The 71710-nt window shown below is 43.8% G+C and overlaps 3 protein-coding genes and 1 long non-coding RNA gene across 13 annotated transcripts; all 4 read right to left on the reverse strand.

Annotated features, from left to right (window-relative positions):
- Positions 1-2492: 2492 nt before the first annotated feature.
- LOC146181694 (uncharacterized) lies at positions 2493-58558 on the reverse strand. Its single transcript, XR_014700278.1, has 3 exons — positions 58345-58558; positions 37218-37577; positions 2493-3421 (listed from the first exon to the last, which is right to left on the reverse strand). It is a non-coding gene; the product is annotated as an uncharacterized LOC146181694 (long non-coding RNA).
- LOC146181695 (uncharacterized) lies at positions 42208-47891 on the reverse strand. 4 transcript variants are annotated; one of them, XR_014700274.1, is made up of 5 exons: positions 47619-47891; positions 47288-47506; positions 47035-47197; positions 43192-43278; positions 42208-42648 (listed from the first exon to the last, which is right to left on the reverse strand). XR_014700274.1 is itself a non-coding variant. In XM_084576685.1 (4 exons), the coding sequence occupies exons 1-3, from the start codon at positions 47792-47794 to the stop codon at positions 47041-47043; spliced, it is 552 nt and encodes a 183-aa protein (XP_084432811.1). In that variant the 5' UTR covers positions 47795-47890; the 3' UTR covers positions 42208-42648; positions 47035-47040. The 4 variants fall into 4 exon arrangements, 3 of the variants coding, with proteins under 3 accessions (XP_084432811.1, XP_084432812.1, XP_084432814.1); XM_084576685.1 differs by lacking the exon at positions 43192-43278 and having other exon boundaries at positions 47619-47890; XM_084576686.1 differs by lacking the exons at positions 42208-42648; positions 43192-43278 and adding an exon at positions 45115-45223 and having other exon boundaries at positions 47619-47890.
- LOC146181696 (uncharacterized) lies at positions 52015-57763 on the reverse strand. Of its 7 annotated transcripts, none has more exons than XR_014700277.1 (5): positions 57461-57763; positions 57130-57348; positions 56877-57039; positions 52999-53085; positions 52015-52455 (listed from the first exon to the last, which is right to left on the reverse strand). XR_014700277.1 is itself a non-coding variant. In XM_084576690.1 (4 exons), exons 1-3 carry the CDS (start codon positions 57634-57636, stop codon positions 56883-56885), a joined length of 552 nt encoding a protein of 183 aa, XP_084432816.1. In that variant the 5' UTR covers positions 57637-57763; the 3' UTR covers positions 52015-53085; positions 56877-56882. The 7 variants fall into 7 exon arrangements, 4 of the variants coding, with proteins under 4 accessions (XP_084432816.1, XP_084432817.1, XP_084432815.1 ...); XR_014700276.1 differs by lacking the exon at positions 52999-53085 and adding an exon at positions 54791-55067 and having other exon boundaries at positions 57461-57762; XR_014700275.1 differs by having other exon boundaries at positions 52999-55067; positions 57461-57762.
- A 5073-nt stretch (positions 58559-63631) lies between the features above and the next one.
- On the reverse strand, positions 63632-64370 carry ytr (U4/U6.U5 small nuclear ribonucleoprotein 27 kDa protein yantar). The gene has a single exon (XM_084576693.1). It carries the CDS (start codon positions 64242-64244, stop codon positions 63729-63731), a length of 516 nt encoding a protein of 171 aa, XP_084432819.1. The 5' UTR covers positions 64245-64370; the 3' UTR covers positions 63632-63728.
- Between the last annotated feature and the right edge of the window lie 7340 nt (positions 64371-71710).

Here is a 71710-nt window from a genome sequence, read left to right on the forward strand (position 1 = left end):
GTAGAAGCAACAAGCAGATTACAAGAGAGATTCTGGAGGCAAGAGTCATCAAACAGAAAAAGGGCTTGTGCGTCAGTGCACCTTCGATAATGCTCAGTGAAAAAGAACTTGAGATCCTGTAAGTAGCGCAGGTTTACTCAAAACGCTTAGTATGTTATATCTTTTCTTGTGTGGCAGTTTTCGGTTCTATATCTGGTGGTTTTTAAGGCTAATGGCACAACTTAATCATGCTCATTCATACTTTACATTTTGACAACAGAAGCCCATATACAGCTCAACCTGGCTTTTTCATTTGTCTTCATCGAATGTTTAGCTGTGAGGCATGTGCTTGCTCATGGTGTATACTACTTCACTTGCGTTTTGGATTTTTGTGATTTCTTGTTTATTGTTACTTTTTTTTTTGTCAATGCTTTGTTAGGAGAGAAAACTGGTATATGTGTATATGACGTTTTGACTTCGGCTGAGTCACATGTTATGAAAATGTGCATAAATTCCTCCGTTTTCCAATAAACCTCAGTTGACAGTCAGTGCTGTGTTCATCTCCCTACCTCTGACCACATCTATCTCAATCTCAAAGACCTCATTCCAAAAGTAACATATGCACAAGTATTGATACAGCCATAAATTTATTACAATGAATAAGACTTAGCTGTCAACCATGATGAACTTGACTTTCTGCAACATCTAATGTCAAAGTGAAAGTGATCGCTTCTTCTGCTTATATGCTTCGCTTATTATTAAGGAGATTATTAAGTTGGTTTAGACCTTAAGGCAGAATATTAGTTTAAATAGTTTAGTCACACAAACAAAAAAACACGGAAAAGAAATTATAACCGAGCTTTTTCTTGGTTGAAGCGCCGTACAGAGGAAGAAAGTAATCATATTTACACAGGTGGAAGCAGGCTCAAGCATTTTAGAACAGCTCAGGGAGCAGTAATAAAGTAACTTCGGAGCAGCTTTGAAGCAATAAAACTAGAGTTTTGGAGCAATCACATTATGTCTTGGAGCAAGATTCTAGACTCGCTTTTAATAATAGAATTCTAGCTTCCTCACTTAACTCTGACTGTCAAATATTCCGAAATAAAAAAAAATCACCTCCAGTGTCGAACTATTTCAAACGCTATGCGTTTAGCGCAATACCCGTACTACAAAAACGCCGCGGGACGGCATGCAGCCGCAGCACCTGTACGGCAAAACCAGTCAAAGGGTTAAATAGCAGCAAATGGAATGCTGCCTTCTACACTTCATAATTGAAGATCGTTTAACTAAGAGATTTATACTGTTTTGTAAGATTCAAAGGTGGACTTCACCACTTTGATGCACTTAAGTATTGCCACTAGTTTGAAGTTCACATCAATGAACAGTACATTTCTGCTTTCTATCTTGTGCATATTCTTTTTGATCCTGCGCCTGTGCCGATAAATTTCTGGGTACTGGCCAGTAATGCCTTCAAGGAAGATAGGTGGCACTTTAAGTATAGCCTTTTTCCCCTTCAAATTCATTACTTTATGGCCCTCTGTGGCTGCTCAAATTATTGCTTGAGCTATCTTAGTTTCAACACACTGGCGATAGGCCCTGTATGACTTTCCAACACTTTTGAAAACACATTTAGTGACTGGCACCTAAGTGGCATCACCTCCATAAGAGTTCCAAGTGTGCTTTTTGTCTGTCGTAGGCATGACAGGCTAGATGGTGAAGCACCTGCTTGTATTCACAGCAGAATCGCTACAAACAAACCGTGTAGTTCGTTGCAGCTGGACAAGTTTCCAATGGCTCGTAGTCATCATCGGCCAGACTATACCAACTGCAGGGTGAAGGCCTCTCCCATACTCCTCTACCTGTGCTAGCTGCATCCACTTTACTCCTGCAAACTTTTTAACCTCATCCACTCACCCAACTTTCTGCTGTCCCCTGCGACGATTTGCTTCCCTTGGAATCGTTTATTACCCTAAGCGAACATCGGTTGTCCTCTCTACGCATTACATGCCCTGCCCATTTCATCTTCTAGATTTCCACTAGAATGTAATTAACTCAAGTTATTTCTCTAACTCACTCTATGTGCTTCCTATTTTTTAACGTTACACACACCATTTTTCATTCCATAGTCATCGGCGTTGTCCTCAACTTAGATAGAACCCTTTTCGTTAGCCTCCATGTTTCAGCTCCATAGGCGAGTAAGTGTAAGATGCAACTGCTGTATACCTTCCTCTTGAGCAATACCGGTAAGATACTAGTCATAATCTGAGAATACTTACCAAATCCACTCCATCCCAATCTTATTCTTCTAGTTATTTCCCTTTCATGATCTAGATCTGCGGTTACTACCTGTCCTAAGTAAACGTATTCGTCTACCACTTCCAGTGCTTCGCTACCTCGTAGTAGTTTGGTGCGCCTGCTTCACTCGCTGATCTCATTTCCCTCACCAGAGGCGATTCAAAAGGCCGGGAGTAGGCGCTATATCAAGTGCGCAGAACATTTTCCGTAACGAATTCCTCAAATTTGCTTATAAGCAAACATTATGCTGCATACTAAAAGTAATATTAAAATTTTATATGTATTAGGCTCGGGTGAGATGCATTACACCTCTGCTACCGGTGTGCTGCCATCGTTTTGACTACACCAGCCACATACCCTGTATACAGAACTCATAACAGACCATTGCCCAGCTGCGCTTCTCATAGTCGCTTAACTTAATTGTCTCGGATTGCGGTTCTTGCTGCCAATACCAGTAATGTCCCACTGTGCGGCAAAACCGTGCTCCACTAAATTTAATGTCAGAACATTGATGCAGTCGAGTTGGAGCAATTTTGGAGCACTTCCACCCCTGCATTTAGGATGAATGCAAAGAAAGGAATACTGCAATCAAATTCTAAATTCTAAGTTCATTCTAAGTTCAAAAGCAAGCCACCATGTCAGTGTTATCACTCAGTATCCTAATTTCTAAGTTCAATATCACAGGAAAGACAATTGTGCCAAGCTCAAGCTTAACACCGTTCAACATGATCCAGTTACATATATATATATTCCTGCCGAACATAATCACAGTTCCCATATTGTAAGGAATCTTTATCAACCATGCTTTTATTTATGTGTTTATTGATACCTCAGAGGTCATAATGCAAGACTTTACAGAAGGAATGGGCTTGTGCACAGTGATAAATGGTGACAGGCTAGTGGTATACATGGCTATGATTAGACAGGTTCTTCGATGGCAGTATTGAAGCTTACAGGATCACTGATGAGGGATGATTCCAGTTGTGAACAGTGCTTGCGAAGAATGACTCATGAAATGTAGTTGTGCGGGCATGCGGTGAAACGCCACTTTTACGATGACCTGTGCGAGGTGTTCTATACACAGGTTAGCCGAGACGACTGCCATGAGGTCTTGCAGGGGCATGAAGTACAGTGACGAGAACAGAGACTGTAACAGAGATTTCATGGCAGAGATGCTGAAGGAGTATTCGAGAAATGAAACTGGTGGCATGGTTTTGAACAGGCTCATAAGGTTCAGTAAAGTTACAGTAGTGTGGATCAACTATATGATTGCTATATTAAAGTTGTGATCACACAAGGATTTTGTAATCTAGTAATTTTACACAAGAAGGCGCCAGCCATGGGTAGGTTATGATAGAGGTATCCAACAGTTCTATTAGAGTAATTAGTTACATGGCTTACAAGGCAAGACAATGTTAAGCCATTAGTGAGGTGAACACTAAGGTACTTAAATGAATTCTTTGAAAAAATAGTACTAGTGTTAATTTTGTAAGTAGGATGTGTTGTTTTGGCAGTGGTGAGAAGAAATCAAAACAGTCTAAAACTTTTCAGGGACGGAGGCCACATAGCACATCACTATTGTATGCGAACTAGATATACATATAAGGCAGAAGCATCAGACGAGTTGGTTACAGAGCAGCGAAGTGCACAGCCATAAACTAAAATGTGGATGGTAGAAGTTACTGAAGGGAGATCGTTAAGAGTAAGGGTCAGTGCTTTGTGGAACACATAGCTGAAAGAAAACTTTGAAAAAGAGGACTGGGTATTAGCAGTAACAAACCGCGCGCGGTCGGTCAGAAAGCCTTGGATCAAACTAGTGGTTAGAGGTTTGTTCAATTCAGGCAGCTTCAGCAGAATGCGGGCAATGTGAAAAATGCGTGCAGACAGGCGACGCAACTTGGGAAAAGCAGTAAAAGAAAATCGTAACCTTGCTATACATTGTAGCCGCTGTGAAAATTGCCGTCCCAAGTTTCAGGAAACCAAGTTTCTAGCCAAGGCACAGGACAAGATAGAAAGAGAAGTTATTGAGGCTTTTTACATTCATCAAAGAAAAGACAAGTGCGTTAGCACGCCCTCTATACTCCTTTCTAAAGACGAACTCTCCTTTTTGGAAGGATATGTGTAGTTTTTTTTTCACCGTCTTTCTTCTTTTTTAATGATTTTAGGCGCCTTTTACACGCTGCCATCCACCGTTTGAGTTTTATGCTTTTATCTTTGACTTCTCTCTCTCATGTCATCTTCGGTTTTTAATCTCTTGTGGTTCCTGGCCTTTATCATTTTCTGGTTTCTTGTCTTTATCCATGGGACCTGCCTTTCACCCATGTGTTTTGTCATGATTGAACTGGTTCAATCCTGCCTAGTGATTTTTTTTTTTTTTTTTTTTTTCTGATTTAGTGTGGGGGTTATCGCACATTCATGCAGACCAGAGACTATAAAAGAGTGCCTGGGTTCCTTTTCTGCTCATTAAAGTTGGAAGTTGCGCTTCTGTCCTTTTGTGTCGTTCTTCCTGTGGTGTTTCGTCAGCGCTATAAGAATCAAGATCATACCGAACCTGCTGGATATTTTTTTAGAAGTTAATATTGGGATATATTGAGGGCGAAAGGCACCATTTCGGCTCCATCTTAGTGCCTATACCCTGTGCGATTCAGGGAACGTAGGAACGGGTGAATGCTAAATATTTTTTACACACTCTTGTACACTACGCGAACGCGCACACTTCGTGAATAACGCGAAATAGAAGTGTCCTTTCGCTAAGGCAGTTTTGGGAAAACTGCTCGCAGCTTCGAAAAGACCCGTTTTATCTGGAGTGCCCGGCATTGAAAAAGAAAGAGCACATAAACACCCTTCCAGAATCAGCCAAGCGATCACATACGGTGATTACATAAACACCGCAACCTTCAAAACGAAAGCCAAGACCACCTACACGTTGAGAATATTCTTCTTCCATGGCAGCACAAACCAAATCACGATCCCCATACACAGGCCTTTTACATACGCTCTTGGTTTCTAGTATGCCACACTGTGCACCATTCATGCTTCAAAAATAAATCCAAGACGCCCTGTTCGTGAAGCAACACGCAAATATGATTTGTTGCAGAATGAACGGAGAGACCGACGGGGTCCGCAGGTAGGAGCACTCTTTCAACTTCCGTGGATGCACGAAGCCTCTACTGCGTCTATCGCCTCTGTCGTTACTAACGTAATTCATGAAGAAACTGCAAGATGAGCACTGAAGCACGAAATGTGCACGGCGCAAAAATCGCGATTCACACGACCACACATTCCAAACGTCGTTTACAAACACACGACACGTGATCTGCCTTTGGCTTTCCTGCAAAAACCCCAATCCGAAAATAATAAACAAAGCCAAGCCAATCCATGGGTTGCAATAACGATTTGCTTATGGTGTCTTCGACACCTGAACTTGCAGAGAGCCGGCTCCGTGAACTGCGCATGCGCGCCCAGAACCAAAGTGGAAAGGAGGATGCGTTGATTCTCTCGACGGATGTGACGTCAAACAACTTTTAGTATTTGCTTTTTTCTGGAAATAAGCCTCAAACCCAGATGCCAATTACCCCGATTCGAGCCACCGCACCCGAGCAAAAGCTGGCGCGCTTTTCGGGCAACGGGTGCTCGCGCCTTGCGAGCCCTAGGTCGCTTTTCATGCGTCTGCTTGTTGTAGTTTGCGGGGCATCATCCCGATAGATGCAAATTCGGTGAAAATCTGATTCAGTTTGTGGATTGTTGCCCTAAATTCAACAGCGTAGCCTTCGGTCCTGTCGCTGGCCTGTCTGCAGCCTCCGACTACGGTGAGTCGTACGCGAATGATGGTGTTTCGTACATGCCCGCGAGCTCTAGGTAAAGCATTTGTCGGCGTTCTGCTACAGTCTTGCAGTTTTTTTAACGAGTTTTTACACGGCAGTGCAGCTATGCGGTAGTCACAATTACTGACGCGGCGTAATCACGCGACAGTCTCCGGGCGAAGGCATCCCGTTTCTTCGCGCTTGAAACAACCGTTGCATACCTGCTGCTGTGCACCGATCGGTCGCCGGTTGCTGTTGTCTTCGGGGTGCACTGGGGTATTGGGACGTACGCGGCGACTTACAGCTGATGTGAAACTATTTGTGAGTCGAGAGTCACGGAAATTTGTAATTTGCTTTTTTTTTTTTTTTTTTTTGAAATTCTTCGTTTGTGGCCTAGTTTGTTTGGGCAGTAGCAGGCATTTTGGTGTGGTGCGCCAGCGTGAACGCGCTGGTTTATGATCAGGAGGTTTTATTGCCTTCCTCGCAGCTTCAGCAGATAGTGGCTGGGCCCATAGAAACGGTCGTGCTTCTGTCAAAAAACTGTCGTAAGGTATTTATCTATGCGGCCCGTACGTGGTGCTGCAGTGCAAGAGGTCAGCTTCTTTAGTGTCGACGAAGTGCTAAAGAAGGGGAGTTGCTGGCTAGCTGAGAGATAGTATAAATGTAAACTGGCCCAGTGCGAAATGAGCCCCGGAGTGAAACGAGCCTACTGCTCAGCATAAAATTGCTACAAGATACGGGCGTATACCCGCACGAATTTATTGTGCTTATATGCTCACACGTTCCACTGTCGAGTACTCACATCGGTGCATGCAGCAATGAGGGTGACTCTTCGGCTATCATAGGTTCTTGCCCATGAGAGTATCTGCCCTTTTACTACGAAAATAACTGCGTTGGTAGAACTCGCTGAGCTTATTTACATAGATTTAACACTTCAGATGCATGTCGCTACCGCAGAGTTCCCTAATATATATCTTTTGCCTGCTCCAACAGTGTCATCACTTTGAGAAAACTGGGAATGATAGCAGAAACAATGCCTCCATAAATAGTGGGCAGTGCTTGGCTTCAAGCTGCTGTCAAGGCCATTGACAGCTTATTTGAAAACAAAGCAATAATTAACCTGAGGTGGTACGTTTTGTTGAGGGGAGTGAGGCACCGTTGCATGTACAGCCTTTGTCAAAAGTGTAGAGCCCGGGGGGTCCGCTTCTGAGCCGAATAGTGGCACTGATGTAGAATTAGTTGAGGCCTTTCCCACTGAAGGGGGTAGGACAAAAAATCTTCTTGCCATCAACAAAGTTGGAATACCGGAAATTCATTACAAGCCGCAGGAACTGGCCCAGAAGCAGACCCCCTAGGCTCTACACTTTTGACAAAGACTGTACCTCGTAATCCTGTCAAAGAGCTTGGCAGTTGCTGCTACAAGCACTCTTGATTAAAATTCCATGCAAGCCGCAGCATATTCCGCACTTACTGCACACGTGATTTAACTTAGTCTCTTTGTTTGCTATTTCAGTGTTTTGCAAGTGTGCTAAATATTTGTATTTGTGCTAGCATTGACTGCCAGTCTCGTTACTGCCTTTTTCCTTCTGCGGCAGGCACTCTCACTTGCTTTACTCAAATCAAATTCTACTGTGAGTGAGTTTGCTGAATTTATGCAAACTAAATGTAATTGCTGTATTACTCTCATTTATTTACATTTACAGAGGCAAGGAATACTCTGGGCCGACGTACGAGTTTCCTCCACCTGTTGGATTCCGCCGCTACCTCAGTAGTGCAGTGAGCTGTAACTGGTGTGACCGAACACTCTCACTCCTACTGGTTTAGAGCGTGCTCCTAGTTAAGTTTAAAATATCTTGCTTGCAATGTATTTAATCTTGTTGTGGAGTATTGTCACCCTTGCATTTGCTGATATGTTATTATTTGGAAAGCATTCAGAGTGATTTTGGACGCATGATTTGCAGTGGCGGGAGGTGGAGAAGCACAAATGTGTGACTGCAATTTTTTGCCTCTCTAGTTTTCAGCCTTTAGAATTAAAGCAACAGATTGACATGTGAACAGGCCTGGCATGGATTAAAGAGTTTGTCATATACAACAACACTTGACCCTTGCGGAGGTAACACAGCTGTGGTTATCTGAGCAAATGTTCTCTGTATGTGATGGTGTCCGAAACATGGCATTGTCTTAAGTAACTTGGCATGGAATCGGCCACTTCTTGCACTCTCTTGACAGCATCTATTGTAATGTGTGCTAGGCGACATGCCTTCGGATCTGTTGTATGTCTGCAGCAGTTGCCTTGATGTATCAAGATGGGGTGGTTGTTACGAGTTGGAAATTCCTATTCTCCCGACTACACCAATAAAATGTAGTGAAGCCAAATACCAGGAACCAATGTGTTACGTGGTTCATTGTGAAGGCTTGCCATTCTCGTAACTTTGCCAAATTGCTAGAAACATTATTTTTAAGCCTGGTCTTCTTTTGCTCATAGCACAACTCATTTCGCGCATTTGTCAACTTTTTGTGGTTTATGGTTGGCACATTTTGCAGAGGGTGACAAAATTTGAGCTGGTGTGCCACGAAGGTTAAATATCTGTTTATTGAACTCTTCTCTGGAAGCTACATGCAAATACTGCCTAATGTGGCTGTGAGGGCTTCGCACTTGATTGATGTACCGGTGCATTACTTGTGGCAGCTGGTCTACATTGTACAGGACTGCCACTTTGAGAAGCACCAGCACTGCTATGAAGCAGATTCACAGCATTGTTCCTGGTGGAGGCAAACCACTGTAGATGTCCTCATTCCAGTGCAGCTTCAGCCAGTGAAGTTTCACAATGGCCGTGTTGGACAAACAAGAGGCCTATGAACTTAAGCATTTCACTTAGTCATTTCTTCCAAACATCCGTCAAAACAAGCAACCTGTTGGTTTCCCCAAAATCCCTGTACAATCATATTTATTTTTATTTTTACAAATAGTTTGTATCATAAGCTGGAGAGCCTTCACTAGGTTCCTATCTACGTGAAAACTACACGCTTGTGTGCCAGTGTCAGCAGATCGTTGCTAACGATTGTGGAAACCCTCCTAAACAGAGATAAAACTGAGAACATGCAGCGATCATGTGTACATACTCAAAAGCAAGTGGGTACGGAAACTATGTGCACCTTTGGCCACTAGTTGGCATTACAGGTGGTTGTAGTACCTGAATCGCTAAAAGCTGAAATCAGAGCTTCTTCTGATAGACTCTTCTGGCTTCTTTGCTGCTAGTGCGATAAAAAAAAATCTGTAGCTGAAGTTGCTGAATCACACAATTTCAGTGTTTTTTGTTGTGCGGCCTGACACGAACATTTCTCTATCTAAGGTGCCACCATTCTTCAGATACAGATCGCTTGTGTGTCACCACTTGGTGCGATGTTACTCTGTGTCACCAGGGGTAGAGACAGACAATTGGAGGAGGAGGATACGCTACAACAGGACATGTATTTGCAGACTAACAGGAAAAATAAGGAGGCCTTAGGAAAGCTAAAGAATACGGTAAACGCTGCCATGAGGCTCACTGAAAGAATCTCCAATCTAAAGAGAGGATTGCAGGAAAAGGAGTCAAGTCATTTGGTACAGGCATTCGTGATCAGTAGAACAGTTTATGAGACGCCTTGTATGAATATGGACGTGACGGAGGAAAACAAGGTGGACGCTATGATTAGGCTGGCGTATAAGGCGGCCCTTGGGTTACCTAACATTGCTTCTACCGAAAGTCTGTGGGATTCATCATCATCAGCCTGACTATACCCATTTCAGGGCGAAGGCCTCTCCCATATTTCTCCAATTAACCCGGTTCTGTGCTAGTTGCATCCGCTTCACCCCTGCGAACTTCTTAATCCGCCCATCTAACTTTCTGCCGCCCCCTGCTACGCTTTCCTTCCCTTGGAATCATGTCCGGCCCATGTCCATTTCTCCCTCTTAATTTCCACTAGAATGTCGGTAACTTGAGTTATTTCTCTGACCCACTGTGCACGCTTCCTGTCTCTTAATGTTACCTCTACCATTTTTCGTTCCATAGCCCTCTGGGTTGTCCTCAACTTAAGTAGAACTCTCTTGGTTAATCTCCACGTTTCAGCCCCATAGGTGAGTACAGGCAAGATGCAACTGTTGTATACTTTCCTTTTGAGCGATACCGGTAAGCTGCTAGTCAATCTGCGAGTGCTTGTCAAATGCGCTCCATCCCAATCTTATTCTTCTTGTTATTTCCTTTTCATGGTCCGGATCTGCGGTTACTACCTGTCCTAAGTAGACATATTCGCCTACCACTTCCAGTATTTCGCTACCTAATGTAAACTGCTGTTCCTTCCCGAGGCTGTTGAACATTACCTTAGTCTTCTGCATGTTGATTTTCAAGCCTACCTTTCTACTTTTCCTGTCTAGGTCATCAATCATTATTTGCAGTTCATCCCCCGAGTTTCTTAGCAAGGCAATGTCATCAGCAAATCGCAGTATTCTCCATCTACCCTTATCCCTCACTGCTCCCATTCCAAGTCTCTGAATACTTCCTCTAAGCAAGCTGTGAATAGTACTGGGGAGATTGGATGCCTGGCAAGGTTAGCTTCATATATGCGTGAATCGCACCGTGAAGTCATCGGTCATGACCGGACATGATGTCATGTGGTGACCTCAGTTCTGGTTATTAGACATGACTGGATGTGACGTCATGATGATGTCACATCCGGTCATGGTGACATTACTGCGAACACATTAAGCTGCGCAGAATAGATGAAACAACCTCCAGCTTAAACAGCATCACTGTTGAAAGTGGCCGTTGAGCAGTCTAGTTGAAGGTTTGGGCGGCTGCATGCGAGCAAAGAACTGAGTGCTGTGATTTAACTTCCCAAAATAAATGCCACGGAGTGGTACTTTTTTCTTAATACAGGTCATACGTTTACTAGAACCACCTTACTCTGTATTTTACAGCTGCAAATGCTGCAAAAAGCAAATTTTCTAAATTTAAGAATTTTATTCTGGCATGGCTTATATTCTCTAATCTCCAAAACAATTTTCTTGGGTTCCTTTACTTCTGGAAAACTTGGGATATTGTTGGAACAACTACGATGAGAACAGCAAATTTTACAAATTTGAAATTTAAGTGTATGAGAACATGCAAGATGGCGACCATGGCACAAACTTTTTTTTTCCGCCTAAAACAAGCTGGGGTAATGTTTGTCGTAGTAGCCCAATACAGTCCTTTTCTGAACTGATGGCGGTCAAGCGTAAAAATTGCGTCAAATGGCATGATATGGGCCTGTGTGCAGGCTTCACACAACTCGTACTCTCAGGCAAGTCCAGTAAAAGAATCTGACTGCTGAGCTGCTACCCGGCACAACAGAACCCAGAATGCAACCTAATCCTACGTTAGCCTGAATACTTAATATTTTTGAGACAAAACATTCATAGAAGGTTGAAAAAACTCGTACATGCAGAATGCGATCAAAAAAATCTGGAACAAGTTTCATGACACGCATGCCATTTTTCACAGCATATCACACAACTTGGAAGAAAGTCGACAACTTCACTTCGAAAGCAAATTTTTGTGAAAATGTACAACACCACTGGGAAGGAAAACAATTGAAGCAGTTGAAACAAAAAAATTTGGTAGCGTATGTGTCAGTGAACCCTCAGTGTCTATTAAAAAAAGTGAAATCAATGATCTTCGACACTAGTAGAACCTGAATAGCGCTGTGTGATAAGGCTGTCCACAAGTGGCAATAAGCAAATTTAAAATCAAAACAAAACAAAACTTGACAGAACTTGCACCAATATCACTGCTATGCTAAAATAAAATACACAGACACCATATAACCACTGTTCACAATAAAAGTTCTACAAACCTGATGCGAATTTTTATATCATAGCTGTAACGATACTAGCACAGCCTGATAATTACAGTACACCTAAACAATCACTCTACCTGCCTCTATGCATATATTGTATGCATATAGGCACTATGCACATATTGTACTTGACTACAAAGTTCAGCATGATAGTTAACAACCATGCACATGAAACAGCTCGGGTATTGAAAAGCCTCTTCCAGTCTTGTTCAAAACCAATATATTCTGATCAAATCAACATGCAAAATGTAAATCTTTCGTAAAAAAATTAATTTTGCACACAAAGACAAAGGTAGCTTTACTGCACATACTGTAGCACGAGTTGAATGCTACGGGCAAATTTTCATAGTGCTGCAGGGTTTTTATGTGTTTATTATATGAACGATGCAAAAAATAAAAAATCGGTGAACTCCATAAATGGTGCCACATTAGAACAAAAATTAGCAGTGCTATGCCTAGATAATTCCACTGCAAGAATGCATCTGTGCTGACTCATGTTCTATTGCCATAAACAAAGTACAGTATGTGAGGAATACAAGGGATGAAGGTTTGATTCCCAGTGGAGACAGTATTTATTTTATTTACCCCACTAATCACACATGTGCTCTGTGCTGTCGTACAGTACAGCAAGTAATGGCATATGGTACCTGTAGTAAGACATAGTTCATGCTGGTTACATCGGCTGTCATGCAAAGATGTAATCAATGCAATTAACACTTTTTGTAGTGGCTTGAAATTGTTGACGACTGCGACCCCGAGCAGTTCGCACCTGAACACTGGCAACCACTGTGATTTCGTAGTATCGATGACAGTCGCCGCAGATGATGAGGGGAATGTCTGGTGCCCTCACAATGCATCAGCCATCTCGCAGATAAGTGCTGCCATTCAGCGCCACCATTGCAATTCTTGTTTAAATGGCTATGGGTTGTACAAACTGGAAACTCTAGCAGACTAACAATCTTGTGCATTCACAATGCCGTAATAACAACATTGCGTGGGTAGTAATTTAGAAAAAATAAATACATTCACAGTTAAAACTGGTTCACTGGACAATATTTTGTAAGTAATAATTCAACAATACTGCACAAGAATTTTCAAAACTCCTCTGAGCCTCACTAGGGCACCTATGAATGTTGTGCAGCCTTGGTGGATGGAACCGTGACAGATTATTGTAGATGAAAATGTAGCCATTAAATACTGTCCTTTTTAAAATGCGTGATAGAGCGTTACACTGCAGTGCACAGGTGTAGAACATAAAAACATGGCTGCAGCTGCGAGCTATCAGGTGGCTGTCGCACATACTCTATGATAGTAAATCAGGTATAGGTATCTTCCATGGGGCAGGTAGCTAGTAGCAGGCTAGGCAGGCAAACAGGGTTCGTTCATGTCTCTGGTCCACCAAGAATGTGACAGTGCATCTATACTTGGGCAGATTACCTAACATGCAGACAACTACTGTAAAGTCAAACACTGAACTTACAAAAAAATTAAGTTGATAAATGAAATGTACTGCCTTTGGATCTGAGCAAGAATGAGAACAGAGGCAAGCCATTTGGCAAGCCTGTTTCGATGCATTCCCTAAAGCCACATCTCTATGCTGTTCTGACCAGTTTATTTGTTTTACAAGAATACACCAGGAAAGAACCAAGCGATCGCACATTACATCTACGTTGTGCACTACAGTTATAAAAATAAAAATCATAGCTAACGAGTACGTGACCCCGTTCGGTAATGCAGTACATTTACTTTGCTGTACAGCGTACCACTCGTCTCGGGACTGACGGACAGCGTGTCAGGCCCTTATCATTTGCCAAAAAAAAAAAAAGCGAAGCTTAATTTCTAGTAAATCAACATTACACACTATTAAGAAGCGGTCAACACACTTGAAACACAGTTCTATATTCAGCTAGTCTGCAAACTATTACCACAGTCATCATACATAAAAGCAACAACAGGCGCATACATGCAGCATGTGCTGAAAAGGCGCGTCCGATGCAAGTGCAAAACTGACGTTGGCCTCGGTGATCTTACGACTGCTAGGGGAAAGCTACATGCCTCACATTGACACTAAAAATTAATTCAAAGCACTTCTGACACAAACGTAAGCCTTCGATGTCTCTGTAGTCACAATGCCTAAACACTTTCAGCGGAGCGCTTTATTTAGTTCTGCGCAGGCAAGCAGAACTTCTCTCAGACAACCTCAAGTGCAGCAAGAAAGTAACCTTGCTGCAATGTTCACAGTTAAACGTCCCGAAACAAATCGTTCCCAGCTAATTTCACACAGCGATTCACGGAAGAATCGCGGTTCTAGCGCAGGCACCATGCTTACCAACATGGCACTCGAGTACGTTAATGTTCCACAAATCAATATATTAACTCATTTCCTTCCAAAGAGCAATCAGCTGGCTTTCTATTCGACTTACCAAAGTGATGCTCACCGTGCGAAGTGCGTCGCCTGTGCTGTATAAACACAGAACACAGCCATTTTATGGTTCGTTAGCATTAGCAACAAATAGATAAAGCGCAACACAGGCTCCGTAAATCACTGGAAGGAGAATAACCAGAGTCAATAACGCGTCAAACATTTTTTTAAAACGTTTCATGTAACGCGCCGCAACTCAAATAATTTAGCGGAGTGGGCGATGATGATGATAATGGCGCACGCACCATCGTATCTAAAATTGTTGCAAATGAAACTATACAGTTTCAGTTAACCAAAAGAGGTAGTGACCCATAAACTACAAGTGCGAATTTTATTTATCTAAAGGTTTCCTTTTACTGAATTAATTTTTGTTGGTATTGGACGTTTTCGCCACCTGCAGCGCTGTCACTCAACCGTTGCAACGGCGCGCCATTTGAACCGGCTGGTTGTACGGTGCTCGCACAAGTCTCTGCTGTTCTCTCGAGTTCTCTCTTCTCAGTTCAGCTCTCTCTGCAAGCCTCCCAGAGGCTGTATGACTCATTTATCTCGCCACAAGTAACTTTTAAACCACAGTTCAGCAATGCGACACTAGAGCCATTCAATGAAGGACTACACGTATTCCTAGTCTGGCATTTATTTCCTTTGCGCATTTTCACTCTGTCCATTCATAACAAAAACTTGGAAGAAAAATCAAGTGGCTTCCCACAGTGCAGTTACATATCTATAGTTATTTCATAAATTGGCAACAGAGTTTTGATTCATCATCACTGCCTGCATTAGGTATGCTGAAGGGAATTAATGGTCTGCAATCATCGCTGCTTCATGCGTTAGCTGCAGCCGCCAACCTTGGTTCATTTGCCGACATTATCTCTTCATCCCAGTGTCTGGTATCCCTTGCTTGTTTCACTCCCTCGAAACCTAATCGATTAGCTGAAAAGCCCTATTTCCTGGATTACATGTCCCACTCTAATGCTTCTTTTCAGTTTTCTGCATCTTCATACTCAAAGATGTGCACCATGTGCTGCAATCTCAACTGCAGGTACTCTACTGCAAGATGCCCAGCACTCTGTGTCATATGGTATGGTGTTGCGGCAGCATAGAAGTACCACCCACACAAACCATCAGATGAGGACCTGCTTATGCCCTCACCTTTTTGGACCAAGGACGCCACCTGCCCAGGGCAAATAGGGCCTGCTCATTTCAATAATAGCCGATTACTACTTCCTTGTTATGATTACCTTGAAACTGTACTTTAATCCACATCTGTGTTTGTGAAGGTTTTCCAAATTATTTTACTTTCTATAACCTGCTGCACTGTGTATTTTAAACTAATGCTTTAATGTCCACTTTTCAGCCTTTCAAATGATCACATGATAGCAAGCTGCCTTTTATTACATTATATGTACAGCACCTTCCAAATTTACATTCACCTCTTTTTGCTCTTGGGGAAATGTTTCTCATGGTTCAGATTCAGAGTGACTACCTGGCTTAAAAACATTACTCCCTTCCTACGTCCGAAACCTTCCTACCTATGTGCAGCAGTGACTTTGTGGCTATGCATTCAACTGCTAATCCCAAGGTTTTAAGATTACATACATGGCTACATTTTGGCAGAGGCAAGATGTAAAGACACCTGTGGGCTATACAATGCATATAAAAAGGACACCAAGCAGTCAAAATTAAATAGCCCTTTCCCATGCTTGCCGTCTTTCATAGACCGCATTAGGTTTTGGCATTCCCGATCCCTGTGTGCCATGTCAATACCTCTACCTGTTGTAAAGTTGCTCTCATCACAAAGGTTTGAAAAATAAACTTTCATCTTGTAGTTTCTTTAGGTCCTTGAGCATGTGCTGTTATTGAGGCAGTGGGCAATATTTGGCTGGGGCCTTAGACATGCAATAGCCCAAACCAGATTCAAAATCGAGGAAACAGTTTAGCTGAAACAAATGTCGATTTCAGTCTCATCGACATCAACTGCAATGCCCGTTCTCTTTTTCTACAGGAATATAATGTAGACATGATGCAATGCTGTTCTCCCAAATGTTTTCCGATTGTCATGGCTACTACAGTTCAAAATAATGAGACCAAAGAGCACGACACACAAGGAATGCTTATTTGCAATGGAAGCATTTTATTGCAAGCTATGAAGTAAATACATTTGTCGTGAAGAACAAGCAAAAGATTGCAAGGAACCATCAAAACAAAATTTAAAACCCCATCTAGAAAAGCAAAAATCTAATGCCATGTTTTCATGGAAAGCAGCCATTTTTTAAAAAAGGCTGCTCTTTGAAGATACTCACAAAATTATTTCAGCATAAATGCTCATTTGCTACAATCCTCTTTTTTTCCAACTAGACACAAAGTCTAAAGACCTTGTGTATAAAATGTCACCAACCAGCACGCAGCTGCCATGCCATCAGCGAAACCATGCGCCCAACTGCTCATTGCACACCGGCCAAAACTCTGCACTGCCTTTGGGCAAGTGGAAAACAGCTGCAAAGCATCTTAAAACCCATCCACCTTTTGTTTCTATTTTAAGGAGCTATCATTTCGCCAGCTTCAATCATTCCTTTCGTTTTCAGGTGCGATTCCATAAACTGAACTTGTTTATGAACCACCCTAGATTCGAAAATGTGTTCAAACCTGCTGTCTATGAGGCAGCGCCTTCAGAATGCGCGATGGCCAAAAATACTTTTGCAGCAGACTCGTTAATAACAGAGCTACAACCATCAAAACCGGTATGTTTCTCTCCTTCCCTTCCATCACCAAAGAGTCTCTCCCTCCTCCCTGGTTGACTAGCCTCCACAAGAGAATACGCGTAGGGCTGGTACATGTAGGCTCCCTAAATACGCGAAATGTGGAGCGCCATCTCTTAGTGCTTTGAGAAACTATGCCCGCCATGTTGGTTTGGTCAACAAAATGAAAACGCTGGCTGCCCTGTGCAGGGTAAAAACAGCTACGAGAATGCATCAAATGCAGTCATTATGGCCCCGGCTTTTACAGGCATTATTTTTTTTTTCTTGCTGGTTGGTTTGTGGGGTTTAACGTCCAAAAACGACTCAGGTATGAAAGACGCCATAGTGAAGGTCCCCAACAATTCCGACCACCTGGAGTTCTTTCTTTAAGGTGCACTGACATTGCACAAACACGGGTGCCTTGCTTTTTGCCTTCCATCAAAAAGCTACCGCCGCAGCTTTTTTTTTTTCTTGCTTTCTGCTACCCAAGCACCACCAGTGACCTTCGGCTCATCCAGCTACAATGCCAATAAGGAGGAGGAGTGGGAGAGGCTGAGCTCAATGGGTGGCCGAAGCATAGGTGCGAGGCGTCTGGCCTTTCTTAGGAAACCAAGCCCGTGCATGTATGGATGTTCTGTGTTTTCTGTATTCATGGTTATGCATGGTGTACCATGGCTGGATTCGAGTGGAGACGGTGCGCTCTTTACGACCTATGCATGGAGGGTGCTTCCTGTCTGCTACAGCTGCGAAATCGTGGCACTGTGTGGCATTGACGTGTCTACTCAGTGATGCCGTCATTTGGTGTGCAACAAGCTGGAAAAAAAAAAAGCGGAGGCTGGCCAAGCCTGCGGCTGCAAGCCTGCACTTTCACCAGGTTGTGATTCTTGCCAACGAGATGTCATGAACTTGAGCGTTCAGAGCGACCTGCAGTGATTTTTGCCGCTGTACTGAGAGTTATAGATGATAGGTGTGCCGGCCGTGAGCCATCCTTACAGGCTCTGGCTGTGTATCAGCATCTTGCCGAAGAGCCAAAACCAGGGAAAAACTCGCATAAAATATAGCTAAATTATTGGAACAGAGTTCTCCATCACTCGGAAATTGATGAAAGGAAACACCGCAAGTTTTTCAAACTTGCAGGCGTGGGCACGTCGTTCAGAGGAAATAAAGTTCAAATGCGTGGCAGAAAGCATACGTATGGGTCCGGACCGAAGGAAATACCAAAAGCACACTGCGGCCGAGAAGCTCAACTATTGTCATGAAGTTAGCTTCGTTACAAACTAGCCGCAGAGCTTAGCAACATAGGTGGCAGGCAAAGACAAGGGTCGGAAGGCTTTCCTACTATCCTTATATGAGGATGGTGATGAATGTCTCCTGTTATTTCGAGGTGATGTTGCGCACGCCTCAGAACAGGAAAAGCAGTTACAGTGAATGCGCTGTTCAAAGTGCACAAAAAGTGCAATAAGAGCAGGTTACCTTTTTATTTTTAATTTGCACTAACAACTTAAAACAGGTCAACGACCAGCCTGACTTGCAGACACGTGAAGGCGCCCGAACTTTTGGTACATGTGCAGAAGCAGACAGAAATGTGCCCAAAAGCGAAAAGATGCCGTCACACTGGCATATCATTTGAAACAATGCATGTAGGCAAAACAGGTACTCCTCCTTGCTCGGCCACTAATTTTAACAGGCCTGGCAGAACAAGCCCGAGAGCCCAAAAATGTTCATGTGATAAATTCTGTGCTTCTGTAGCCATGTCAATGCATTTTTGACAGTTCCCCTCATATCATGAAGGAAACAAAGTTACAGCAGGAAGAAAAAAATCAGCTTTTGTGCAGCATAATGGGACTGACCTTACAATAGTATGCTGCTACTTGCCTTACTGCAGACTGATAACCCAAATCACTGTTGTATTCAGATGGTAATCAGCACATGTTGCGCACTGTAAGAAATAAGACAAAGTAAGTATTACTACGATCAAAATGTGCTAAATAATACTGTTGCCTGAGCCTACACTGCACCGCTTTCGCGCACACAAAGTTGAGACTACATAATTTCTCTAAGTATTTCGCTCACTCCGTAAATTGAACACTTGAACGCTTGAAGGCGCGAACGCAGGTGCACACCGGGCGCCGCCACAGAAGCAAGTGGCCAGGGTTGGGTAAATCCTGCACTAACTTCACGGGGAAGAGAGCACTGCTTGCCTAGAAGAGCTGCCATTATATCTGCGGCGAATGCGCAGGTTGTATGAAAGTGCGCGCCGCTGCCACTTGAGTCCAGCCGTTGGTGTATGAACAGCACAGTGCACAGAACACACTGAAGCATGCATAGACAAGGGCAAGAAACTAAAAGCCTTCTTTCTTGTGTGGGTGTATGCATGAGTGAAAACGAAATGCAAGACAAAAAAGTGCGTGACATCAGCAGACCAAGTGACACCCCTCGCCCATCAGTCAGAGAGAAACCAATGGATGCAGTATCTGTTGGTACCTCATCGACAAAGTTCGATGGCCAGCGCAAAGGATGAGGAGGTTTGGCTGTTTTAAAAGGACCATGAGAGCTTTGGTTTGCATTTTGTTGCTTTCCAGTGTGTGCATCGCTGCAGTATTTCACAGAGACCATGTCCAACGCCTTATCGGGCTTGGTTAAAATGCCAGCCTGGTCAGTAGCCCTTGAATATGTTAGCTCTCTTAAATGAACAATCTGAAATAAGCAAGGACATAAGTTGTGCTGGCCATATTGTGGACTGCTTTCAAGACAATGTGTGTAATGCCAAATAATCTGAGAAGTTGAATAAACCGTTTGGGGTGCCCTGTTTTGTTTTCTAAATATGCATTGTAATACCATTTAACACAGCTCGGCCACCCAACTTGTGCACACCAGCTAACACAAAGCTTTAGCTGCACTACACTAATCCCTCTGTCACACAAACACTTCCGATCCTCATTGAACTCAATCTGCATTCAGGCTTTCAAGAAGGATTGAAGCATCCGGTGCTACACGGGCGTTTTCAGTCAGCATTGAGAAATTTCCTACGTGGTCCGTCGTCTGCTGTCAGTCGCAATGAGTCTCAAAAGGAAATTTAAGATTGGGGTAATGATTGAACGATTTCAGTGTACACAGCATCATTCCGCTTTTGGCGCCTCAGGTCATCTAACCTATCTTCCCAGCGGTCAAGTGCTACAGTGCAGTTTCTCTTCCGCTCTACAGTTTCCACGCTGACGCAGTCGAAGAGAACGCCACCTTAGCTTCCACTGGCAGTAGACTACGGTGTCAATATTATAAAATTAGCCATTCTACGAATGTTCTATCATGCCTTTTAATACATTTATGTGTTATTATGTGCAGTTCTATTGCATTTATTCGTTTTCAAGTTTTAGAGCTCGTTGATGACGAGGGTGTCAATGACCGCTTTTGAGTGTGCTTGAAATCTCGAGAGCGATTGAGGAAGCAACCTTGAGTCAAGCAGGCTCGAGCTCAACTGCACTTGACAGTTGCCGTGTGACAACCTCGATCAAAAATGAGTTGAATGCAGATCCAGTTCAATGAGGATCGAAACTGTTCGTATGAGAGCAGTTTGATTGGATCGATTGGTGCATAGCGCTAAAAAGACAAGGACACAGCGCTATGCACCAATCGAACCATCACCAACTCGCCCACGCTTCCACTCTTGAGAGCAGTTTAACTCGCATCTTGCAGGAACAAGCAATCTATATACACCTTTCCAATAAGTTACTCGGTGCCACCATATTGTTCGCTCCTCCTCTCTGGACTGCTGCAAACCGGCTCTGCTTCCACTGTGCTAGCACCAAATGCACAAAGCAGTCCAGCAGGTAATATGGTGACACCCCGTGACCACTTATTGGAAAGGTGCACACTGCTATGACTATGCTACAGTATGCTAAAGAAGTGAACACACAAAAAAGCCAGGCAATCATGTTACTCTGGTAACGAATGTTTAATTGTGGCTGGCCTTGCATATGGCGGGCAGTAATGCATGTACCCCTGTCTTCGGACAGGACAGCAGGGTTGTAAGCATCTCCAGCAAACACTGTGCGGATGTTCGTTTTGTTATAAAAATTTAGGAGACACTTGAGATCTGTCTTTAAGAGTATAGCATGGTAGCGTCAACAGCTCCCATCTGCAGCTTCCCTCAAAAATCCTTGATCGCATACATGCACCTTGCTATTTTATAAATGAAGTCCTTAAAGAACTTTGCTGCAACCTACAAAAAAAAAAAAAAAAATGTAGGAAGTGCTTAAGAGCTCTAAGATCGCTAAGGCGAACACAACCCGGCACCAGAATTAGAATATGTGACTAATAGGTACGGTGCAGGGAATGCAGCCTTATAGTTACGCACGTCAAATGACAGATCGAATACCACACGCCCAGCCTCCGAGGTCCTGTGTATAAGTGCATAAGTGGCCCGAGTATGCATGGGGTTGCCATTAGCCTCTTTGTCACCTCTCCGCGGCAGTTTGCACAGCCAGGATGCCTCCTTTCCTCCTCTCTGCAACGCAACAACAGAGCACGCACCTGCCAGAGCTCTTCACACGCAAGTTCCAGTATGAAGGACGTTTTTCGATGACAATTTCTGATCACACCTTCTGTACATGACGCATATGAGCCAATTAAAATACAGCTATTTAAATGCCCTCTAAACACGTGAATATTGTGAATATAAGCATAATACATAAGATAAATTCTCAGCACTGGGTAAAATATTCACAAAGTATTGTCAAACATGAATATAAAAACAAGAAATTGTAATAAAATCTTGAGGATATACAAAAGGCAGAAAAATGCTCATTTCTTAAACTACAGCATGAAAATGAAGAAGTCTTTTTTTTTTTTTTGCCTCAACTCCTTCAGCACCATGTAATTTGTTTATTAAATAAAATATTTACACAATCTTGCTATTAGATAATACTAAAATGCAGGTATTTTGATCCTCAATTAAATAAATGCCCATGTTTTTGTTTTGGCTTTATACATAACATAAAAACCTTTTTCTCCGAAATTTGCAGAAAAAATCCAAAAAGTGAATGAAAAGGGGGCATGAATATCAAAATAAGCCAGCAAGAAAAATAATTCAGAATACTAAAAATATGCTACACTGCCTCTTTTATTACTAGTAAAGATATGGTGCATTTATCGGCAGATTTCTTTTTTTCGTAGTGCTGTTCGGAAGCAGTGGTCATTCTTGATTTCCTGCAGCAGTTGTTGAGAGTCTCATGTACCTATTCTCCACATCACACTAACAAAATACAGCGAAGCCCAACTGCCAAGGAAGTAATAATTTACGTTCTGAAGTTCATTTTGAAGGTGTGCTGTTCTCTCAGAAATATAGCTAAGTTGCTGAAAACACCCATTTTTAAGCTCGGCCTTCCTCTACTCATTTTACAGTTTATAGCATTGGCATTTCCAAACCTCTCAGGATTTATGACTGGATTATTTGGTGATATGTTTTCCACAAGGTGGGAGAGTTTGCCATCAAATTTGAAAATCTGCAATAGGAGCTCGGTGTTCAAACTCCACTCGATTTGCTTGAAGTTCCACACTTGAAGTTCTGGAGAAGCCATATCAAGTAGTACCAAGCTTTCATTGCTGCTGAAACCCAGCGAATGGAAACAGAACAGTAGGAACACAAAATGAGCACGTGTAACTGACCAAGAGTGATTAGAGATTGAAACTAAGCTTTTCTTGGCCACTAGCTGAAGTTCGAGGCTGGCATTTGACTGATTCATCATCTGAGCTGAACTGAGAGCTAGTAAAATTGTCTTCAAGAGACTTCGCTACTGCTCTCATAAAAATAAAACTATAGTAGAAGCAGCAGAATCGTGTGAATGGCGCCAAAGACCTCTTTATTTCGAATAATTTTTTAAATGTCACACTGTGCCAGAAAGAACAAAAAATAAAATAAAAAAATAAACAAGCTGCACACAAACAGAAACTATGGTTGTCACAATAGCCCCACTGCGGTAGTGCAGTGGTTAAGATGCTAGATTACTGTGCCGGAGTACCCATGTCCGAACCCAACCGCTGGCGGCTGCTTTCGATGCAAACGAAGTGGCACCCGTGTGCTATGTGATGTCAGCGCGCGTTAAAGATCCCTAGGTGGTCAAAATTACTCCACAGACCTCCACTACAGCACCCATTTCTGTCTTTCCACTTTGACTCCCTCCTCCCTTGCCTTACGACACAGTTCAGGTGCCCACAGAAACAAGTGACAGATTCTGTGCCTTTCCATCCCTGTGAATTAGTTACTATAATTACTTTTGTCATACTATCTGCCTAAATGGGGCTACATGTTCCAAACAAGAAAATTTACGTCTGCCAGTGTGTGAGAACCATCATTCATATATGAACGATTGGCTTAAAGCGGTCCTGAAAGGTATAAGCCCTAATCCCTTAATTTGTGCCGGTATTATCTCACACATAATCGTCAGCATACAACCATAATCTACCACATTGTGCCTAAGACCACCCAACATGGGTGTAAAGCTCTGTTTTAACCAAGCTGTATGAATGTGGAGTAGCACGTCTGATACTGGATCCAAGGGTCTCGGAGGGTTCTATTCCACCTCACCCTCTCACCTCAAAGGAGCTGCCTGAGTTAGCAGCTCCAGATAGCGTCGTCCTCTCTTTTCTCGATTCTTTGTCTCTTTTGAGTTTTTCCACAATATGAGCTCCAGCCAGTTCGGCCATATCATGTGGCCTCATGACATCGCAGAACCAGACAACCAATCAGTGCATGGCCATGTCACCTGCCAAAGGCATGGTTGTGATTTTTCTCAAGGGTGCCGCCTTTTATGCTACCGCAATAAAGCAACCATTCTACAATAAGTCACTCCTTGTGGAGCACTTTTCACTACTGCTGCTGCATTGTATGATATGGGCAGTTCAAATTATGTCCCTTCTGTAAAGAGCAGTTTGTTTGCACAGCCTCCTATCCGATGTGGATGTAGGCTGCAATCCAGCACACAACAGTGGCAGGGCAGACACATTAAAAAACATGGCAGCCCTTACGAAAGCCAGCTGCTCTTTCAGCTGATAGAAAGTCCAAGATTTTCCCAATTCTATTATCTTGTAGGCAATGGACAGTAACCCAATCAGTTTAAGTTTGCAAGTGCTTGACAGCCCCTTTCTTATAGATTATGGTACTGTTAGGATCCTTCCAAGATTTTAATACGCTTGAGGTCGTGAGGCACTACACACACAAAGCAAGCAGTTTTTCTAGCACAATCTCCCTACCACTCTTCAAAGATCTGCAGTTGCCTATCCATACCAGCCGATTTCCGGAACCCTTTACATTGCTTCTAAGGCTTTTTTACTTCCTCCATGACCAGCATGACGTACAACCTGCTCACATTACTGCCCGTCATCCTGACTGCTTCAGGGCAATGTCATCAGCAAATTGCAGATTACTGAGGTATTCTCCATCTACTCTTATCCCTGAAGGCATATCACCTAGCACATAGTACAATAGATGCTGTCAAGAGAGTACAAGAAGTGTGTGATTCCATGCCAAGTTGCCTAAGACAATGCCATGTTTTAGACACCATCACACATGGATAACATTTTCTCGGAGAACCACAGCTGTGTTACCACCACACCGGATCAAGTTTTCTTCTATATGACAAACTCTCCAATAAATGTCAGGCCTGTTCAGGTATTAATCTGTTACTTTAATTCGCAAGGCTAGAAGCTAGACTGGCAAAAAATTGCAGTCACACATTTGTGCTTCCCACCTCCCCTCATTGCAAATCATGTGTTCCAAACCACCCAGAATGATTTTAAAATAATAGCATATCAGCAACGGTGACAATATTACACAACAAGATTAAATACATTGCAAGCAAGGTGTTTTAAACTTAACTGGGAGCACGCTCTAAACCAGTAGGAGTGAGAGTGTCCATTTGGTCACACCAGTTACAGCTCACTGCACTACTGAGGTAGCGGCGGAATCTAACTGGTGGAGGAAACTCGTACGTCGGCCCAGAGTATTCCTTGCCTCTGTAAGTGTAAATAAATGAGAGTAATACAGCAATTACATTTAGTTTGCATAAATTCAGCAAACTCACTCACAATAGAATTTGGTTCGAGTAAAACAAGTGAGAGTGCCTGCTGCAGAAGGAAAACAACGAGACTGGCTGTCAATGCTAGCACAAATACAAATATTTAGCACACTTACAAAGCACTGAAATAGCAACAAAGAGACTAAGTTAAATCACTTGTGCAGTAAGTGCCCAATATGCTGCGGCTTGCATGGAACTGCAATGGAGAGTGCTTATAGCAGCAACTGCCAAGCTTTTTGACAGGATTACGAGGTACTCGCAATGGTGCCTCACTCTCCCACAAAACATGCCAGCTCAGATTAATTATTGCTCTCTTTTCAAATAAGCTGTCAATGGCCTTGGCAGCAGCTTGAAGCCAAGCACTGCCATCTATTTATGTTGGAGCAGGCAAAAGATATATATATATATATATTAGGGAACTCTGCAGTAGCAACATGCATCCAAAGTGTTAAATCTATATAAACAAGCTCAGTGAGTTCCACCAATGCAGTTATTTCGGCAGTAAAAGGACAGATATTGTCACAGGCATGAACCTATGCTGGCTGAGGAGTAATGAAGTCACTTTCATTGCTGCATACACCGAAATAAGTGCGAGTACTTGACAGTGGAAGGTCTGAGCAAATAAGCACATGAATTCGGTCATGTATATAACCATACTTTTGTAGCCATTTCATGCTGTGCAGTAGGCTTGTTGCACTTCGAGGCTCAGTCCGCACAGGGCCTACTTACGTTTAAACTCTCTCAGCTGGCCAGCAACCCCCCTTTTAGCAGTCCGCAGATATTACTCATGTATTGCAGCACTACCACGTATGGTCTGTACAGATGAGTGCCACTTACCTTCCAACAGTTTTCCGAAAGAAGCCCGACATTTTCTACGGGCCGAGCCGCTCCATCGGTTGAAGCTGCGAGGAAGGCAATAAAATCCCGATTATAAACCAGCGCGTTCACGCTGGCGCACGCAAAAATGCCTTATACTGCCCAAACAAATATAAGCGAACTCAGAAATAGTTTTACGTTATCTTTTAGTCGCCTCATATGTCCCAATACTCCAGTGCATCCGGAAGACAACAGCAACCGGCGACCGATCGGTGCACAGCAGCAGGAATGGAAGTTGTTCCAAGCGCAATGAAACGAGATCGTGGACGCCATTAAGCAGTCTCGTCGTCTCCTCACGCCTTCGCCTGGAGACTGTCGCGCGATAGCGCGATTACGCCACGTGAATAATTGAGGATAACGCATGCTTGCGCTGCCGTGCAAAAACTCGTTAAAGAAGCTGCAAGGAAGGCGATGGCAGAAAGACGACAAATACTTTACTTAGAGTTCGCGGGCATGTATGTACGACTCACCGCAGTCAGTAGGACTGCACCGAGGGCTGCGTCCTTGAATTTAAGGCTATAATCCACGAACTGAATCCGCATTTCACCGAGTTTGCATCTACCGGGATGATGGCCCGCAAACTGCAGCAGACCGACGCATGAAAGACAACCTAGGGTGCCTAGGGCTCGCAAAGCGCAAATGCTCGTTGTCTGAAAAGCGCGCCAACCTTCCTTGTTTCGGCCATACATTTCTAGGGACCCTAGCCATACTTTGGGCGGCTCAGTGAACATCTGGGTTTGAGGCTTACTTCTAGAAAAAACAAGCACTAAAAGCTATTTGACGTCACATCCGTCCAGAAGAGCAACTCATCCTCCTTTCCACTTTGGTCCTGGGCGCGCATGCGCAGTTCACGGAGCCGGCTCTCTGCAAGTTCAGGTGTCTTCGACTGGTCATTTCAGATCGCTCTAGAGCGCTCTGTGATGCAGCGGCACATTCGGCTGGTCGAAATCAAGCGCTCTGACTACATTCGGCTGGTTCTTTATAAGCGCCCGCCTCCAGCTCAGAGCGCTCTGAGGCGCTCCGAGAAAAAAGTCGGAGCGGCCCCGAGATGTGCTCACGTGACAGAGCCACTTCCGCCGTTTCGCAGGGACCGATGCGAAGCCAGGGGACACCACGACCGGTATTTGAGGTTCTTACGCATCCGTAGAAGCAAGTTTAGGCGCTTTATGTATTAGATGCAGTTAAAACGTCCCTGCTGTGTGGCTTTGTGAGGCGAAATGTCGAAAAGAAGACGGATCATTACGCTAGGTACGCCGTCTGTGTTGCTGTCACATCTAGGGCATAACAAACATCACGACTTCGGCAAACATCACGACTTCGGCCGGTGAAGGGCTTTCGGGGGCTGCCGCGGCATATCCAGAGTGGTACCACGGGACACTCATTCTTTTTTTTTTTTTCGACGCGAGCCGGAGACTGAGAACGCTGAGAACAGCTGGGGCAGCGATACAGGCAATGGACAGGTTCAGCGGCAGCGGCGGCGCCCCTGCTGCCCCTGCGGTGTGCGGTTCCGGAAATTACGTCCTTTTTCTGCTTCCTGCGCTTTCGCTCGCTCTGAAACCTTGCTGACCATTCGGCTTGACCGGTTGCGCTATGCACTCGGAGCTAGAGCGGCTCTCACTTTGCCAAATCCGAACCGGATCGTGGGAGCGACCAGTCGAAGACACCATTATTTTCACCCGGTTGCACTATAGTGCCTAGAATATACTGGCTAGTGTGCCGACCGCGGCCTCCTGGGTGGCGCCGCCAGCGATGAATGCCGGCGGCCGCCGCCAGGGGCGCTGCAAACTGGGTGGGTACCTGTCACGACGCCCGCAGCCTACCGCGCTCTCGCAACACCGGCAAGAGGTCTAGGCGCGCGCTGCATTTCTTTGCTTTCGTCAAGTTGGTAACAGACCACAGTTCTACTGGAGGCAGCTGACTACCAGTTTAAAGGTTTGTTTTGAACTTAGACTAGAATTTTGCGGCATATTCAATCATCGCCGCTTCGGTGTAACTTCGAGTTTTGAACATCCCCGGTGCTCACAAAGTAAAAACGGAATATGTACCCGGGCGACGGTAGCACCATAGGCTTTTATTGGTGTAATGTCATTTTGGTAGCTTTTTCCTAACAAAATGTAAGGATCATATGTGTACATGTGTTTTACCTACACTAATTCAACTGAAATAGATCAGTAATAGATTTATTTGTAATTGGTGGTTCTCAATGTGTACTCTACATTTGCTGACAAGCAAATACGTGCAGTTTAGTCATAGCGTGTGTGTGTGTGTGTGTGTGTGTGTGTGTGTGTGTGTGTGTGTGTGTGTGTGTGTGTGTGTGTGTGTGTGTGTGTGTGTGTGTGTGTGTGTGTGTGTGTGTGTGTGTGTGTGTGTGTGTGTGAATAATGCAGGAAATAACAATACAAGACTTGTTTTTATTGCTACAATAACAAGACGCAGACAGTTGGATGCAGAGCATGAAGGGGAGCATTTACTGGCAGCGGCGCTGTTTAAGAAACCTTTGTCGTTGCCTTCGAGCTTCCCTCTCTTTGTTTAGCCCCTTGACAAAAAAACGAAACCTTAAGAGAACATAAAATTTTACAACTGCAGTGAGAATTGCCTTTTCATGCTCTGGACAGCCAAGTTCAGGAAAAGACACCTGCTGTAGCTGGGTCAAGAATTCAACTAAACTTCCTTCATGGAGTTCGTTTTTACTAAAAAACGTTGTAAAGGCATCCTCCATGGCCTTTACAGCAGTTAACAAGCTCTGGCTAGGGTACACCAGGCCCCCATTATCAAAATGAGCAGTAAAGTATGAAGAAGCATCGGCACCAGCTTCTGCTTTGCTGACGCAAAGATAGTCTGCACACCGTGGACAGCAGCTCCTGGCAATCATCTTTCTTGCCACATAGCCTGTAGTATAATAAATTAGAGCACTATTGCTCTTTTTTTCTGTGTATGATTCATGGTCACTGCTAGACACGATTACTTCAACAACGTCATGAGCTTCGCTGAGATTTCCGTGGTCAAGTAGGTCATCTATTTTCTCTGAGAGAAAACTGCTCGTTGTTTCACACAGCTCATTTGGGTTTAGCAGTGCTTTGATCACCTCTGGGGTGCAATTTCCTCCTCTAGGCGGTTTCGCCAGGTTGTAGAACGCTAGTAGATTCACAGTCACGAGAAACTGTGAAACGGTGGGGTGGTCGTTGCATCCCGACGACTGCCTAATTATCCCAAAAAGGTTTTCAATTTTATCCTGGCTTAATCGGGACGTAAGCAGATATTTGAACCCCACAGCCGACGTCAGGAACGACAACAAGTCAAGTGTGCTCTTGATCGTCACTCTTAATCCTGCCGATGTGTTTTCCGTAAGGAAGCCACCGCCAGCTGGTTTCGCATGCTGCTCCCATTCCTGCAGATACTCTAAGAAGCCTTTGATATATTGTTCGTTCGGACTATTAGGCTTGAGTGCCTTCTCGCTTGTTCGCGAAGTCATTATACGAATCAGACGGTTCATATCTTGCACGAAATCTACTGTCGGCTGCACTATCCCATATGAAGACTGAATTTGTTCTTTGTAAATGAAAAGTCCTTTGATGACTTGGTCACCAAACAGCTGAAAAGCGATGTCAACTTTCATTTTTTCAAAGCTGTTCGGCTTGATGTGTGCATTTGTTATGCTTGGCATCACCTTGAGGGTCACATTTTCCCGATCCACTTCGAAAGCTGCTTGTATGATGCCGCAGTGAACATGTCCAGCTGGTGTGAGGTATCCTTTTGCAACAAACCCGTTTCTGACATTCTTAATCAAATGTGGAAAGTCTGAGAAAAAATACAGCTTTCTCTTTTGATCTACTGGGTGCTTGGTGCTATTTCGGACGTGGCTTGTAGAACCTGGGAAAAAATCAAATAAATCCAAAATGATAAAATCTGGTATTATTCCATCGCCACATTTTAAACAATGCAAACCTAAAGCTTCAAAATAGCAAAACACTGTAAAAGAGCAATTTTGTATCTTGCGTGAAATTACATTCTTGCTCTTACCCTGTATTCCAAAAAGCCGCCACATTCCTCTATTCCAGCTAGCGCCGTCACATGTTATGGAATCCACGAAGAGGCCAGCTTTTTCCGCAAGGACAGTGGCTTCCAAGATAATTTTCGCCAAGGTCGGGGCTTTAACATTTCCCTTTGAGGCAAAAACCCCTAGGATCTGAGTCCAGTTTCCTGCAGAAAGGCAGAAGTTATCGCTCACAGATATGTGCGTATGTTTATATATTTAAGGTTGCGATATAACGAAGAAAGAAAAAGTTATTGAAAAGAGCACATCTTCGATGGAAGACCGTCTGGTTAGGGTTGAAGTACTGGCTACAACCAAAATTTATTAGGAGCTGACGCGTTTCGAGGCCACCTTCGTCTCTAGGAAGTGAACATATTCGATAGAAGTTTGGTTGAGAAAGCAAGAGTTTAAATCAAGTAAAAATGCGAACCAAGTATACCTTAGGCTGAAAAATCGTCAACCTAAAGAAAACACACCCAAGGCTCGGCGTCGTACCAATTGCTGAATTAAATGAAGAATTTTAAGAAAATAATGAAAAAGCCCAACCCTGTTAGGATAACGTACCGCAACCGAAGCACGGTGCTAAGCAATAGAAGCACAAAATTGACTTTAATGGAGGTAGTTGTTGCGGTGTAGACTATCGAATCCTCGCAGGAGCTTCAATTGTGTCATATGACACATTCGAGACACGGGGAATGATAATCGCCCTGTGGAACCACTCGCGATTTTCACTTCACACACCCACGCTTTGCGTTCAGTGGCCCGGCGGTTAAATATACTCGCTGCAAATCACCCGAAGTCATATAACCGAATGGCGCGGACAAACAGGCTTTGAGACTTTTTTTTTTTTTTTCAAGAAGTTGCTTGGAGGAGCCAGCGGCCTTGGTTCGCCGTTGTTGCAAAGTGACACAGGCCATTCACATATATGCAGAGGGGAGCCTTCTTGAAACTATAAATTGTAGTACACTATATATCTTTGCATCGGCGGGCGGAAAGGATGACGCCTCTTTACTGGGTCGTTGGAAACCGGTTTTTCAAAAGTCCAGAGAGGAGGCTTTTCGAATCTCCCTCGCCCGATAAAAAGGCCTATACGATAACCTGGAAACGCTGCAGATGACATCAGTGGGGAAAAGAAGAACATTTCCTGTTGGCGCCGCATCTGAAGAAACAAAACAACTCGGACGCGAAAACATGGGCTCTTAATTTTGGTTGGTGACAATATTTCAAAGCATTAAACACACCTTACCAGTAAATGGCTGAAACAGCAAAACCATGCCATGGTCTGCCAGCACATTCTTCTGGTCGGCAGGTGTATGATCGCCGAGGTCAACAAAGCCTTCGATGTCGCCTTAATTGAAAAAGAAACCCAGAAGGAACACTGCTTAATGTCCAAACATATTTCAACACAGTTCAGAATATATATATATATACTTTCTTTTATCACCTTTTTCGCGCCAGAACGAGCTCCAGGAATATTCCAGTGTATTCTTTTATCACTTCTCTAGATCTATGTTGGGGAGTGGCAAATCGTTCCTACTTTTGTTAGCAGAAATTCAGCCTAGTTTTTGTTCAGTGAACTGACGTTTGTATCGCTCACGCACGCTGACCGCCCCTGAAATGTAGACAGACATAAAAGCCTCCTTTCCGGCTGTTTGTGGGCGCATACCTGTAATCATGTGTAGACATGCTTAGCAAAACTCCTCATTTTCCGTATATGGCACAGAGCATTCCAAGAATCTAATAAAAACTTTACTCACCAACTGACTTCACACTTAGGTTCTCCGATAGCTTTAATTCGTCAATGATGAGGCCACCATGACGACTGTAAACATCCATGGTCTTCGTCTTTTCGTTTAAGGCATTGAAGACTTTAGCGCTGAGGCCAAAACCACCTTTGAAACGCTTCAGGTACTTTTGAAGGCAAGTTCGCCCTGGTAGGACCATAATGGCTTCTCTTCGGAGGTGCTCATATAACTTCGGACTTCGCATCCTCATCAACATACATTCTAGAATCCATTCGTCGTCGTATCGCATGCCTTTATGCGACTTTCGTCGTGCAGCCAGGAAACAATTTTTTACAGCCAGCTGTTGCTTTGTGGGAAGGGACTTAATTTTGCTGTCAAATGTTTTTTCACAAAGAGCCTCATTTTGTTCTTTCATGTGAGCCATTTGCATCATTGCGCCTGCCAACTTTTTCTTGGTCCTTGATAGAATTCGAGATATGTTCTTTGATTCTTTCTTTTCATCAGACTTCCTCGCAATTTCACTTTCCCTTCTCTTTTGTCTGCATGCTTGGTTTTGAGCCAGAATTCTCAGGTACTTGCAGAAAGCACAGGACTCTCCATCGGATTTTACTGATAGCAAACACTTCTCAGAAAAAATCATGCCCCTGTAGGAAGTGTACTTTCCAGAAGCAGGCTTTATGCCGCATCCACCACAAAGAGCTGTCAATGAAACTTCCTCGATCAAGGATTCGGCCTCTTCGCATGTCATGACAATTTGTTCTGACTTCTTTCTTCCCCTCAGGTAAACCGTTGCCACTGATTGTCCATCAGGTGAAGGTCTTTCAAACACTACCATTTTTTCCGTGAAAATGATGGCGAAATTATTTTCTTCGGCTTCACAGTAGGCGTAAGCCAATGATTCCGCGGAAAACGTTGGTACTCTCATCCAAGTTATTGGAATAGATATGTTGAGGAATGGGTGCATGCTCTCGCTGGTAATTGGAGGGGGTTGTTCAGCAGCAGCAGCGCTTGCTACTTCAGGACTACAAAGTTTGGAGCAATTTTCATTCATTTCACCTCCATTGGCGGGCCGAGACTCTTCAAGGATCACTGGTTCGGCACTCCCAATGGCTGAACTCAACTTGGAGGTTTCTGGCTCACCACGCCTGCAACGCTTTGCTGGAGGCTCTTTCTCGCACAGATTTCTACTTTTCCTTTTTGCTGGCGATTTGCGCGCAAGATGTTTAGGGTAATCCGGGAATATAGTAGGTATGGCGTCGGGCTTCAGACGTGGTTTATCGCGGGGAAGCTCATTTGTAACGCCGTTCACGGTGACACGGAACACGCGCTCAATATAGTCGCTCTCAAAATGTTTCTCGCACACCACAGCCATTGACGATAACTTTCTGTCTTTTCTTTTGATGCGGCGTTCCCATTCTGCGAGCCGCGTAGCATCAGATGGTGCAGTAAACATTGAAACTCTCTCCTTGTTCGACCGGAGACCGCTTTTGCAGAAAGGCACAAAGCAAGCCTTCTCTTTGAACTGCCGCTTTGGTTTCGACATATTTCCGTGCAGACAAAACTACAATCAAGAACTCATTTTGTTCTTCGTAGATATGATGAAAAAAAAAAAAAAAACAGCGCCCAAAGGCGCACACAGCGCACGTACACAGCGCACGCACACAGCGCACGCACACAACGGATTCAGTCACACCGAAATTGCTACAAGAGCACACGAAACGACTCCCATATGCAGTTCCCCACTCACAAAAACAAACGCTGCACTTCCGTGAAAAAAAGAGCACCAGATCCAGCTTGAACCGAGTTGAAAACCCATATGCACGCACAACACCAACAGACTGGCTTCTGAAACGAAAAAACCGCGTCGTCTGCTCCTGTGGTACCCTCCCGACAAGCAGCGCCCTCTGCCGCTATGAAATGGTTTTCATTGCAAATGGTGCCACCCTCGCCCATAAGGAAGCGCTGCCGGACGGCACACTAGCCAGTATATTCTAGGCACTATAGTTGCACCAAGCTTCTAGCTTATTCCAACCGGGTCGCAGCAACGCCGGCCCACTGGCACTGGGGGCCTGCCTCGTCGGTTGTTTCGCTGGCGCTTCTATTGGCGCACCTTGGATGGGTGCTTGATTTTCACGCACAGGGGCGTTCGGCTGCTTGAAACATTCTTTTTTTTTTTTTTTTTTTGGAGGTATGTACCTTTATATTTCTGCCCATTTTCAGGGTTATAATTCGACTCGGGGCCGCATGAATGATTTCTTAACTGATATGCAACATTGAGGTTTACGCAATAGTTGGGTAATGTAATATTTGCTGAGAGCACTCGAGTAAGAGCAGCGTAAAAGGCATTCAAAAGAGTGCAATAGAACTAAACTAGCCTCCGCAGCTGCCAACATACACACGAAGCTATCGGGATAAAAAAGGAATGCAGATACTGTGAAGCTCCTACAAGCTTCGCTATCCGAATTTCTTCTCATCGCGTTTCTATCCGGCTTGCAGAAGCACGATGAGAAGAAATTCGAATAGCAAAGCACGCTGTTTGAATAACATGCTAGCCACGTTAGTTATAATATGGATGATTCTAATGCTTTTTTTGCTGCCTCCCGGACATAACCATAACAACAAGATATTAGAACAGCAGAGCCCATAGGCGCACCAATGTGTTCGCATTTCTTTTTTCATCACATAGTAAAACACTATCGGACAATTTCAAGCTAGGATGCTACAATCGATAGCTTTACTTGCATACTGAATGTGTAACTAGAGAAAGCTTTGTAGTCCGTAGTCCTTTTTTATTTTTTAATTTACAAGAAAAGACGTACGTGTGAGGCATATAGGCAGATAGCTGATATCAATTAAGGCATCTGACACCATTCTACTTGAATGCGTAATCAAAACTTGAAGTGTATAAAAACTAGTATCAAAACAAATAATTCCACAACCAACACCGCATGTTATTGTTCTCGATTGGCAGACGACAAACATACACACGGCAACCAGATTGGGCCGTATCAAATATTGGCAAGCACACTCCGTCGGTTCAAAGTTACTCCCCAACTATTTGGCTTTGCGTTACCGAGCACCACTGGACATATGATACCTCGCAGCAACCGTGGTACATATGCTGTCATTTCATTCGATTGTTCGATACCTCGCAGCAACCGTGGTACATATGCTGTCATTCGATTGTTCGATAGCCAGCTAGCTGTTTGTAACAGCTGGATTTTTTTTTCAGCTACTAAAAGAGCGTGGAATTTCTCAAATTGCGCGACTTTTTTTTTTTACCGTCTTTGTCTAATAAACTGTCGCAACCACACTGTAACATAGTAAATTAGGGGATGCGCTGTCATAAGTTATGCTCAGTGGATGGAAATGCAATGCCATTCGTCAACGGTGAGCTAAGCATTAAGTTTTCAGCATATATTCAGAATACTGCTTCAACCCTCCCAAACATTTTAAAAATATGAGCTGCCGGGTCAAGCATCTGGCCTTTTCGCTTGAGTTGTACAAGAGCATCTTCTGGTAGCTAAATGCAAAAGAGGTAGATATTGGGTTAGAGCACATGCGTCTCAGCAGTTGCAATCTGAGAGACTGCGTGAAATGTCTTGCATATCGTTGTACACACGTAAGCTGAGCTGCCCCTCATCCATGAAGCACTGCTATCGGTGGCATGACATGATGCTCTTTTTTTGGCCACACCAAGTAGCAATCCATTAGAAGTGCGTTCAAAGCACACTCCGAGACGACGAGCACAGGGCGTCGTTTGCTCGAGCAGACGACGCTTCTCTCTCCTTCCTCAAAAATTGCGTTATTTAATAGGTAAGGAGTAAGAAAGCTTTTGCTTGCTCAGAAATTGACATGTAAATAACGAAAACAGAGATGCGTCAAGGTTATGGTCTTACAATGCTGGTTGAAGGGGAAAATTATCAGCGCATGTGTCGCTGCTCCACAGACACGCCAGCAGAATTGGTGGAGAGGATGGCCCCCAAAATGTGTACTGCCCCTAGTGGCTGCTGTCTCTTCCAGTCACAGTAAGTGGCCGCTCTCTCGCTGCAGCGCAGTCGCACCATTGAAGCACCTCTCTTTCTTCCACCATGGATAGAAAGAAGCTAAATGCATATTTAAAAAGCGTACTCTTGTGCTCTAGGTTTAAGAAATGTTACACATTGCCTCTTGAGCCAACACAAGGCACTGCTATTTCTAGTTACGCTATTTTGCAAGCCACGAGAATCAAAGCTATCGGAGCATAAAATAAGGAAGTTGCTTTTAAAGGCTCCAGCAGCTTACAGTGCCAGGAGTGACCTGAAACATTTCAAAGTAGGTTTTGTAGCACAAAAAAATTCAATCAGCTTCATCATGCTTTCCAATTAACAACTGAAGTCCGATAGCGAGGAAGGAAAAATTTGAATATAAAGTTTGATTCAACTACCAATTTCTCCCACAGTTTAGAAAAATGACAACCTGCATGAACGTTAGAATGGTGTACTAGGCAGCTTTCTTAGCCAGGAATGTGAACAGTTTTAATGTGCAAATTTTACTTTTGTTCAACAGAGAAAATTGAGCAAACTTTGGTATTTCCAACATTATTAAAGGGACAGAACACTGACCGAAATATGTAATGGGATTATGGTGGAAATTAAAAGCTATTGCCTCATAGTATAAATCCAGCACTACAATATCCAAGAAATAAACATTTATAATTTTAATTTGGCACTAAAAGCCAAATCATTGGCGCTATAAGCCCCTATAAGTGATGCATGCCGGGTAATCCGCCATGATGATGTCGCTGGCAGCAGACGGCGGGCAGTGCAGCCAGGGTGAATTGAGCAAGTGCCTTGTATTTCCGATGGTCCACCGACCAAATATGAGGCTTTTCGTGTGCTGCCCTACGTGCGTGCAATTTTCAGCAGAGCAGATTCCTGATGAACACACACGTCGACGCTGTGCCCGGAAAATCGGGTGCACTATGAAGAAATGCAATTGCAGTGCGACGCAGACTTGTTCAAGCTACGCGACAACTAACTGCCCTATGCGTCTGGACCTGGCCGCCTGTTGACATCGCCGGCATTCATGATTTCTAGTTTTAGCAAGTAGTTTTATACTTGCCCGGATTGGTGTCATTCTCACGTACGTGTGTTGGCCCGTGCGAGCCATTCGCATCGGCGTCGCTAGAGGAATCACTTGCCTTCTCGCCCTCATGCAGACGTATTGGAATCGTGAAGAACCCAAAGTCGGCCTGTCCGATCGCGCCTGCATAGTCTGCGCGCACTACACGACCATGCAGTGGTAGTGCCGTGCTTTATCGTCTGCTGCCAACGACAACATCATGGCGGATTACCCAGCATGCATCGCTTCATGCAAGCTCCCTATAGAGAAGAGTCCTTACTTGAACTTCGTCTGGCTTCTCGTGTAGTCCGGACGCGAACCTGTAGTCGTCAAATTCATCCATCCAGGCAGGCCAGCCCGCGGCGTTATGGAAGTCAAAAGGCCTCGGAGGCTTGATTCCCGCTGTTCCGAAGCGTTGTTTGTCGCTTGCCTCCGGAACGCTTTGATGCAGTTACTGGTCGTTCGCCGGTTGACAGGGCTGCAGCGGTGCTACGTTGGTGTCGGCTTTGATCCCACTTCTGACACCATATCAGATAAGCAGACAGACGCTCGTGGTACCCTTACCAAGAATGACCTCCTTTAATGTTTCGCCATCCAATATATATATGCAGCCAGAACGGTCACATGACTTCCGTGAGAGCTGGGTGAAAGAAAGGAAAGAGAAAGGACGGGCGTGCACAGTGAGTCTCAGGATGACGCCACAGTGACATTTATATTTAGGCACTGGGGGCAACTGGGAAGCAGTAACACAGTTTGAGAACCCTCCCAATAAATATTTTTTTTCTTTTTTTATACTGGTATTTCAAGAACTACACATGATAAGTATGTGCAAGTGGATTTGGCCACAAAGTGGATATCATGTACGCGAGAGAGCTTGAGGATTCCACGAGTAATTAACTAAAAATAAAATAATTAATTGCCAATTTGCACACTATTCCTACAGACGTCTAAAAATTCAAAAACGAGGCTCACCTTATGCTGACGGCCTTCAATTTCGCATTATTTGCTATTAGCATAAGAGAAAGTTGATTAATTAATTCTAGTTAAGTATGATGTCCGTCTTGCTGTAAAGCCACCTGCATAGTCCGCACAGACGTCTCTCTCGTAGTATTTGATATGACGTCATGACGTGTGGTGCTATCGTAGCACCTCACGTCTTGACTTCAGTTCACTCACTTCATTGTCATCAACAAATCAGCCATCACAGTCACTGCCCTAGTTACAAACCACTATCCTTACTGTCAGTACCACGTCAAATCCCGATTATATTTCAGTCTAAAACAGGAAAAATTTCACTCATGACGGTGCCAGCAAAACTGCCACGGCAGAACACAGAAGTTTAATTTTCGGTGGCTGTCCGCTAGTGTAATTAAAACCTTAAAGGGCCCCTGAAACGCCATTTACGTCCGTATTTTGATGCTACATGTGTTTAGAGGTGGTCTTAGTGAGCATCAAGATCACATTCAAAAAGCTCTGCGTGTTAGCTGTAATTTACAAATAATTTTGGAAAATTGCCGCTCGCAGCCGATTTGGGCGACACACCACCGTGCGTTTTCAGCCGCCCAGCCCATGCGACGTCATTGGGGTTAGCGTTATCATTGGCCATGGCCATATGACGTCACGTGTAATTTTTGCAATTATAGATTTTAAAATTAGCACTATTCTTCCTAAAAGAAGTATTTTATTCGTTAGTTATTATTGTACATTAAAGAAAGGTAAGAATTCTGCGCGCATCTTGATAGAAGCGGAACACTTCCGGCCGAGAGAGATCCGTCTGCTCGCAAAAGCACGTGTTGCCCGGTTGTCAGTCTTGAAATCTCGCGATCTCAACTGCTGCTGCTTTTTTTCTGGTCTGCAATGGACCACCATTGCTGTGTAGTTGGCTGTAAAGCCGAGGACAGGAAAGATGTTATAATGCGACATCGTGTCCCTACAAAGCAAGGTGTCACGCGGGAAAGCTGGCTCCAACGCGTCGGGCTGTCATCGTCGGACAAGCGCCAGGAGCTCAGAGTTTGTGGCCGCCACTTTTCCCGTGATGCATACCAGTATAATCCCAGTTTGGCGCAGCAAACTGGCCTCAACGTGAGACGTCAACGCCTCAAGTCCGACGCTTTGCCGACGCAGTTTCTCCCTGGAATGGTAAGTTTTCTGGGTTGCGAGTTATTGTGGAAACACGCGTAGCATGGCTCGGAGTCTCGCATGGAAGTGCATGAAGCCTAGCGCAAGTTTTGCAGGCGCAGATTCCTTGCGCGCAAACCGCTCTTGCGAGAGGACCACAAGTTAAGGCGCTGAAAATGTATGAAAGGGAGCTCTCGCCCTGCGGCGCGCGGATAAGGGGAAAAAAAAAAAAAAAGATAAGGCGACCTGCGCACATGGAACCATGAATTAACATACACTAACGTGTACGCGATCACAACAATCGCAGTATAATTTGCCTGGGTGGTGCAGTGGGCTAGGGTGGTCGACTGCTGTGCCCAAGGCACAGCGGCCGCTTTTCAACGGAAGCGCAAGCAAGGTGCCCGCGTACCGGTGCGGACAAAAGTAAACGGAGCACGCTTTTTCTTCATTTTTCACTCGGTGCATATTTGAAACTGGTAGTCGTGGGATGCGTGGACCGGTAGTAGACGCAAGTGCCCTTTCACGGACAAATATTTCCTGATCTCCAGTGAGGAAGGCAATTTGACTGAAAAAGCCTAGCTGCTCCGTTTACTTACGTCCGCACCTGTACATGTGCTGTGCGATGTCACTCAGTGCTGTGCGGCGCCTCGTCTGAGTCGAATTTGGGGCGTTGAACCCCATAAACCAAGCCTGACTTGTAATAAAAAAATACCAGCACACTAATAACAATACAGATCAACTGCATCCCCCCTCCCCCACCCCCCATCCACCTAAAGATATGCTTATTTTACAGTGCGTTTAGTCTGCTCTTGATCTTTGCCTTTTAACACCTGTATATGCATGTCTTTCTCATTCATGAAGCGGAAAATTGAAGGGGAACTTGGCTCGTTATGATACAATTAATGAAAGGAGCCAACAGTCGAGTCCAAGGTAAATGTAGGTTTTTTTTAAATACTTTTGTGGTGATATTGATCAGAATTAGTCCTGTAACGATTTTAGGCAGAAAGATGATTAAATACCAAGTGGAAGGAAAAATAACATGTGGTATATAGATAAAAAAAAAAGAAGGTATCCCCTATGACCTTGCACTTGCAGACTTTTGTCTCCTTTCATTCTCATTCATGTGCAGAATAATAAAACTGCCATTAACACAATGTTGATTACGCACAAATTTCCTTTCTTTTCCTAGCATGGCAAACCATCATCGCCAGGAAGCCCAAAAGACCTCAGCACTACATAGGTTTCCTTTGGACAGGTTAGTACTGTTATCATGGTATTAATAACAATGTATATATACTTTTATATTTATATTTATGAATATTTAGGCCACATATATAACTTTGGAATATGTTGCACGCATATATGATGGCTCTATTGCTAGAAGCTATATAAACTAGCACAACTGTTGCTATGTCATTATGCTTTCATGCAGTTACGTGTTCAACCATTGCTTCAGGCACCTACCGGAGGTGATCCAAATACCACAGCTCTTCCTGTAGAGGTGAGAATATTTTGGATAGTTCATTTTGTCCAGTGGATGATGCAAGTCTTTTGACATATGTACACACTTAATTTTCAACTGTACTGAACAGCTTTGTATTATATTGCATATGATGGCTCTATTGCCCGAGTAAGTAAGCTATGCAAATTAGTGCAAATGTTATGTCTGCTTCCATGCACAAGCTCGATGATCGCTTGAGGCACCTTCTGGAAGCAATTAAAATGTAGCTCTTCCTGTATAGATGAGATTATTTTGGAGTTCAAATAGTTAATTTTGTTTAGTGGATGATGCAAGGCTTTGGTGTGCACTGGCACACCAAAAAAAGAAACTCGGAGCACATATATTAACTGGATTAACATGGGAGACCCGACGTTCAAAAATAATGAGCTGCTGGATTGGTTCATGGAACAGTGTATTAGTCGACTGTCCTGCACTGTGTCTTTTGTTTGTGCTGCTAACATGCCTCCAAATTTTTCAGGGCTCTTGAAACTGCACAAACTACAGCTTGTCTGTGCAAATTTTTTAGTCATATCAGTTCTCCACTTTCAGAATATTTGTGTATGTGTAGCAAGTTGACAATGTTTGCATTTTGTTACGGGCAGTTCTCTATACAGCACCTGAAAATGAAAGCATGAAAAATTTCAAATCTGCAACCATCATTATAATTATGAATATCTGTCTGCAGGAAGAATCACCAGCAGGGCCTTCAACTACTCGCACGCATACTGTGGCAACACAATGTGGGAGTGCCATTCTGTTGGTAAGTCATTATTGATAAAGATGTTGTAGTGTTGTGAAAATGTATTAAAGAGCTATATGATTGATTACATTAAACGTAGATGGGGTGCTTGCGAATAATTTTAAATATATGAAAATTTTCCAGGCACACAGGTGTCTATTGGATTTAAATCTCTAGTCAGCACCAAGGTTTAATCAGAGAAGCCTGCCACCAGAGAAGTCGGTGGCAGGCTGCTATCACTGTCCAGTTACTGCTATCACTGGCCGCTCGTTAGAACAGAACTTCTTTCATCCACTTTTGTGCATTTGCTGGCTATGGCAGGCAAGAAAATTTGTCATTTAAGCACTGTTCATTAGGCAAAAAAAAAAAACAAGAAAACTTGACGAAATACGTCACCTATGTGTCACATATTCACTCATTCAAACCTGCAAATATACCCTCCCTGTGACACAGTCCATTCGAATGATAGCGTTCATAACTCTCATGCATGGCTTGGCATGATTAAGGATGTGGTAATACTCACAATGGGTCAACAAATATTGCCTTGATGAGTCTATAGAGACCATGCCTCATACATACCTTGCACACCACTAATCTCGGACGTGGTGTTAGGTTATTCACAGTTGCGTCAGGTAGCAAAAGGGCAATTTTTCCTTACATAATATGGTCATGCTGTGTCTGCCTAGTGTACATTAGTGCTGTCTTTAGAGCTACTACGGAGCCATCACATGCACTTTGAAGTTTAATTTTGCACAAATATTTGAACAAGTCACTAAGATGCACAAGGATATTTGATTCTGTTGTGAAAAAAATATAAGTTGCGTAGCCCTAAAGTGTACCTAATTTGCCATGGCATTTTTCTGTTCCCTGTTGATAGAATGAAAAAAAAAAAAAAAAAATGCATACCTACTATAAACTTTGACAGCAGCTTTATTTAGCACATTTTACAGCCAAGACATTCCAAGATGAACATCCACGGCTGCTACGTATTAGTTCATAATATTAACAATCACACGGCACCAATCGCTGACATCACTGCACTTCTTTTTCAGCGACCATCAGGATGAAACGGCCCAGTCAGCGATTGAGGAACCCCTCTACAAAGAGCGAAAATTCCTTGTGTTCGAGGGTTGCCTGCGGCAGCTTCTTGAGACCTGAACAATGTGCGGGCAAACAAGAACCCTTTACTTTAGCATAGCGGGAAGCCTTGTGACTGTGAAGGGGACATGCTCACTGCAGCATTCTTTCCTCTGAGAAAGCCAACCACTGGTTGAAGGAAAAGCAGCAAGAAATGTCCTCCTGGCTGCAGGCATCTTGCTCTCTCGCTGCGGTATAGCTTCAGTTCTTCGGTTCCTGCAATCCATTGGGGTGCAAGGCATCACAGAGAGGACCTATTACAACTACCAACGGGCATACTTGCTACCTGCCAGAAATGAGGTTTGACAATAAGGATATCTCTCATACAACATTCAAGTCAAAGTATATGTCATTAACTCGATAACTAGATGTCGCATCCTTTCATGACAACAACTTGAAGCTACAATGCAACATATAAAACATATAAAATGCAGCATATATGCAATAGCGGAGGCATTGCAGTGCAATTCACCTGTTACTGCACATCTCTGTTGCCTTTGGCTACATGTTTAATAGACCAGCTGCATGCTCTAGTATTGAAGGCATAATTTTTGCAATATTTTTTTTTTTAGTAAATGTGCTGTGAGAAAAGTGAAAAGCAATGCAGCATTTGAAACCTGCCCCCCTCATCCTAATATGCATTAAAACAATCACATGACTGCAAGTTTGTAGACTCTAAATTGAACATCTCCTTCTTTGCAGCTTTTTCAGCAAAGGCAAGCAGAACTTGCTAGTGAGCTTGTAGGGACAACAACAGACCTGGCAGGGGTTGGTCGCTGTGACTCGCCAGGCTACAGCGCATGACTTGCGGTGTACTAGCTGTGCAGAATGGAGCCATTTTGCACACTGCACAAGTTCAAGTCGGTGAGGTAATGCGACTCATCTTTTCCGACAACTGAGGTTCCTCCTAACATCACATCCTATCTTACGGCATTTCAACCCTTCTGCTCCAACTTCAGTGCACACGGACGCAAGTGGCATAGGCCTCAGTGCTGTTCTCGTTTAGCGCTACGACGACTGTGAACATGTGATTGCTTACGCCAGTCGGACTCTAAGCAAGACTGAGCACAACTACACCATCACCGAGCAGAAATGTCTCGCGGTTGTTTTCGCCGTGCAGCGGTTTTGCTGCTACCTGTACGGAGAGCCTTTCGTAGTAGTAACCGATCACCATTCCCTATGCTGGCTACTCAATCTCTGTGATCCGTCTAGTCGCCTAGCCCGCTGGGCACTTCGCTTGCAAGAATACGACTACAGCATTTCATACAAAAGTGGCCGACGGCACGCAGATGGAGACTGCCTCTCCTGGTTGCCAGCTGCCACGACGGAATGCGACGCGGACAACTTTGATCATTACGTCACTGCTTTATCTCAGAGATTTCCAAATACTCATACCTTTTGAACCGAGGAACACACCGATCAGCATCTGGAGTCGTTCTTAGCTGCTGCTCAAGACCCAACCTCGAACAGCCAGTTTTGCCTATGCCTATGTGATGGCCTGCTATACAAAAACGTTTACTCTCGTGGCTGCTTGCTCCAGGAAAGTGTCTTGTTTTTTTCACCCAGCCCACGACCAACTCTGCGAGTACGATACTTCATTAGATAAGAAGGCTGTGAGAATCCGTTTTGCTACAGACTGTCGGTTAACTGAATATTCTTTTTGGCTTTGTTTAAACCTTGACCTGGCTTAGTATTTTACGCTGTGTTTTTGTGTAACTCTCGCCCTTACTTACTATCTCTGGAATACTTGCTTTGTTGTTTTATAGTCTTCTTTATCGCAGTGTTTGTTCATTGTCGGTTTTTTTCTCTTGTCATTTATTGAGTCGTTTTTTATTACTATCATGTCCTGGTGTTTTATTAATTTTTTTTATGCAGTGTAATTTGGACTACTACCTATATATGTTCCCATTGTGTGTTAAAAAAGTGACTCATAAATTTATTCCTTGATCACACACCAACACACGCACTTAACTGGTTGACCGGCCTAACTTTTAACTGTGTTCTCAAACCTCATAGAGGGATGACGGGTAACCGTAAAGTGGATCCCGCGCCTCTGTTAATCGTTAAGGCGGGGTCGGTGACAATATAAAACAGACCAAAACTGCAGGAAAGGTATTACATATGCTAAAAAATTACAAAAATTACAAATAGGTCAATGAGCTGCAAGGATTCATGGGATTTGCCAACTTTGAGAAAAATTTGTGGCACAACCTGCATACTCTAGTGCAGTGAAAAGAACTGCTCCCCCCCCCCCCCCCCCTCCAAAAGAAATTGCACGAGTGCACTCAATTCTGCTTACGTGCAGTAATGTGAAACCACTGCGAATTATGTCACACTGCTTAAATTGGTCCGACACTACACTAGCAAACCTCGGCCGCACTCGTCCAGATGGTACTTCATGAAGATCACAATGTTTGCCGCACAGCTGAACAGTATGTTGTAGTTTGAACTTGATGAAGAGAAGGATGCTTACTGCGCAGCATGAGAGTGTGTTGCAAAGTGCATTGCTCTTACCGTAGACTGGGAATGCCTCAGCCCACATAACCAAAGCAGAAGCCAGTGGAGGCCGCTTGGAACCGTCAAAGCCGACAGCCCACCATCACACACCCACGTAACTGGTCGGAATGCTCTGCCCCAAGGCAGATGACCTCTTCCCCTTGGATAAGTGCTCCCTTCTTCTCTCCTTGCATATTTCATCGTGGTCTTTTTCTGCAAAGCTGTAAATTCTTCAGTTCTGCTCCTTCTATCTGGTGCTCTGTTCTATACTGCCTTTCGTTTTCCTTTGACTATCCTGCACAGATGAATAAAATGTAAACACCAACACTGGAAAAAGCGACCATGAAAAGAAGCCACAGAAGAGGAGATATGCAGATAGAAAAGCGACAGTAAAATCTAGAAACATATTCACAGATCTCAAGGAAGCAAGATAATAAGCCAAGCTGTCGACAAAGTTCAGGCCCCAGAAATTGCAAGAGAACAAGTTAAAAACATCCTTATCAACAGTGCCAAATGAATGAATTATGAAAGAAGCTCCTCGCTCTATAAAATGCCAGAGGGATAAATATTAGAACAGGCAATGACAAGGTCTCCCAGCCCAACTAAGTGATTCCTGCGGTACAGGCTACAAAATGAGAAGCAGTGGCTACCTTAGCTGGCAGAATTTGCGTACATATATTCACTGTGAAAGGAGAGCGATGTAATGCACAGTTAGATACAGCTGATAATCAAGAAATAGGGAATTATGTCCAGGCATGACAGCTGGTGATAGCCGAGACAGCTAAAATAAGGCTTTTAGAGCATTCGCTCTACTTCTCCCGTGCACAAACCTCAAAGTGAATGCAATGTTGACTTTGAACTCTCACGCTGTGCAGCAAACAATGTCATCTTTATAGCTTAGACATGAGAGCACTATGCTATTGCCACAACCTATCACACCTCGTAGTAAAACTACAGCACACTCTCCTCTGTACAGTAAACATCGCCTCCATCAATTTCTAATTGCAAGACATTTTCGTGCGCTACAATGATCATCGTCTTAATGTTTCATCTACTCCTTCTCCTTCATGAAACTTACGGAAATACACCATGCACATACGCCACCTCACTATAGACGGAGGTTGCAACCGTGCCAGACAGCCTGCCGAGACCATTGAACAAAGAGAAGCCAGACTAGCCCATTGCCAAAAAGCTGAGCAAGAGTGCAAGCGAGCCAAGATCAAAGTGGCAGCAGCAGCTGTGACTGCGGCCAATGGCTAACGCTCATGAAATTTGGTTCAAGGACGGTTGAACCTGCACAACGTTTTGAAAATATGCAGTGCTGCCCCTACACTTTGGCAAACACACCTGAAAGGGACCAGCTATTACTGCAGCTTGGAGATAAGAAATGTAACACTCTGCAAGCGTATTAGACTGTAAATAAATTCAAATTAATAATTCAGATCAGCAAATGCAGGAACAAGAGTTGTGGTTTGATCTGTGCTTCACCTGTATTACTCCACTGCTGGAATGGATGTATTCTGCGATCTGTTGTCATGTATTCACGGCTAGGAGTATCAATAAACAAACCTTCAAGCACTCATTTCATTGTGTCAGTATTGAGCACTCACACACTCGGTATCAATCAAAACACAGAATGCTTGTGCTGCCTCGGCATAAGCATTCTGTGTTTCGATTTTAATTTTTTTTTTCTATAAAATTCCATTCCAAATAAATGAATGTTTACGGTAGATGCTTAGAAGCATGTGCTCAAGCAGACTTGGCGATGCTCGGCATTGTCCTCCATTCTGTATTGTTTTTGGATGTGTATTTTTTTTTTACTAGGATTTGAATTTTCTTCCCAGGCTTTATTTTTCACTAACTAACAGTTCTACACCTTTCTTGCTTAGATATCTACAAGTTCTTGCACTTCAGAGGAATGAGATGTCTGTTCTTAAACAGTGCCACAAAACAGACACTTGACGCAGTGCATAACTTGGCGTTCATAAAATAGCATTCTCTATTTTTCCACCTTAAAAATAAACGCACTTCCATGCACCACTCGAAGCAGTGCGCCTGCACACGTGATAAAGTTTAGAATACAGTATGCAGTGAAGCGACAATCACCTCAGATTAAAGGGGAGGGTGCCTGAATCCCATGTAGCTCGCCGACGGAAATTCACGCCGAACCCGGCAAACGACGCAGGCTGGCAGGACCACCCTGTTGCCTTCGCCCAGCCTGCCCCAAATCCACTTGTTAAACAAGCGGTAGGCTATGAAGCGGTGCTGCCTGAAAATACCACGCTTTACAGTAAACGGATCATACACACACAAAAAAAAATAATGCGAATCTGTCACCTGACGCTTCCGCACTACCTACTTGTTTACATCTCCGTCTCCATCGATGTTCGCTCCCTCCTCCTCTCGTGCAATGTGCACAGCCCGAAGGACTTCGGGCGTTAGGCACACGCTTTGGAACGCTGGGTGGATCGTAATGCAGCCGCCGTCCTGCTGGCACACCACCAGCACCTCCGGCATGCTGCGGCAGCACACATCTTCTTCAGGTGTGGGCATGCTTTCGCAGCGGCCGCAGCGGCACCTGCGCATAAGTAAAATGTGAAAAGGCCGCGAAGCAAACACGAAATGGCATTTCGTGAAATAAGAAAGTTGTAATAACTTATGTGCAGTGGCGCGTGCGCCACGGAACGCACCATAGTAGGCCGTCGTCTCCGTTGCCAGCGGGTGGTTCAGAAGGGCCAGTCGATGGCGTGCTGCTGTCGTCGCTGTCTAGCGGATCACGAAACGGAGTATAATCATATGGATCAAAGTCCAGCTCGGCAGCGGCTTCACGCAGCCTCGCTTCGAGCTCGGGATCCATGCGATCCATGGCGACCGACACGCGAACCGCCGCTCCGCAAACACGAAGGGGAAAAAATCGGAGCACTACCGGAAGTAAACAAACCGAGAGTCGGTGGCGTCACTTCGTGACGCATTATGGGCGGGGCATCGGCCCGGACATTTTCTTTTTTTTTTGGCCGGCGCATCGGCGTGTATGAGTAGGGGGCTACAGTGACGGGAGAGGAGGAGCGTCATTTTTAATATGGAATATCTGCGCTATTAAAGATGTTAGCCTAAAATTTTTTTGCGCTTTGCTGACTAGCGAAGGCACGCCGACCGCTCGTGCGCCTTTCTTAAGCACGGCTTCAAGCTTTTCATGGGCCCCTGAAACGCCATTTACGGCCGTATTTTGATGCTACATGTGTTTAGAGGTGGTCTTAGTGAGCATCGAGATCACATTCAAAAAGCTCTGCGTGTTAGCTGTAATTTACAAATAATTTTGGAAAATTGCCGCTCGCAGCCGATTTGGGCGACACACCACCGTGCGTTTTCAGCCGCCCAGCCCATGCGACGTCATTGGGGTTAGCGTTATCATTGGCCATGGCCATATGACGTCACGTGTAATTTTTGCAATTATAGATTTTAAAATTAGCACTATTCTTCCTGAAAGAAGTATTTTATTCGTTAGTTATTATTGTACATTAAAGAAAGGTAAGAATTCTGCGCGCATCTTGATAGAAGCGGAACACTTCCGGCCGAGAGAGATCCGTCTGCTCGCAAAAGCACGTGTTGCCCGGTTGTCAGTCTTGAAATCTCGCGATCTCAACTGCTGCTGCTTTTTTTCTGGTCTGCAATGGACCACCATTGCTGTGTAGTTGGCTGTAAAGCCGAGGACAGGAAAGATGTTATAATGCGACATCGTGTCCCTACAAAGCAAGGTGTCACGCGGGAAAGCTGGCTCCAACGCGTCGGGCTGTCATCGTCGGACAAGCGCCAGGAGCTCAGAGTTTGTGGCCGCCACTTTTCCCGTGATGCATACCAGTATAATCCCAGTTTGGCGCAGCAAACTGGCCTCAACGTGAGACGTCAACGCCTCAAGTCCGACGCTTTGCCGACGCAGTTTCTCCCTGGAATGGTAAGTTTTCTGGGTTGCGAGTTATTGTGGAAACACGCGTAGCATGGCTCGGAGTCTCGCATGGAAGTGCATGAAGCCTAGCGCAAGTTTTGCAGGCGCAGATTCCTTGCGCGCAAACCGCTCTTGCGAGAGGACCACAACAAGTTAAGGCGCTGAAAATGTATGAAAGGGAGCTCTCGCCCTGCGGCGCGCGGATAAGGGGAAAAAAAAAAAGAAAGATAAGGCGACCTGCGCACATGGAACCATGAATTAACATACACTAACGTGTACGCGATCACAACAATCGCAGTATAATTTGCCTGGGTGGTGCAGTGGGCTAGGGTGGTCGACTGCTGTGCCCAAGGCACAGCGGCCGCTTTTCAACGGAAGCGCAAGCAAGGTGCCCGCGTACCGGTGCGGACAAAAGTAAACGGAGCACGCTTTTTCTTCATTTTTCACTCGGTGCATATTTGAAACTGGTAGTCGTGGGATGCGTGGACCGGTAGTAGACGCAAGTGCCCTTTCACGGACAAATATTTCCTGATCTCCAGTGAGGAAGGCAATTTGACTGAAAAAGCCTAGCTGCTCCGTTTACTTACGTCCGCACCTGTACATGTGCTGTGCGATGTCACTCAGTGCTGTGCGGCGCCTCGTCTGAGTCGAATTTGGGGCGTTGAACCCCATAAACCAAGCCTGACTTGTAATAAAAAAATACCAGCACACTAATAACAATACAGATCAACTGCATCCCCCCCTCCCCCACCCCCCATCCACCTAAAGATATGCTTATTTTACAGTGCGTTTAGTCTGCTCTTGATCTTTGCCTTTTAACACCTGTATATGCATGTCTTTCTCATTCATGAAGCGGAAAATTGAAGGGGAACTTGGCTCGTTATGATACAATTAATGAAAGGAGCCAACAGTCGAGTCCAAGGTAAATGTAGGTTTTTTTTAAATACTTTTGTGGTGATATTGATCAGAATTAGTCCTGTAACGATTTTAGGCAGAAAGATGATTAAATACCAAGTGGAAGGAAAAATAACATGTGGTATATAGATAAAAAAAAAAGAAGGTATCCCCTATGACCTTGCACTTGCAGACTTTTGTCTCCTTTCATTCTCATTCATGTGCAGAATAATAAAACTGCCATTAACACAATGTTGATTACGCACAAATTTCCTTTCTTTTCCTAGCATGGCAAACCATCATCGCCAGGAAGCCCAAAAGACCTCAGCACTACACAGGTTTCCTTTGGACAGGTTAGTACTGTTATCATGGTATTAATAACAATGTATATATACTTTTATATTTATATTTATGAATATTTAGGCCACATATATAACTTTGGAATATGTTGCACGCATATATGATGGCTCTATTGCTAGAAGCTATATAAACTAGCACAACTGTTGCTATGTCATTATGCTTTCATGCAGTTACGTGTTCAACCATTGCTTCAGGCACCTACCGGAGGTGATCCAAATACCACAGCTCTTCCTGTAGAGGTGAGAATATTTTGGATAGTTCATTTTGTCCAGTGGATGATGCAAGTCTTTTGACATATGTACACACTTAATTTTCAACTGTACTGAACAGCTTTGTATTATATTGCATATGATGGCTCTATTGCCCGAGTAAGTAAGCTATGCAAATTAGTGCAAATGTTATGTCTGCTTCCATGCACAAGCTCGATGATCGCTTGAGGCACCTTCTGGAAGCAATTAAAATGTAGCTCTTCCTGTATAGATGAGATTATTTTGGAGTTCAAATAGTTAATTTTGTTTAGTGGATGATGCAAGGCTTTGGTGTGCACTGGCACACCAAAAAAAGAAACTCGGAGCACATATATTAACTGGATTAACATGGGAGACCCGACGTTCAAAAATAATGAGCTGCTGGATTGGTTCATGGAACAGTGTATTAGTCGACTGTCCTGCACTGTGTCTTTTGTTTGTGCTGCTAACATGCCTCCAAATTTTTCAGGGCTCTTGAAACTGCACAAACTACAGCTTGTCTGTGCAAATTTTTTAGTCATATCAGTTCTCCACTTTCAGAATATTTGTGTATGTGTAGCAAGTTGACAATGTTTGCATTTTGTTACGGGCAGTTCTCTATACAGCACCTGAAAATGAAAGCATGAAAAATTTCAAATCTGCAACCATCATTATAATTATGAATATCTGTCTGCAGGAAGAATCACCAGCAGGGCCTTCAACTACTCGCACGCATACTGTGGCAACACAATGTGGGAGTGCCATTCTGTTGGTAAGTCATTATTGATAAAGATGTTGTAGTGTTGTGAAAATGTATTAAAGAGCTATATGATTGATTACATTAAACGTAGATGGGGTGCTTGCGAATAATTTTAAATATATGAAAATTTTCCAGGCACACAGGTGTCTATTGGATTTAAATCTCTAGTCAGCACCAAGGTTTAATCAGAGAAGCCTGCCACCAGAGAAGTCGGTGGCAGGCTGCTATCACTGTCCAGTTACTGCTATCACTGGCCGCTCGTTAGAACAGAACTTCTTTCATCCACTTTTGTGCATTTGCTGGCTATGGCAGGCAAGAAAATTTGTCATTTAAGCACTGTTCATTAGGCAAAAAAAAAAAACAAGAAAACTTGACGAAATACGTCACCTATGTGTCACATATTCACTCATTCAAACCTGCAAATATACCCTCCCTGTGACACAGTCCATTCGAATGATAGCGTTCATAACTCTCATGCATGGCTTGGCATGATTAAGGATGTGGTAATACTCACAATGGGTCAACAAATATTGCCTTGATGAGTCTATAGAGACCATGCCTCATACATACCTTGCACACCACTAATCTCGGACGTGGTGTTAGGTTATTCACAGTTGCGTCAGGTAGCAAAAGGGCAATTTTTCCTTACATAATATGGTCATGCTGTGTCTGCCTAGTGTACATTAGTGCTGTCTTTAGAGCTACTACGGAGCCATCACATGCACTTTGAAGTTTAATTTTGCACAAATATTTGAACAAGTCACTAAGATGCACAAGGATATTTGATTCTGTTGTGAAAAAAATATAAGTTGCGTAGCCCTAAAGTGTACCTAATTTGCCATGGCATTTTTCTGTTCCCTGTTGATAGAATGAAAAAAAAAAAAAAAAATGCATACCTACTATAAACTTTGACAGCAGCTTTATTTAGCACATTTTACAGCCAAGACATTCCAAGATGAACATCCACGGCTGCTACGTATTAGTTCATAATATTAACAATCACACGGCACCAATCGCTGACATCACTGCACTTCTTTTTCAGCGACCATCAGGATGAAACGGCCCAGTCAGCGATTGAGGAACCCCTCTACAAAGAGCGAAAATTCCTTGTGTTCGAGGGTTGCCTGCGGCAGCTTCTTGAGACCTGAACAATGTGCGGGCAAACAAGAACCCTTTACTTTAGCATAGCGGGAAGCCTTGTGACTGTGAAGGGGACATGCTCACTGCAGCATTCTTTCCTCTGAGAAAGCCAACCACTGGTTGAAGGAAAAGCAGCAAGAAATGTCCTCCTGGCTGCAGGCATCTTGCTCTCTCGCTGCGGTATAGCTTCAGTTCTTCGGTTCCTGCAATCCATTGGGGTGCAAGGCATCACAGAGAGGACCTATTACAACTACCAACGGGCATACTTGCTACCTGCCAGAAATGAGGTTTGACAATAAGGATATCTCTCATACAACATTCAAGTCAAAGTATATGTCATTAACTCGATAACTAGATGTCGCATCCTTTCATGACAACAACTTGAAGCTACAATGCAACATATAAAACATATAAAATGCAGCATATATGCAATAGCGGAGGCATTGCAGTGCAATGCACCTGTTACTGCACATCTCTGTTGCCTTTGGCTACATGTTTAATAGACCAGCTGCATGCTCTAGTATTGAAGGCATAATTTTTGCAATATTTTTTTTTTTAGTAAATGTGCTGTGAGAAAAGTGAAAAGCAATGCAGCATTTGAAACCTGCCCCCCTCATCCTAATATGCATTAAAACAATCACATGACTGCAAGTTTGTAGACTCTAAATTGAACATCTCCTTCTTTGCAGCTTTTTCAGCAAAGGCAAGCAGAACTTGCTAGTGAGCTTGTAGGGACAACAACAGACCTGGCAGGGGTTGGTCGCTGTGACTCGCCAGGCTACAGCGCATGACTTGCGGTGTACTAGCTGTGCAGAATGGAGCCATTTTGCACACTGCACAAGTTCAAGTCGGTGAGGTAATGCGACTCATCTTTTCCGACAACTGAGGTTCCTCCTAACATCACATCCTATCTTACGGCATTTCAACCCTTCTGCTCCAACTTCAGTGCACACGGACGCAAGTGGCATAGGCCTCAGTGCTGTTCTCGTTTAGCGCTATGACGACTGTGAACATGTGATTGCTTACGCCAGTCGGACTCTAAGCAAGACTGAGCACAACTACACCATCACCGAGCAGAAATGTCTCGCGGTTGTTTTCGCCGTGCAGCGGTTTTGCTGCTACCTGTACGGAGAGCCTTTCGTAGTAGTAACCGATCACCATTCCCTATGCTGGCTACTCAATCTCTGTGATCCGTCTAGTCGCCTAGCCCGCTGGGCACTTCGCTTGCAAGAATACGACTACAGCATTTCATACAAAAGTGGCCGACGGCACGCAGATGGAGACTGCCTCTCCTGGTTGCCAGCTGCCACGACGGAATGCGACGCGGACAACTTTGATCATTACGTCACTGCTTTATCTCAGAGATTTCCAAATACTCATACCTTTTGATCCGAGGAACACACCGATCAGCATCTGGAGTCGTTCTTAGCTGCTGCTCGAGACCCAACCTCGAACAGCCAGTTTTGCCTATGCCTATGTGATGGCCTGCTATACAAAAACGTTTACTCTCGTGGCTGCTTGCTCCAGGAAAGTGTCTTGTTTTTTTCACCCAGCCCACGACCAACTTGTCGTCCCCACTCCCTGTACGGCCGCCGCTACCGGCCAACTCTGCGAGTACGATACTTCATTAGATAAGAAGGCTGTGAGAATCCGTTTTGCTACAGACTGTCGGTTAATTGAATATTCTTTTTGGCTTTGTTTAAACCTTGACCTGGCTTAGTATTTTACGCTGTGTTTTTGTGTAACTCTCGCCCTTACTTACTATCTCTGGAATACTTGCTTTGTTGTTTTATAATCTTCTTTATCGCAGTGTTTGTTCATTGTCGGTTTTTTTCTCTTGTCATTTATTGAGTCGTTTTTTATTACTATCATGTCCTGGTGTTTTATTAATTTTTTTTATGCAGTGTAATTTGGACTACTACCTATATATGTTCCCATTGTGTGTTAAAAAAGTGACTCATAAATTTATTCCTTGATCACACACCAACACACGCACTTAACTGGTTGACCGGCCTAACTTTTAACTGTGTTCTCAAACCTCATAGAGGGACGACGGGTAACCGTAAAGTGGATCCCGCGCCTCTGTTAATCGTTAAGGCGGGGTCGGTGACAATATAAAACAGACCAAAACTGCAGGAAAGGTATTACATATGCTAAAAAATTACAAAAATTACAAATAGGTCAATGAGCTGCAAGGATTCATGGGATTTGCCAACTTTGAGAAAAATTTGTGGCACAACCTGCATACTCTAGTGCAGTGAAAAGAACTGCTCCCCCCCCCCCCTCCAAAAGAAATTGCACGAGTGCACTCAATTCTGCCTACGTGCAGTAATGTGAAACCACTGCGAATTATGTCACACTGCTTAAATTGGTCCGACACTACACTAGCAAACCTCGGCCGCACTCGTCCAGATGGTACTTCATGAAGATCACAATGTTTGCCGCACAGCTGAACAGTATGTTGTAGTTTGAACTTGATGAAGAGAAGGATGCTTACTGCGCAGCATGAGAGTGTGTTGCAAAGTGCATTGCTCTTACCGTAGACTGGGAATGCCTCAGCCCACATAACCAAAGCAGAAGCCAGTGGAGGCCGCTTGGAACCGTCAAAGCCGACAGCCCACCATCACACACCCACGTAACTGGTCGGAATGCTCTGCCCCAAGGCAGATGACCTCTTCCCCTTGGATAAGTGCTCCCTTCTTCTCTCCTTGCAAATTTCATCGTGGTCTTTTTCTGCAAAGCTGTAAATTCTTCAGTTCTGCTCCTTCTATCTGGTGCTCTGTTCTATACTGCCTTTCGTTTTCCTTTGACTATCCTGCACAGATGAATAAAATGTAAACACCAACACTGGAAAAAGCGACCATGAAAAGAAGCCACAGAAGAGGAGATATGCAGATAGAAAAGCGACAGTAAAATCTAGAAACATATTCACAGATCTCAAGGAAGCAAGATAATAAGCCAAGCTGTCGACAAAGTTCAGGCCCCAGAAATTGCAAGAGAACAAGTTAAAAACATCCTTATCAACAGTGCCAAATGAATGAATTATGAAAGAAGCTCCTCGCTCTATAAAATGCCAGAGGGATAAATATTAGAACAGGCAATGACAAGGTCTCCCAGCCCAACTAAGTGATTCCTGCGGTACAGGCTACAAAATGAGAAGCAGTGGCTACCTTAGCTGGCAGAATTTGCGTACATATATTCACTGTGAAAGGAGAGCGATGTAATGCACAGTTAGATACAGCTGATAATCAAGAAATAGGGAATTATGTCCAGGCATGACAGCTGGTGATAGCCGAGACAGCTAAAATAAGGCTTTTAGAGCATTCGCTCTACTTCTCCCGTGCACAAACCTCAAAGTGAATGCAATGTTGACTTTGAACTCTCACGCTGTGCAGCAAACAATGTCATCTTTATAGCTTAGACATGAGAGCACTATGCTATTGCCACAACCTATCACACCTCGTAGTAAAACTACAGCACACTCTCCTCTGTACAGTAAACATCGCCTCCATCAATTTCTAATTGCAAGACATTTTCGTGCGCTACAATGATCATCGTCTTAATGTTTCATCTACTCCTTCTCCTTCATGAAACTTACGGAAATACACCATGCACATACGCCACCTCACTATAGACGGAGGTTGCAACCGTGCCAGACAGCCTGCCGAGACCATTGAACAAAGAGAAGCCAGACTAGCCCATTGCCAAAAAGCTGAGCAAGAGTGCAAGCGAGCCAAGATCAAAGTGGCAGCAGCAGCTGTGACTGCGGCCAATGGCTAACGCTCATGAAATTTGGTTCAAGGACGGTTGAACCTGCACAACGTTTTGAAAATATGCAGTGCTGCCCCTACACTTTGGCAAACACACCTGAAAGGGACCAGCTATTACTGCAGCTTGGAGATAAGAAATGTAACACTCTGCAAGCGTATTAGACTGTAAATAAATTCAAATTAATAATTCAGATCAGCAAATGCAGGAACAAGAGTTGTGGTTTGATCTGTGCTTCACCTGTATTACTCCACTGCTGGAATGGATGTATTCTGCGATCTGTTGTCATGTATTCACGGCTAGGAGTATCAATAAACAAACCTTCAAGCACTCATTTCATTGTGTCAGTATTGAGCACTCACACACTTGGTATCAATCAAAACACAGAATGCTTGTGCTGCCTCGGCATAAGCATTCTGTGTTTCGATTTTAATTTTTTTTTCTATAAAATTCCATTCCAAATAAATGAATGTTTACGGTAGATGCTTAGAAGCATGTGCTCAAGCAGACTTGGCGATGCTCGGCATTGTCCTCCATTCTGTATTGTTTTTGGATGTGTATTTTTTTTTACTAGGATTTGAATTTTCTTCCCAGGCTTTATTTTTCACTAACTAACAGTTCTACACCTTTCTTGCTTAGATATCTACAAGTTCTTGCACTTCAGAGGAATGAGATGTCTGTTCTTAAACAGTGCCACAAAACAGACACTTGACGCAGTGCATAACTTGGCGTTCATAAAATAGCATTCTCTATTTTTCCACCTTAAAAATAAACGCACTTCCATGCACCACTCGAAGCAGTGCGCCTGCACACGTGATAAAGTTTAGAATACAGTATGCAGTGAAGCGACAATCACCTCAGATTAAAGGGGAGGGTGCCTGAATCCCATGTAGCTCGCCGACGGAAATTCACGCCGAACCCGGCAAACGACGCAGGCTGGCAGGACCACCCTGTTGCCTTCGCCCAGCCTGCCCCAAATCCACTTGTTAAACAAGCGGTAGGCTATGAAGCGGTGCTGCCTGAAAATACCACGCTTTACAGTAAACGGATCATACACACACAAAAAAAAATAATGCGAATCTGTCACCTGACGCTTCCGCACTACCTACTTGTTTACATCTCCGTCTCCATCGATGTTCGCTCCCTCCTCCTCTCGTGCAATGTGCACAGCCCGAAGGACTTCGGGCGTTAGGCACACGCTTTGGAACGCTGGGTGGATCGTAATGCAGCCGCCGTCCTGCTGGCACACCACCAGCACCTCCGGCATGCTGCGGCAGCACACATCTTCTTCAGGTGTGGGCATGCTTTCGCAGCGGCCGCAGCGGCACCTGCGCATAAGTAAAATGTGAAAAGGCCGCGAAGCAAACACGAAATGGCATTTCGTGAAATAAGAAAGTTGTAATAACTTATGTGCAGTGGCGCGTGCGCCACGGAACGCACCATAGTAGGCCGTCGTCTCCGTTGCCAACGGGTGGTTCAGAAGGGCCAGTCGATGGCGTGCTGCTGTCGTCGCTGTCTAGCGGATCACGAAACGGAGTATAATCATATGGATCAAAGTCCAGCTCGGCAGCGGCTTCACGCAGCCTCGCTTCGAGCTCGGGATCCATGCGATCCATGGCGACCGACACGCGAACCGCCGCTCCGCAAACACGAAGGGGAAAAAATCGGAGCACTACCGGAAGTAAACAAACCGAGAGTCGGTGGCGTCACTTCGTGACGCATTATGGGCGGGGCATCGGCCCGGACATTTTCTTTTTTTTTTGGCCGGCGCATCGGCGTGTATGAGTTGAGGGCTACAGTGACGGGAGAGGAGGAGCGTCATTTTTAATATGGAATATCTGCGCTATTAAAGATGTTAGCCTAAAATTTTTTTGCGCTTTGCTGACTAGCGAAGGCACGCCGACCGCTCGTGCGCCTTTCTTAAGCACGGCTTCAAGCTTTTCATGGGCCCTTTACACTAGTTGTACTTGTTTGTTCGCGATGAACCAATTCTAAAGGCAGTCTTGCAAACTGCATCACATAAGTTACTAGCATATTTAGGTAAGAAGGCAGCTTTGGCCACGGCAAATTAATCTACACGAGCGGCTAGACATTTGCAAAGTTTTGCACTGGCTGGTAAAAGCGCAAACGGGTCTGAACCCAAGTACGTTTGTACAGCGCGCGCGATGGCAAAACAAACCTTCATGAGCGACTTGCTGCGGCTTTAGATACACTGAACAGTACGAAAACATCGACAATAACTGCAAAATGCCTGAGCTTGCGTACCCGCTTGAACACGAAGTTACAGTTTATGTAGTAGGAAGTAAAGTTTACACTGTACTTACGCTCCAGAAGAAAAATTTCGCCGCTGTCTACGATCGTTTCACGGTGGGGTGGTCTACATGGTCGTCGCCATTGCTAAAGCCGGAACCGCATGGCGCGATTTAGGCCGCGATTGCAGCGTGGATGGTGGGACGCGCGCGTCATTCTGACGCGTTCCCACTAGTTCCCACTATGAAATCGCGCCGCCGCGCTGTTCTACGCTTCGTAGAAAAAAAAACGCCGCGCGCGGCGCGTCCACTGACGTCACGGCCGGCGTCCACCAATCAGCGTGCAGTCACGTGTCATTTTGGTTTTTTGGTTTGCCAACAGATGGCTCTGCTCTCCGTGCATCTCTGCGGAACCTTTTCGGCCACGGCTGGTCTCGAGGAAGAGAGCGCTTCTCTTCTCGCGCACTCTCTCCCTCGAGACCGGCCGTGCCTCGCTAAAGCTGGTGCGCGCGTCCAAGGCAAGGTCAATTCCAAGGAGCCACGTGCTTCACGTATCGTGTTCGTTCGCGCGTAGTGTTTCGCACGCAATGTTGCTGTTCGAAATTAAGTTTGATAAATATACTTTGGAGGAAATGTCGCTGTATAATTACATGATGATTGTTTTTATTGTAGTGTCCTGTAATTTAAAGGGCATATTATATAGGCCGATATATGGGGTAACAGAGATAACTCATCTCGTTGGGAGTTATGTGGTCTGGCAACCCGGAAAACGCGGCGCGACACCGCCGCTCAATTTTTCTCGTGCGGTTGCTCGCGCGTCGGCGGCAACGCGGCCGTATGCCGCGCGTCACATTTTTCGCTCGCGAAAAACGCTCCATGCGGTTCCGGCTTAAAATGCTTACTGCGATGCGGCCTTTTCTGGCTGAAATTTTTGTCCAACTGACGAACTGCATATATTACTAAATTTAAACCACCGTGATTTTAACTAAGCCTCAACGACTAAATCTAAAACTGGCAGGCAGATTGCACACTTATACACAAAGTGCGAGGAAATGAAATTTACTTATTTTTCAGAGATTGGTTTCGGTTTCTCTAAGACGACAACGGCCTATTGCGCACTCTTGCATCAGTAGAAAACGACTTTATTAAACATTAAATAAAGACTTGGATTGGACGAAAGCACCGATCGAATTGCTGTGCGTGCCGAACAGGTTGCAGCAGTTCCTCTACCACCTGATCAATTATATGTTACCATTACATTACTACGGGCTCTTCTAGTGCACATCCTTCTTTCCATTTTCCTACATACTACGTGTACTGCATTTATTCGCAGCTCTAAAACACATGCAGAAAGTTAGGGCGGCAGAAAGTTAGGTGGGCGGATGAGATTAAGAAGTTCGCAGGGGAGAGGCCTTTGCCCTACACTGGGTATAGTCAGGCTGATGATGATGATGATAAAACACATGCACTGTGGAGGTCGTCTGCGAGACCAACATGCATTTCCTTGAGGCCTTTTCTCGCCGCTTTTGCCTTTCGCAGATATGGGTGTTCATCTGTGTACACATTTGCTGCAAATAAAATTTCCAGTTTCATGTACTGAACTAAGACCCTGCTGAAATGAATGCCTTTTATCTTTAAGGAAACCACAATATCCCAGTTGTCCACCCCTTTTCAGCTTAAAACTACAATCCTTCCTCATGATCAAAAAAAAAGCTAAAAGTACACGAAGGACGACACGGACAAGCGACACGGAGAAGTGACCAGTATAAATTGCGTGCTTCAGCAATAAACCCCATTTGCGAGTTAGCGCTTGTCCGCGTCGTCCTTCCGTCCTTCGTGTACTTTTTGCGCCATTTTTCATCATGAACGTTCACCAACTCGCCCAACTTAAGGCATTACAATCCTTCCAAGTGTAACAGAGGTTAATTTCTAGCTGGAACAAGGCATGTTCTTCAGCTTGAACTAACGTGCTGTGTGCCACTTCCTGCTCCTGCAACACATTTCCAAACAAATTGCATCTTTATACTAAATAGAACTATAGCCGGTTTTTCTAACCGAGCCTTTTTGCAGACAGAGCAGTACAGCTCCGAGCTATATCAAAGATGCGTATACATCTTTAAAAACACTGTGGTCACAGGCACACTGATGCCGGTGATCGCTGTGCCTGTGTTGTTCTATTGGTAACCCAGAATACCGCAAACGGACTCAAATTTGTTTTCTTCTGAGGATTGAACCTCAGCCTCCAAAACAGCACACTTTGTCACCTACTGGCATAAGAGAGGGAAAACACTTTAACTGGTGCCTCATCTCCTGGGAAGTTCTTTTCTGTCGATGCATGATTGGAGGGCTTCTTTGAGGAATTTCGCCACTGCAAACTTGACTTTGTCCAGTGGCTCTATAGACTTTGGATTCCATTGATCTGCGCTCCACTACAAGGCCTCGCGCTCGCTCTTGCATTCAAAGTAAATCATATCATGAACATATATTCTATGAACATTACGCAACCAATAGCTGGTGTAATCTTTAGCAAAGCTATATATATATATAGCTGTGCACAGTAATAATAAAGACTGCCTGCTCGTTGCCACCATCTATATTGCCATCTAAGGAGGTTATAAGCAGTTCTGTTATAACCTCTTTGGTACCATCAAAACCAGAACTACACTTCCAGTTTTGGTGCCAGTACTGTTACCAGTGGAGTGCACACTTGCAATTCTGAATTCAGTCAAGACAATTTGTGCAGCGCTGTCTTGTGGAGCTTCACTCAGCTAAATGAGTGCACATGTACAAACGGCAATAGCCGGTGGAATTTCCACTCACTTTACACAATATTTGGCCGACACTACAAGTTCTACTTTCATACATATGTGCAGTTGTAAAACGAGTACACTGAAGGTAGTTAAGAAAACGCACTTCCTGAGAACTTCAAAATGAAAAAAATGCGTCCGTCACTTAATGCTGCCAGCGCTGATGACCCACTGGCCCGCGTGTCAAAGCGCGAGAGGTCTTTGTCATGCTGACAGAGTCAACAGTATCTTCTGTAAGCTTCTGAGCCCGCCAGTAGTATAAGTCAATCTGCCCTTGGCTTGTGCTACAGCATGAGCGAGCGCTGCCGACCCAGTCAAAGTTTGCACCGGTTTTTATTTTCGATGCCAAAGTAATCTAGATTACTTTCTTACAATCTTCTTTCCATATTTAACATATAAACCTAACCCTTTGTATACTGCGGCAAATTCTGTACCTCTTATACCCTCCCGTGTAATTTCTACTTCAGTATCACGGTATATTCTCTATAGGAAATCAGTTATCTCATTACGGATACCGTCATCTTTTAGTATATTCCCAAGGAGTTCTCCGTTTATGTTGACATAAGCCCGTCTATCAGCCATGCATCATGCACACATTTTGATTTATTCTTAACATTTTAAACAGTATTGCTCTGTATGTACTTTGTACACTTTTCGCTTTTCCTCTTGCTCCATGACATTATGCATTTTTATGTATTCTGCAATGGCTCTTCATTTGCCACGTTTGGTTTCTTGGACTAATGTTTTTTTTTTCTATTTTTGTATATTCCTTCTATGACATAAGCAATGTATAACGGTGTCCTTAAAGACAAGGCTGCAAAAAATATATGTTATTCCCCTTCTTATTTTTTATACTTAACCGACTGCCCTGTTTCGCACACAAGCAACAGCCGGCCTTATAATTGTGTATAGGACCAGATATAAGCACTTATTATATTCTTTGGCCAGAAAGGCTAAATACAAGGGTATGTTTTCCACCTATTTCTATGCATTGAGTTAGCATGAACAGGCTATCGTCCAATGCCTACCATTTGTAAATCTATTCCGAAGTTCTCCGAATATGCTATTACTTTCCACCTATGAGTGCATTTTTAATTTTGCTACCTGCATTGCCAACCTGTACGTAACAGATGTTATCATAATCGGCCTGTAGGATTTTATGTTCATCTTTGCTCCTTTCTCTTTATAAATCAAACTCATTTTAGTCTGCCGCTAGCTGTCTGGAGTTTGCTTACTCAATGACCGCTTCCAATGCTTTTAACGTTGCCTTGCTTCTTGGACCAAGTTCATTAACCAGCATGATTGGAATCTCATCTATCCCTGCTGATGTGGATTTAGAAATATTTGTTTCTCCATTTTCCTAGTTCTGATTGGCCAGTTGTAAGCTGCTCTCTATTCTGTTCCTTCATTTGGACAGATTATTCTGTAATCACTTCTGAATGACTCGGCTATAACTGATGTAATGTGGTTCACTTTGTCTCTATCTAAACACTTATTCTCGGCATCTTGAATTTGCTCCTGCTTTCTTTAGTTATATTTATCCAGCTGGCTTATATGGTTCCATACTTCTCTTGGTCCGCCTTTGATTGCATCACAGATTTCAGCCATCCAACATCAGTGGACTGCTTTATTTTACTTGGGACGAGGACTGGCCTGCACTTCCAATCTCGTTTGTCAATAAAATTCCTATGTTTTGTTTAATTGCTTTTGAGATAACTGTGCTTTCTTTGCCTCTCGGTGTTCTGTTGAAGCTACCCATCGTTGTTCAAAGGCTTTAACTATGTGACCAACTTCGTGGCTTCCCCTTTTCATTCTTGCAGTTTGCTACTTTTACTCTTCATTTTCGTACTTACGAGCTGTTTACTTCTCTATTACTTCCTCATTGCTTGCTGCTATTAGTGCTATCTGCTGGTCGTTTAATTTTGTGTTCCTTTTTTCTCTTCTACATTTCTATATTGGGCAGGGCCCCTCCTCTGCACATGTTTATGAACCCTTCCCAGACTGTACCCTTCCTCTTCTTCTATTTCAATTTTTTTTTTTCAATCTTGCTGCAAATACCCTGCAACATTATGCAGTAACTAATGGTTGTCTGCTTGTTCCATAATTCACATTTAGTTTCTCTACTTACTATAACTAGGTTGTGTTGCTCACAGAAGTCTAGCATTAACTACCCATTAACCCCACGATCGGGCTTAAAAGCCAGAGCCACCGAGCACCTCTGTATACGTACATATATAAATGAAGGTACTAAGAACACAATTGAGAAATGCACAATAAAAATGATGCTACAGCTAGGAATTTCAACACATAAAAGTCGCAGGAACTGCATCTTTGTACACTACCATTGCCAATAGCATTCATTTAATACCTTCCTGCAATTCTCAAAACCTCTTTTGCACATCTCCAGCATGATCGCTACATTTCATTCAGGCTAACTAGCAAGAATTTATTTAAGCAGCTTCAATATTATGTCACTTCAAAAACCTTGTACTACATCACACATAGGAATTGCAAACCCATACAACTATAGACACAGGTAAGCAGGTTTACTGAAAAAAAAAAAAAAAAAATGCACAGAAGACAAAAGGGGCACAGTGGGCAGCACATACAGTACTTCGAGGTGGACAGGCATGGGCATGGGCTACAGGCAGGCTATGCGACGAAGTCCAGTGGACGATTGAAGCCTCCTTTCCGGTTCATGTATTGGCGATATTTCCGCTTGTGAATCACATGGACAGCACCAACATTGTTGCCAGGTATGTGCTTGCCCTTGGATGAATCGAAATTGGCAAAGCCCATCAACTTTATCATTTCTTTTTCCTCTTCAGTTTTTCCCTCCAGGTCCTTCGCTGTTATAGGCGGCCGTTCCAAAAGGAATTTGGGGAGCGCTCCAGGAGTTTCCACCTTTTCTTTGCGTTCCCTGCTCCTAGACCTTCGCCTTGGGGAACGAGACCGTCTTCTGGGAGATCTGCTTCGTCGACGGCGTGGTGAACGATTCCGAAGTCTCGGAGACAAGGAACGGGAACGGCTCCTATGTCGTTCTCTTGGTAGCCTGCGTTCTCGATCAGGATCGCGATCCCGCTGTGGGTCACGGAGGGCATCTCGCTCACGGGACCTGGACCTACCCCGCTCTCTCCTCTGCGGTGAACGTGACCGACTTCGGCCCATGTTACTGCACAATAATTTCCGCACGAAAAACGCTTTTACAGCTGCACATTACCGTCACAACCAACGTTACTAGAACGTTGGTCACAACAGACGCCAAACGAGCCTTGACAAACGTGGCTTCAAACTTGGATTGATTTGGATTTGAATCTGTTTTGATTGGCCAAAGTTAAAGAAAACTGCGTCTAAATTCTAAGCTTAGTTGAAGACTTGCAGCGGCAAAAATTATTAGAATAATAGCCATATAGTTCGATGGTAGGCTGTCGACGCCGGCGCCTTACGGAAACCGAAATCAATGGAAGTTTGTTTTTGTTCTTATTTTTGGGCGCGCGCGTGCGTGTGTATGTGTGTGTGTACGTGCCAAGGTATGTACGTGCGTGTTTTATGAAAGTCGTTTGGAAAGCCAGAAAGCTGCATCGCGGTACGCATAGTTTCGTCGTTTCGTCAGCATCAACAGTTTATGATAAGATAGCTGATACAATTGACAATTTATTCTCGATATTTGTTTTTCGATTGCGCTTGTGCTGCAGGCCTGCCCTCGAAAGGCTCATCGCAAGTGAAATCGCAGTGCATCACTCGTGATCGTAGTTTCATAGAGAGTGTCATGTTTCTCTATGGTAGTTTTCTCTGCACTAGACTTGACGGATCCTTTCTCTATGAGCTTTGCGAATGTCTAGCCACCAAGTATATGTAGATTCATTTGGTTAGTGCTGCCCTTTTATACAAATGAGCCAATTAACTTGTGCGATGCAGTTTGAAAAGCTATCATTCGAAATGGTTCCTCGCGTGCATCCGCGAGCAAACAAGTGCGCTTGATCGTGATTTCGCAGGCGTTCGTTCGCGTTTCGTTCTACTGTGCCAGTCTTGCTGACACAGTCGTAAATGAGGTTGTCATAACTAACCTGTGTTTTAGCCCGAAATATAATCAAGAATTTGCGTGATACTGACAGTAACGTTGTTTTTTTAGTTGAAGCTTCAGTACGTGACTGGGCCGGATTATGGGTTTGTAGATGAAAGTGAGATGAGCGAACTTTCAGTCATGCTCTTCAAAGGGTGCTATCGACGTCTGTCATCATCATCCATCATCAGCTCCCGTGCACTTGACCCCTGCCAACTCTCATCTGCCCGCATAAAGTTTTGGCGCGCCCCCTGCTAAGCTTGTCTTCACTTGGTCAAAATATACACACCGTGATGTCTGCGCAGCATCTTGGCGCGCAGTTATAAATATATAAATCAATCAAAATTATAAATCAATTTTCCTTCAAAATTAAATTTATAATTTACTTGCACTTCCAGCTACCAACTGTATGAACACAAGCTAAGGTAACAAATTAGAAAACATAGTATATGTATATAACTTTTAAACACACCCACATGCTGTTTTTGCCAACGCTCAAACTTATTAAGGATTCGCAGGTGTACGCTGTTAGCGTCGCGAGACCCATGCATGTTCGACCTCCTTGTAAACAGCTTTTTTTATAATTGCTGACCACTTAAATAATATTTGGGAAAGAAATTTGAACATACGCAATCATCATCTAAACGAGCTAGTGGGACAATATTCTCCGAACACAGCTTTAGTGAAAATGCTGCAGTGCGTGAAGGTGAGATGTTCCTTACCACAGTGGGCAGTGACTTCTATAACTCATAAAAAACAGCAGTGGAGCATTTACCGTTTTCAATAGAGCATATTTCATTTTCCAAGAAAAGTTTGCTTATACATACGCTGTGTTAAAACAATCCCTTTTTCAATTATACAATTCACGTCTTTTATCTTGGACGTTGAATTTGCTTAATATACCCCCAAACAATACAAAAGAAAGAGGCATAACTCAGTGAGGGTAATACAAACGCTCGCCACTCCAAAAACATCCCACCCAACCAAAGTCGATGCCTCGCTAACGATTTGCGCGATCGATTCTCTCCCTGTGAAGCAAAAGTCTCCTTTTTTTTTTTTTTTTGTCTGCATCAACCTCTCACTCACAAAGTAGTTCTGATAATAATCTGGCTGGTAAATCAATTGGAAAACGCTTCACAAGCACTACACATAACTAGAGAACAGAACGCCGAAAGCCATTGCCGCTCGCCACCGCTACAGCCAGTCATCACCACCAAAAGGAGTGCAGCACATATGCAAGTGAGATGAGCGTAGGCTGTAGCAGTAATAAACATCATTTTGTAAAAAGTTTTATTACAGAACAATCTGTGAAGAATTGAGAAGTACTACCTTTATAAAAGAAAAATATGCAGGCTGTACCACATTCAATATACCCATAGGCGGCTTAAATGCTGCTCACCATGTTGGAAGCATTGTATTATAAAAGAAGTGCAGGAAAAAAAATAACCCAAAATGTGTATTCTTGTCTACTAAGCAATGTTATGCTCTTAATGTTGCCACAGAAAAGATATTGCCCATTAACATTGAGAGTGCCATTATGTCGACCAAATCTTCATGTTTCATACCCACTACATTGACTCAGTGGGTTGTGCATTCAGATACTGATCCCAAGGTCACACATTGTAATCCTGGCTGTGGTGGTCGCATTTCAGCCAAGGTAAAATGTGAATACTCCTGAAGTTACCTGAAGTGGACTACTAGTGCTACATCCAAGGAATACAATTCAGTTGTTGGGGATGGGATGCATAGTACAATGACACCAGCAACTTGGGGTTTTCGGATGAATCTTTAAGGTACCCTTGCATGTAGGAGCGCCATGATAGCATGTACACCTCGGCAGGCATCTTTTAAAAATCATCTTGCCTTCATTGCTGGCTTGTTTGCAATGAAACTACACATGGATCTTGCATATTGCACTCATTTCTGTATTGTCTTAAGTTTGATAACAGTACATATCTTGTTTGGCCACATGGGTTGCAAGCTTGGAATACAAATGGCACTATCGTCAAATATGGGATCAAACCTGTTTTTGTTTCTTGCTTCTCACAGAGAACTTCAGGCTTGCATCATATGTGGCTGAACAAGTTAAGTGCCATCGTGAAACTTATATACTAAGTTACCTCACTATGCAAGCGCCATGCAGACATCCACTACAAACAAGCAAGCGGATGAGGCAGCAGGATAGTTAAACACCGGCAAGAAAAATGTGCGTGTTGGGATTTATGTAGTTTAGACTTAAGGCTATGAAACTGAAAGAGTGAGTGTACATGACAAAACTGCCACAAATTTAGTTTGTGGTTAACCAAATGGGATAAGGAAGGAAGCAACAGACTCAAGCTTCCGAAACTTGTTGTGGGAGTATGAAAATTATGCACTCAGCAAAAGCACATAAGTGAGATCGCAGCTCACTTGGATGTTCTCTCTGGTGAAGTCAGGCACGGTGTGAGAGTATAGATAAGACTATGTTGGGCCATTAATGGGGTTATAATGTCTGCCCTTTAATTATTAGTAGGTCATTCCAAGGCTCAGCCTATGCTCTACCGACTCAGATTTCTTAACTATGACCTTCGGTGTCATTCTTTTAAATGCTCTTCAAGCTTATTTTTAGCGAAGTACATTTTTCATGCCTTTGTTGCAGTTTTAAAGTTACCGTTATCTTACCAAACCAAATTGCGTGATTGTGGTGCATATGACATTTCTTGAATCAGATGCTGGGGTAGCTGAGAAACCAGGACTTACATTTTTTATTTGGAATGTAGAGTTTGAAAAAGCAAGGAAATGCACTCTTTTAGCGAAAATTTTCTTTTACTGGTGTATCCTAGTAGAACATCAGACCTCTATAGAATGTGTATTATATGTTTTTAACCACATTGTGCTTTCTCCTTGAACTGTTTATTGTAGTTTCTCTCTGTTTACATTTTCCCCAATGCACCCCTTAGCAAAAAGCAATGCTACCTGCAATTGCTAATGAATTTTTTCTGAAAATAGTGTCGCTGTGCTTTCATACCTTGAATTTTTTCACTTTTTACTTGGTTCACTCTTCTGAGTCACCAGCTAGCTGCAGTGTAAGTGTCAATGACCTTCATGGTTAGAACTGGATTAGGAAAAATGAATTTGACATACTTTTATTGTCTTTTTTTTTTTGTACTTTTTTCCCCCTACTTCAGGGCTTTAATAACTAGGCCCTTGAAATTCAGCCGTCAATCTCTCTAGGTTTGCAGCTTATGCATTGAGCCTTCTCTTCCACATATCTTCTGTGCCCTCCAAATTCAAGGTGCGCTGCTGCCTTGTGATCAATACTCAAAGCAAATATACTATTACTTGCAGAACTGTTTTTTTCTGGCATTGATGGGTATTTTCTCTTTCATTTTCCAGGCATTGCAAAAGAATGCTAGCAAGTCCTGGAATAAACTTGCTAGTGGGGAAACCTTTGAAATTAGCAGGTGCTGAGCTGCACAAATCTAGTAGCTTGATTTCCATGGCTGATAAGCGCATTGAATTTTTAGCATGAATATGTTAAGGGGGGAGGCTACCTTTGAATACCAACTTTGTTGTTTCTTGAGATAATTGAATGAAATTTTCAGGGTAGACTCATGGCACAGCCATTTGAATAACTGCAAAGTTTCATGGAGCTGCGCACATTGGTACTCAAATTAGAGAAGTATACCAGAATGGTTCACATGGGTTCCTTGTTCCATGCCTGGTGAACTTGCAAAATGTGTTGGCACTATGAAATTCATTATGAAGGTTCCTGAATAGGTACCACAGGGCAAGACAGAGCCCTTTTTTTTTAATTTCCCTGCCGAAAACTTTTAGCAGTGCATTGAAGTTAGTGCCACTAATTGGACTTGCATTAGCCTAATTTTGATTGTTTATTATAAATTCCAGACTCAATAATTTGAAAAAATGAGCTTGTCTTGCCCTCGGAAATTTATTCAGGCACACAATAAAAAAAACCAGGTGGGAATCCGATTAGCGGTTCCAGAAATATTGCGGGAATAAGCAACCATACCATGAAAAAAATTCATTCTGAGAAAATGGCCCTTGAAGTTTAAAGGCTGTGGCTAAAGGTACGTCGGACGGACCCGATCGATGGTCTTAAAGGTACGTCCGACGGATCCGGTGCGTTTTTCTTCGGGATACGACGGACGGATCCGGGAAATATTTTTCAGAGGTACGGCGGACGGACCCGATCGGTAGGGTTCTTCCGACGGACCCAACGCATTTTTCTCCGATATGGGCCTTGGGATCCGTCGGGAAAGCCGGACGGATCCGAGATCCCCAGATGTGGTTGTAGCCATAGAGTTAATTGTAGCAACAACCAACGTTTTTAGATCCCTTGAAAACAACATGGTAGCCATATGTAGCCAAATCGTAGTTGGTATGAGGTGTACGTGCGAGGTGCAAGAATTATGTACTACATACTGCATGCGTGAAATGTGAAATTACAAAGAATAGTACAGTGGCAAGAATAGTGCCTAGAATGGGTGATATACTACGTGATGGCATGATGATAGGTTTACGTGAGTTGGACCGCGGCAGGGTGGCAAGCACGACCAGAGCGCAAGCGCATGTAATCGCGGTGTTGACGGCCAGCCCGCGGCCCGCACGCCCGCTCATTTGGTCCTCGTTATCATGTGGATTAACGTCTATGACGGTCGTTATGTAGTTATGTAGTTTTGATTCTTCAAAGTTTCGTCACTTCCATCTGTGATGAGATGCGTCACGTAACGCATCGCTTTCTGCTCGCATTGAGGTTTGGTGCTGCAAGTTCTACGAAGCTGGGTGCCGCCGGCGTGTCTCTAGCCCAAGCATCGCGTCATTCGTGTTTGTTGGAGGTGTGGTTTGTGCTTACCGTGAGATGCTGTGATTACGGATTACGTCCTACTAGAGTGCTGTGTGAGACTACGAAGAGTGCTGTGATGAGTGCGCCGATGCCCGGACGGACATCAGTGTGTCCGTTTATGATCGGCGATGTTGCACGTGCATGTCAGTGTTTATTAGGTGCAGTAGTAATTTATTTACACGCGCTGTGCAACAATCAGACGAAAATAAGTCATCGACAATTTGTTAGCCTGTACTACAGAGCTCAAAACTCGGAAAATGGGAATGCACATGATGCAGTTTTCGCATGTTGGAGTGGACCGAAAAATAAGTGCCCAGCCCACACCGCCGGGATGCGCATTACTAAAGGTGAAATGGTTCAGGTTTCTGTAAAATAGCTGCCTGGCACAGCACCTTCCTAAATGTTCAGGCTTTGTACTATTGTTGAAGGCCACTTTCATTAATAAAGGAACGAATATGCTTTATGTGTTAATGACTAGTGCTTTTTCAACATATGTTCATTTTTTTTTTCGTTTTTCCTTAGTTTCCTTTGTTTTTCATGCTAGACAAAAACGAATAGTACACTTTTAAACTTGTCAGTCCAAAGCTGAACATGAATATCTGCCATGCATGTGACAGCTTTAATGCTAGAAAGGTTGACGTGTATAGCATGTACGTAGACGCTGCGACATCTTAGTGGCATGTTCGGCTACTTACCCCAAGGTCGTGATGTTTAATGCCAGTGATGGCAGTCGCATTTTGGTGCAGGTGAAATGCAAATGCTTCTGTTTCCTGCAAGATGTCAACGCAAAGTACAAAGCCCGGGCAGTCAAATTAGTCTGGAGCTCTCCACTACGGTATTTTTCACAGCTACATATGTCACTTTAGGATGTGAAACCCTACATGCCACAGGTAGGCTGCATTGTTTTTTAGATTTTGTAACCTCTCATCTATGTTTTGCAACATTTGGCTAATTTTAGTTCTCAAACAATTGTTAAAGATGAAACCGAAGCAGTTCTTGGCATGGTTTCCTGCTTGGATTAATTTGCTAATTGCAGTTCTTTGAAACTTGCATCAATGCTGGACAGTTCAAATAGCAGGCAGTTGAATTACAGAAATGATGTGCATCGTGCATTTCAGTTCTGACAAATGGAAAGTAATGGTCCCTTCCTTGCATGCATAGGTGCCCTTAGACAAATACATACTCGGGTGTGTGATTGTGACGCATATCGAGGGTCAACAGAAGGCCATGTGGAGCCAGTGTGATATATTCTTCATGAAGGCTAAAGTAAAATTGTACAACAGCTGCTGTACCATGCAGAAAAAAATTGATCATTTAGTGTATGATTAACTGACCATGAATACCATCTTACTCAGAGTATGATGTGATATATATCTGGTTCAGCATCCCAAAATAACTACGGCTATGAGGAACACAATAGTTGAGGGCTCCGGTATAATTTCGACCACCTGGGGTTCTGTTACATGCACTGACACCGCACGGTGCATGACGGCCTATTGTTTCGCCTCTATTGAAATGCCCCTGCTGTGGCTGGAACCAAATCTGCATCTTTCGGTTCAGCAGCCAAGCACTCTAACTACTGAGCCAGCACAACGGGGCCAAGTATCAAAATGCATGCCATTACATTTCCTTCTAGCCGGTGGTTTTCTTCACAGAACTAATGTATACAAGGAAAAGTAAATAGCAAGAAAACACTAGTTTTATTGCACATTATATTCACATTTC

This window comes from Amblyomma maculatum, chromosome 8, assembly GCF_055883805.1.
Source record: "Amblyomma maculatum isolate TAMU_Amacu chromosome 8, ASM5588380v1, whole genome shotgun sequence".
In the NCBI taxonomy this organism is placed as follows: domain Eukaryota; kingdom Metazoa; phylum Arthropoda; class Arachnida; order Ixodida; family Ixodidae; genus Amblyomma; species Amblyomma maculatum.

Bases quoted from the DNA above. Each gene is read 5' to 3' on its own strand.
- LOC146181695 (XM_084576685.1), bottom strand. From the start codon at position 47,794: ATGGATCGCATGGATCCCGAGCTCGAAGCGAGGCTGCGTGAAGCCGCT. The intron at 47,507-47,618 runs GTGCGTTCCGTG...ACTTATGCGCAG, and splicing joins GGAGACGACGGCCTACTATG to GTGCCGCTGCGGCCGCTGCG. The intron at 47,198-47,287 runs GTAGGTAGTGCG...TGGTATTTTCAG, and splicing joins GGAGACGGAGATGTAAACAA to GCAGCACCGCTTCATAGCCT.
- LOC146181696 (XM_084576690.1), bottom strand. From the start codon at position 57,636: ATGGATCGCATGGATCCCGAGCTCGAAGCGAGGCTGCGTGAAGCCGCT. The intron at 57,349-57,460 runs GTGCGTTCCGTG...ACTTATGCGCAG, and splicing joins GGAGACGACGGCCTACTATG to GTGCCGCTGCGGCCGCTGCG. The intron at 57,040-57,129 runs GTAGGTAGTGCG...TGGTATTTTCAG, and splicing joins GGAGACGGAGATGTAAACAA to GCAGCACCGCTTCATAGCCT.
- ytr (XM_084576693.1), bottom strand. From the start codon at position 64,244: ATGGGCCGAAGTCGGTCACGTTCACCGCAGAGGAGAGAGCGGGGTAGG.